A 72089-nucleotide genomic window follows, 5' to 3' on the forward strand; every position below is an offset into this window, starting at 1 on the left:
GACTGCGAAGGGTTTTGCTGCTCATCGGCAAGGGCAAAAGTTGTTTCTTTCCTCAGCACGGCTGCCCAGATCTGCGGCTCCGAGAAGATGTTTACTTTAAAGAAAATGTTAAAATGGCTTTGTTGGGTGTTTGGTCTTAAATTTCCTTCTCCCCACCCCACCCTCACCCCCAAAATGAGCCAAATGGTTCATTCCGATGCTCGTGTCACCTTGTAGGGCTTTCGAGTTGAGCTCATGGAGTGTCTGCGCCCCCAGTATGGCTGTGCGTGGGGGAGGAGGGCCTGCTCTCTTACTCAGCAAATCTTTGTCACTACTTCCCTCCAAGGTCGCTTAAATAGAGGTGGTTATGAGGAGGGGGAGGAGGACCGGTCATTTCTCTCTCTTGCACATGTCAAACCCTTAGGATCGCCTGGGAAAAAAGGTCAGATCTTGTCTAAAACAACTTTTAAATGTGTCCCTGTAAGGACAAAGCTGGGACTGAGATTTGGTGAACTTTCTTCTGAAACAGCATTACAAAGACCACCCCAGAAATGCAGTTGGCCAGAGACCTTGGGATCAATCGTGAAAACCCCTTCAGATTACAGGGGTGATGCGTAAAAATGACGTAGTGTGTTCTGTTTGGACACCTGACACCCGAGTCGACCATTTCAATACACTGATAGTGTGCAACGTGTCATAGCCTTTTTTTGGAATCATCCCTTCGGGGTTACCTTTAAAGAAAGTTTGTACCCGCGAGAAAAGAATCAGGGTTACCTTTCGGCAGTTTGCCCCCTAACACCGAAAACCATCTTTGGGCCCACCCCGGCCTCGGGAAGATACGGAAGCGGCGACAGTCGTCTTTGTCTTGTGAGTGACCGCACGTCAACCTTCAGAGGGACTCTGGAAATTCTAAGATCTGGTAATGTCCCCCGGAAATTCGATGGGAATGTGGGTGTGGGCGCGGGGGCAAACCAGAGTACCCGGTGAGTCCAGACTGAGTAAATATGCTTTATTGGTGACACAGAGATTGTGTCTCCTTCCGGGGCACCCCCCACCTCCCACCCCACCCCCTTCCCTCAGGTGGTGAATTTGCAGCCCCAGCCGGGAACCCTGGAGCGAGCCGGGCTGTCAGTCGGCCGCGAGGGTGCTTGTGGGGCCCTCGGAGCTGGCGCTCTGCTTTTCACTGGGTGGACCAGGGGTCTCTGCAGGCGGCGCTTGGATCTCGTCCTCCGTCCCCTTGGGGTCGCAGACCGGGGCTTCGGGCGGCGACTGTGGGCGGCAGCGCAGGCCCCTGCAGGCACTGGGTCCGTAGCGCAGCAGAGGAATGCACTGCAGGGTGCTGGTGTCCCAGCAGCTCCCGACGACCCGCGCTTCGGGCTTCTGACTGGTACTCGCTGAGCCCCGGGGGCCTGGGATGGTGTGGCGCCCCCGTGCCTGACTCGGCCAGGCGCAGCTGGGGCCCGGCCCCACGCGCGGTGGCCCTGCGGCCTGGGGGGACCAGGGATGGTGAGCTGCGCGCGGGCTACCGGCGGGACGAGGCCGGCGGGGCTCCGCGGGCGCCCTGCGCGGTGGTGGGAAGCGGCGCGCGTGTTCTTCTGGGGCCTTGTCCGGCGCCCGGCGACGAGGGCCCTGGGCCGTGGCGAAGGTGTCTTCGCCGGCATGCATGGCGGGCTCGGCCTTCGTGGGGACCGCGGGCCTCTGGGTGCGGCCGCGCGGGCGCATGGCGAAGGCCCGAGGGTAGTGGCGGCTCTCGGCGGCGGCGGCCTGGTCCGCTCCGTGGTCGCTGGGCCAGCGGGGGCCACGCGGGGCCGCGCGGCGGCGGACGTCGGAGCTGCAGCCGAAGGTCGCGGAGTCCTGCAGGGCCTGGTCCTTGTCAAGGTCGCGATGTTGTGCGCTCCTGGTACCGCACGAGGACACGAGGCAGCGGCCGGTGGTGATGGCCCATTCGGGGCGTAGGGGGCGCTCGGTGTCAGGGGCGCCCTCGTCGCGCGCCGCCTCCGGGCTCTTGGCGGTGTGGACGCAGCGGTAGGTCACGCGGCGCTGGCTGCTGTAGGCGTGGGGCGCTCGCGGGTGGTCTGCGGCGGCTTTGTCCTCGTCGGTGTCCTCGGCGCCCCGAGGACTGCGCGCGGGCGCGGGCGCGGGCGAGAGGCGCTGATCGTGGGCGCCCCGGTGGCAGGGGGCACGGTCGGCGGGCGCGCGGGAGTGGTCGTCCGCCTCGGGATGGTCTCGTCCCCGGGGGCCTCGCGCGCGGGCGCGCGGGCAGCTGGGAGAGCCCGGGGAGAGGCGGGCGCGGCCGCCGTCGGCCTGCTGGTCTGGCCGTGCCGGTGCCGGTGCCGGGTCCGAGCCCGGGGGGCTCGGTGCGGCCGCCGGGTAGCAGCTGTGGGAGCCGCGGCGGGCCCGGGGGCGTTCGCGGGCGTAGCGGCTGCCCTCCACCGCGGTGCCCGCCGGCCCCGTCACCTCGGCGGCCTCGGTGCCGCGCTCGCTCCGCACCAGGTCGAACTCGACGGTCTCGCCTTCGCCCACGCTGCGTCGGTACTTGCCAGGGTTGTTCCGGGAGATGGCAGACTGATGAACGAACACATCTCCGTGGGTATCGCTCCTGCTGATGAAGCCATACCCTTCCTTGACGTTGAACCATTTCACCGTGCCCGTCATGCGCCTGGAGATGACCTTCGGCTCCGCTCCGTCGCTGCCTGTGGCCTCCGCGGCCTTGGGGACCGCGTCCCCGTCCACACGGTCTGCGGCTGCGGCCCGCGGGGACTCGCCGCCGGTCGAGGGCCCCGGGCTCTTCGGCGTGCCCGGGGGACCGGTGGAGGCAGAAGGCGCCCCCGTGGGGGTCGCCTCGTCCGCCTCACTCATGAGGCCGCCTTCTCTCTCCCCTGGGGGAGAGTCTCAAGTGTAGTCAGCCCTCCACAGCTGGAGCGGGGGCGGGGGCCAAGAGGTCTCAAGCCGGGGCCCTCGGCCCGGAGGGCGGCAGCTGAGGGACCCGCAGACTGTGAGGCCAGTGTGGTCACCGGGGGCAACAGCGCGAGCCGTACTGGACGCCGCGGTGACGTCTCAATGAGGTCCTAGCCCTGACTGGCTGGGGGTGGGGGCGGGGGCGGTGCCACGGGCTCCGGGCCCCACGCGACCACGCCTACCGGCCCCTCCGGGGGCGTGGCCGCCCTGGATGCGCGAGGGCGTGGCCGTTTTAAAGACCCTCGGGGGCTAGTCCACGTGAATGGCGGTCCCGCGCTGCATCCCTCTCCCTGGGCTCAGGTGCGCTCCTGGTCTGCACAGGTCCCTGTCACGACACCCTCTCGCAAAGCCCTCCGGGTCTTCTGACCCCGCAGGCTCGTGGCCTCCTGGCGGATGGGGCGTCTTGCATCACGTGGAGTTGAGACCAGACGTCGGCCACCTGGAAAGGAGACTCAAACAGGGAGGCCCCCTTCCTCAGAGGGACAGGGCCGCCCTGCCGGAGCACGAACACCGACGAGACGGCACTGAAGCCACACGGGCTTATCCGGGTTGGGGCCGGTCTCCCGCTGTAGGAAGGCTGCGTGGCAGCATTGCTGTGGCTACAGTATTCTGAAGCCCCTTCCGGCTCCTGTCTTCTTGCGTGCAGAATGCAATGTGTGAGCACAGTGAACGCGACCTGGGAAGTGGGCCTTCTGCTGAATGCCGAATCGAAACCCTTCTTTTTTTTCCAAATAGCTTATGACTCTCTGATCTTCGTCCCAAATTGGGGTTTCGCTTTCCTTATATAAGCTCCCCAAGAATTCACTCTTAACTGCAGCGTTGATATGGTGCTCGGGCACAGCCGGGGCTCTGAAATATCGACTTCCCGAAGTGACAGATGGCGTTAATCGATATTTTACGTATATAAGTGAATAGGTATTTGCTGGTCGGAAACTTCAGTTCCACGTATCCGTAAGGGACAGAAAGACAAGCTGAGTGGGCCTAGCATTTTAGACTTTTCAAGACCTTTCCCATTTTGTGTGTTTGATCCTTGCAATAAACCTCTTCTGTAGGATATGGGGCAGAAGCTGATTTAACTTGAGTTTAGCACATGAGGGACAAGAGTCCAGAGCGAGGAATTTTCTAGTCTGACTTCACATGGTAATTTTGGGTGAATCCCTAAATCTGATCCCAGATAGATTCCAACCAAGATGCAGGTCTCTTCCCATCCCACTTCGCTAGCCCTCATGTACAGTCCTGTCTTCCGTTTCATCTGAATCAGAAGCCATAAACTACTCACAGAGACATTGTTGTTTGGCACATTACAGGACAGCACCATGAGCAACCTCTGTGTGGCTTGTGTCCCCTGCTCAAACTCTCCATGGGGAGAAAAATTACCTTCTCACCCCTTAATCAGCTCCCACCCCCTCACACTGCAGTAGACTTCTGCCTTCAGCAGACAAGAAAGCAAACCCTGCTGTGGCCCCTGGTGGGGTCCTCATCATGCTGGTGCAGTATACAATGGAAAAAGCGGGGTCTAGTATTTGATTTTATTGTTTAAGACACATTTTTTTTCAGGCATCATCTTTTCTAGTTTTTGTAACATGAAATAAGTTGGCTCTTATCAGTATCCTCATGTGAATGTTACTAAGCCAGGACTGTGATTAAATGATGTAATCATGGCCACCACCTAGACCACCTAGTAAGGGCAGAAACAGAAAAGTTCCTGAAGCCTCCTGTCTTCTGGGTTCCAACCCACTGTGCTCCCCTATGGCAGCCCCTATCATGTCTTCAAAGTTTCTCCTTCCTGTCCACGTAGCTCTCTTTACTGCTTCCCATCCAGGCCATGCTCATCCTCATCTCTACACCATTGTTCACTTTTCCATCGTTTTGCCTTTATCCTCTCCTATGTCTGTGTAAAACCCACCTGCCTTTGTAGGCTTAGTTTTACAATCCCCTCCTACTAGCTTTCTAAACGCTCTCATCCATGTTGATCCCTTTTCTCTCAAAACAAGTTTTATGATTCCTGTTCAAGGTGGCTAATTAGGTGAACACTGTGCTCACCTCCTCCTATGTCCATATCAAAATTGCGACTAGAACAACCATGATTGAGAATCACCTGAAGACTATGTGAAGAGAAGTCCTATAACTAAGGATATACTGAAGCCAAGCTGAGACCGGTTGTGGGGGATGGAGTTGTGGAACAGGCTGGTCCTACACCCATGGTGTGGTGATTAAGAATCAGGAGGGAGGAGGGCTATCTCAGCCGTGGAAGTCTTGGCCCCTGAGGAGCAAGGGATCCCAGCTCTGCACCAGGGTCCCAACCTGAGTCACCAGTGCTAAAAAGAGAAGTCTCTATAACATTTGGCTGTGAAAACCAGTGGGGATTGCATACTTAAAACAATAAGAAAATACATATATGAAAAATTATTCATTGCAACCTTGTTTCCAATGGCAAGATATTAGAGATAACCTCAGTTATACATAGGAGAGTGATGGTATAAACTGTGGTACATCAGCTAAGTGGAGTACTCTGTAGCTGTCAAAGAAGAAGAGAGCTCTTTATGAACTAAGATGGAGTGATTTCCAGGATATATTGTTAAGTGAAAAGTGTTCAGTTAAAAAAGAATATATTATCTATACTTTATATAAGAAAAAAGAGAAAATAGGCAAATATATGAGTATCTACTCACTTGTACAAAAATGTAGAAATGGTAAATTAGAATCTTGTGTGATTGATTGCCTGCATGGTTTTTGTAGGAATGAAAAGTATAGAAAGAAGGGAGGGCCTCAGTATTTTTTACAGGATTTTCACTTATTGTACCACATTAATTTTTTACATCCTTCACATATTTAAATATATAAGTAAAAGCACAGAGGATGGGAGATACTCTAAAATAGAATACAACCAGATAGGATAAACTGGATCATATTTAAAATAATAGTAAACAATTGCATAACCATTACAGAAGGTTGGGTGGTGGTAGTGATGAATAACCTAAATCATTGGAGCATAGTATATGGACTATATGCCCCCAGAGTAAAGAATTAAGAACTTCAAATAAATTATTGGATATTATCGTGTGGGTTTTTCATGGAGTCATGCTTGGCAAATCTGAAACTACATGATATATATTTTAGGACTGAGCAAATAAATAAATATATAGTGAATAATGGGAGCCAGGTTTCTCACTGTCAGAGAAAGGAATCACAAATATGGAGGAGAAAAGAAAAAAAAACCCTGTGATGGTATCTGATAATTGGAGATAACAGTTGGCACTCATAACCAATACAACTGTTCCAGGCCAGCTTTCTTAGAATACAGACCCTGAGATGGAGGTTTGTATGCAAGAAAATCTGGGTGTACTTTTGGGATGGACACTTCTGGGGAGATGAAGGACATGTGGTTGGTAATAAATATGTCACTGCTCTGATGCAGTTATAGCCAAAGTCTCAGCCAAATCCACAGGGACCTCTGGACTCTGATTCTGTCATGAAGAGTGTCCAGCCTTTGCACCATCCCTTCACCATCCACCAATATTCACATGTAGGCTGTCCCAGGTATGAGTTTTAGCTTTGGAGGTAAGCAGATTCTGTGACCCAGGACAATTATGTTTACCTAAATACCAGTAATTTCCATCAAATTTAATACTTCAGTTATTAAAAATGAGATGTTTGACATCATTGGTCTGATGTCATGCCAATTTAAATGTGAACTAAATAATTCATAAAAACTGCAAAATGACCAAGGTGATATAAAGCAGAAATAATACAGGACGCACCTCAGCATATGGAATCCTATTCGTGGCTTTCATGAAAAGAATATTAGATTTGTCAGTCACAGCAGTCTGTACACCATTGAACACAACTTTGAGAGAATACATTCTTTTCAAATCTAGTTAAATTAGGGTCTGAGTCATATAGTCACTAGCTGTGGTAAAATAGTCCAGTATTTATACAAGTATGAATAGTTTCTATTGTTTGAAATGCTTGTGAATGTAAGCATAGAAAAGACTATTAAACATAACTGCTATGAAAATTGAAGTCAGCCCATGTTGAGAAGCAGATGTTTAAAGGTGGCCCACCCAAGATTCCTGTCTCCTAGTTATTCAACCAAACACTAATGATGGTATTGCTGTGAAAAGATTTTAGATGTAATTAAAGTCCCAAATCATTTGAATTTAAAATACAGAGATGATCCCTTGTAGAACTGATCTATTCACATGAGCCCTTTAAAAGATAAGGGAAGTCAGGTAGAATTGGAGTGTGAGAAGGACTCAATACATCTTTGCTGGTTTGAAGATGGAAAGACTCATAAGAGAAGACAGCTGAGAGAAGCCCCTGGCTAGGTACGGGGTACCTCAGTCTTATAACCAAAAGAAACTAAATTCTGCTAACTAAATTCTGAATAAGTTTGGAAGAGGACTTGGAAGCCCAGATAAGAATCAGAGTCAGCTGACATGTTTAGTGTGAGATTCTGAGTAGAAAACAGCTAAGCCATGATATACTCTTGTCCCACAGAACTATAAGATAATAAACTTGTGCTAAGTCACTAAATCACAACGCTGTCACTCATTCCCCCAAATCTGCTTCAATAACTCTTAAACTTGTTTGGTAATATAACAGTGTTTTTATTTTTCTCTTGTTTCGACTAGTAGTCATCAAACCAAGGGGTGGCTTTCTCGCCAGGTTTCACTTTGATGTGGAACTGCGCCAGTATCTCTTCAAGCTGAGTTTGATTGCCAGTAGAATAAGCAGAAATGGCACTATGAAAAAGGACTAGCTGAGTGCGCAATACTTTAATCTATGTATAAGGATAGAGAGAGAAAAGCAAAACATTAACATTACAATGGACACTGAAATTTAAGATTATGTACTTGTAGTTTACCTCTCCAAAAGCTAAGTTCTGTTATAGAGTATTTCACATACATCAGTTGTAAACTGCTTGCAGGATTACTGAGTCTATGATAACATTTTAATTCCCCACCTTATTTACACTGAAAAAATAAATTTGAGTCAGTTTATAAAGCTAAATGTAGTACAATTTCCAAACATTAATCAATGCATTAGTTTAAAAAGATCACCAAATTCTCCTATCAAACCAACTGTATACAAGATAATGCAGAAGACATAAAATTATATGAATAAATAATTTCTATACCATCTGTGCTATAAAAATTAGGACATTATTAAGATCAGGCTACATGTAAAATCCATGGACTAAATTATTTTAGATACAGAATTATTCTGTATATAGATTTTAGAGAATCGAACAAGTAGCAATGTGAATTTCTCGGAAATTTAATTTACTTAAAGCTAATATGACACACAGTTTCAATTGTTTAAAACTTCTTTCATGTTAAGAGATATAATTTAACAGGGTAATAGAAGAACAGCTTCATTTACTGTGATAGCCTTAAGCATGTTGTGTGGTAAAGCACAATCATTTACAATTATAAGATTTTAGGTTTTAAAAATATTAATTATACTATGATTAAGTAGAAGTATATATTGTTTTTTGTTACAATTCCCTTGTATATGTAGCTTAAAAATAAGTAATTAAATAATTCACATATGTGATTCTCTGACAACATTAACTCAGTTTAATTTTTATTCAGCTCAAATTTAAGAAAACAAGAAAAACTTGGTTTTAAGTTAATGCAATACAAACTGAAGAAAACAACCAGTATGACAGTCAGGCTTTAGGCTTAAAGACATGCTTCTTTTCTGTACCCTCATCTTTAAAGGTAGTAAATATGAAGGGTAAAATTTGCTGAACAATGTCAAAAAACAAAGATAAACTATGCAATAATAACAAGTAGTTAAAGCCCTGACCACTCACTCAAACTTTAAACCCATATTTTTAACTTATTACTAGTCATTTCCACTTGAATATCTTCTCATTTTTGAAACTCAATAAATGTCAAGTAGAACAATTTTTTGTCCCTTCTCCATGCACCCCAAGTGCCACTCTTACAAAAGCTAAACCAGAGTCCTATTTTGATTTCCCAGTCCCCGTCAGTGGTAATATTGTGTTCCCAGTAAGGCATATTGGAAATAAATCACCATCTACATCTGTCCTTTTAATTGCCATTGTAATTATCCCAGTTCTGTGTCTTAATCATTTGATCCTGCTGTCAAAGATTTTTCACTAGTTTTTGTGCTCATACTTTCTTTTTTCTTCTAAACTATGGTGCATACCAATAGCTTGGAGATTCTTTCCAGAATAAAATATTTTCTGTCACATAGAGGTACTATGAGGTCCCAAGGAAATGTAGTATTCTGATGGGGAAAGTTCAGGTATCATGACAGTGAGCAGGCTTTAATGAAATGGAAGAGAAAACTGAGGATATTGGCAGATAATTTCTTGGGAATTTCACGTGATGAAATGTGTTATAAACACTGCTACCTTTGAGTATAATAAGCAAAAATTTTGAGAATATTTACTGGCAGAAAATGTGGCTGAAGGCATGTGATGACTTTAAGAGGGTTTAAGAAGTACAAATTGGTAGTTACGAATAGTTATGGGGATGTAAAGTAAAACATAAGAAATATAGTCAACAATAATGTAATAACTATGTATGGTGCCAGGTGGGTACTAGATTAATCAGGCTGAGCACTTTGTAAGTTATATAAATGTGTAATTATCATGTTATACACCTGAAACTAAGATAGTACCCCCTTGGGACTATGCTCTCCTAACTTTTATAGCACTTGCTTTTAGCTCTTTCATTCTTATGACTGAAGGCTTCATATAAAACAGAAAATGCATGAATTGACAGAAATACCCTCTGTCTATATAGTAACCTAGGAGCTGGACATTAAGCCATCTCTAGGTAAAGCCTACAAAAGTTGTATCAGAGCCCATCACTTCATATTCTTAAGAAATGTTTATGGAACATCAAAACCATGTTGACAGTTGATTTCTAAATGTGTGCTTTAGAGGATAGGTGACTGCGTCCTTGCAAGTTAGACCACTTGGCCATTCCTCATTTAGCAGTAACTGGATAGAATGCTTTACTTTTTCTCAAATCTGCATTGATCCATTACATGAACTATAACAAGCTTTAAGATTTTAAAATATTACTTAGAGTACAGTTTGGCATTATTAAAAATTTTGAAGTAATTGCTACCAAGTCCACATTTAAATATAAGATTATTATTTTTTTTTTTTTGCTAATTGTCAAAAATAAAAGTGTGGAGAGTGGAGCTGGTGATTTCTTTTTGGACAGAAAGGAAAGTATAGTTTGTGTACTTTTAAAGACCCATCATTAATTGTGACTGAGATTCCTTACTGTGAATCTCATAAAGGAGAATAACAGAACCATCAGATCTTTCTATTTAGTCTCCTTTGTCATGGCAACCTCATTTTAAATTTTCCAGAAAGATCTTGGAAGTTAAAAAATAAATTTACCTTGTTTTCTTCTAGAAACTTGAGTTTGATAACAACATCATCGCGCAGTTGCTCGTATTTTTCCTTATATGTCTGGAAGAGAAGCTTTGATTCCTCAATCTTTGGCAAACTGTGTGGGCCCAGTGGTCCACGATTCAGTTCCTCTAAATCAGTGCGATATGCATCATATTCAATCCTTAAAGGAGAAAAAGTGGAGTATCACAGAAACAGAGTACAATATATTTAGTAGAGAGGAGAAAGACTCACACTGATTTTACTCATACATGTGGTATACCAGGGATCTTTTAAGTCATTTATTTCTGTGACTACAGCAGTTATTAGCATGGTAAAGATAAAAGACTATTCTTCTTATTTTATAACTAGCCCTTCTCTACATTAAATGACAAGTGAAAAATCACAACATTTAGTAAACTACATTAAAAGAAATTACTGAGTCTTCAACAGAATTTAAAATTTATTTCATGTCTTCTATTTTAGAAGGAAATAAAAAGTGTGAGTATATTTCTATTTGAAAAAACTAGTTTTAAGAACTGGACTTGAAAATCTAATAGTAATAGTCATGTAATCAATCCCAATTTGGTGGAATGGGTAATTTTAGTGAAGCCAAAGCAGGTGTGAACTGTGGGCTAGCAAATCGGTACCGATAAAATATCTGCTAGAAGGAAAGTCATATTTAAGATACATTGAGGGTCAAATAAATTATCTGTGTCACATAAGTGATATGTAAAGTATAATCTATGGATTCTCAGATAAATTATCTGTGTTACATAAGTGATATGTAAAGTATAGTCTATGGATTCTCATGAAATCGGCATTTACACTACGAAAGTAACACGTGCTGTCACTGAATTATCATCTCCTCCCTGAGAAAGCTCCACTTCTATTTTCCTACCAGCAACTGAAAGCAGGTATCTTCTGCTAATGCCACCACTGCATGCTCTCTCAGCACCCAGTCTATCACTCTGCTTTAGCACATGTGAAAGTGCCATATTAACTTATTTAAGAGAAAAAACTTCAAAGTAGTCATTATAAATATATTTTAAAAACTAAAGAAAATCATTCATCACGTGGTTAAAAGACAAGAAGCAGAAACACCTCCAGTTTAGTGAAACCAGTGTTACAAAGTTCATGCTGTAAAGGTGATGTTTATTCAAATAATTATACCATAGTTTTTATACTCTATTTTTTTGAATCAACCATTCAGTAAACGACAAAAAGAAATAACATTGTAAATGTAATTTGTGAATAAATTTATCAGTCCATCACATGGAACCAAAGATCTTCTATTTATGAGTTACGATGCTAGAAACTGAAACTATAAATGGATTTACTTCAGTGTGAAGAGAAACATGGACCTGCTCCTCAGTAAAAATGGTGAAAATTATTTAACAATACCAATAAAACAACCACTTAAAGGCTCTGAAAATTGTCCTAAGGGCATACAGCAAATAAAGAAATATTTATTCAAGAAAATCTATGAAAATGTGGTAAAAAAGTAAGAGTATGCTATTTTGACAAAGACCACTCCCGTTCTCCTCCCTCCTGATTGAATAAGTCATACACTCGATTCAAGACCGTTACGGCCAAGAACATAGACCTTTCCAGTGGAGATGTAGAGGACTTTCTTTCTGGGAGTAGTTATTATGTTGCTCCCAACTACCTGTTATTGAAACTAAGTTCTGGGTGAATGTGGTCAAGAGGTGAGGGTTCCCTTCTTATTCCCAATCCCCATAATGAAATGAAGGCTCTAACTTAGGCATAGGCACAGAAAATACTGGGACCTGATCCCCTCTTTCCTGGATCCTAAGGTTGTGCCTCTACTCCAGGAGATACAGGTCAGGAAGACCTTAGTTTATCGCCTTCACTCCACTGAGTGATGAGCTCCTAATTGGGTATGCCACTCAAAGAGAAGGATACCATTGTCTCTATCTCCATTTCCAGAGTCCTGGTTCTGTGATTTTTCTTGAATGGGGAAGTAGACTGTCAAAAGATAGCTCCCAGAGCTGCTATAATATATTATCTAAAATATCCAGTTTCCAACAACAAAAAAACCCTATAAAACATTTAATGAAACAGGAGAATATGTCTTTATGCTGGAATAAAAGTAGAAAATGGAAACTGCCCATGTGGACAATTTAATGTTGGATTTAAGACAAAAAGACTTCTAAGTATCTATTATAAATGTATTTAAAAAAATAAAGAAAGCTGTGAGTAAAGTATAGGAAGGAATGATGACAATGTCATATTGAATATAGAATATCATTAAAAATTATAAGAAAAAAAGCCAACCGGAAAGTCTGGATTGAAAAGTACAAAAAATAAAATGAAATATTCACTTAGATTTGACCTAAGAGAAGAATGAGTAAACTTGAAGACAGAGATAATACAATCCAAAGAACCGAGAGAAAAAAAGAGTGAATAAAAATGAATGGAACATCAGAGGAATATGGGACAGCACTAAGTGCATCAAAATTTATGTAATCAGAGTAACAGAAGGAGAGTAGAGGCATAAAGGAGGAGAAAAAAATTATATTTGAGCAAATGCTGAACACTTCCGAAATGTATTGACAAACACTAAACTACACATCCAATAAGCACAGCAAACTCCAAATAGATCCACAAAGTCCAAAGAGATCCACAAACAGACACGACATAGTAAAAATGTTAAAAGTTTTAAAAGCAGCAGGAGAAAATGACTCAGCACTTTAAAAAAAACTCATTTTAGGGAACGCTAATACATTAACAGCTAACTTCTAAGCAAAAACACTTGTGGACAGAAGGTAATGGGGCAACATATTCAAAGTGCTCAAAGACAAAAAATCTAAACCAAGAATCCTATATCCAGTAAAGCTATCTTTCAAAAATGAAGGTAAAGTAAACATTTTCAGATAACACACTGAGAAAATTTGTTTGTGGCAGAACTACCTCACAAGAAATATTAAAGTACTTCAGGCTGAAAGAATGATCCCATATGAAAATCTGAATCCACATGACAAAGAGCACCAATAAATGTACATTTGTAATTATAAAAAAAGTAGTATAAATGTATTTTTTCTTCTTTCTTTTGTTAAATGATTTTTAAAGTATTGTATAAAATATCTATATATAGTGTTGTTGGACTCATAAGATACTGAAATGTAATATATTTGCCAACAATAATGCAAAGGAGCTAGGTGAGAGCAAAGGTGTATTTGGCTAAGGAAATCACTACAGATGCTAAAGTAATAATTATAACAATTCATTCTTGAGTTTTTTAACATTAATAGATATAATATGTATTATAATAATACCACAAAAGAGAAAAATGAATAGAGCTACATAGAATTAGCATAGAATTTTATGTTGTACTAAAATTAAGCTAGTAGAAATCTGAAGCTGATTCTGATAAGTTAAGATATATATGGACAGTCCCAGAGCAACCACTAAAAATAACTTAAAGTGTAGTAAAAATACTCAATAGTAAGATTAAATGCCATATTAGAAAATATTGAATGATGGAAAATAATGTGGTAAGGTGAGATAGAACAAAAAGATATGAGACACAAAACAAACGAAAATAAAATGGCATGTGTAAATCAAACTATGTAATAAAACATTAAATATGGATCAATAAATACAATCAAATGTAGAGATTGTCAGACTGGATTAAAAAATCCAACTATATTTCGTTTATTGGAAATGAATTTAAATTCAAAGATACGTATATTTTGAAAGTAAAAGATTTTAAAAGATAGACCATGGAAACAACAAATATAAAAAAAGATTAGCTATACTAATATTAGACAAAGTAGACTTTAAAATAAAATATATTACTAAAGATAGTGACATTTTATGATAAAATGTTATTTCTTAAAAAGAGAGAAATAATACTGTATCAAAAATACAAAAATTATAAACATATTTTTATCTAAAACCAGAACATAAATACATGAAGCTAAAACTGACAGCAATGAAGGGAGAAATAGACAACTCAAAAATAATAGTTGTTGACTTTAATACCCCAATTTCAATAATGAATAGAGCAACTAGGCAGAAGATAACAAGGAAATAGAAAGCTTGATTAATACTATAAATCAACTAGACCAAAAGATGACCATAGAACATTTCAAACAGCAATAACAGAATATACATTCTTCTGAAAGGTACAGGAAATATTCTACAGGGTAGACAATATGCTATGTTATAAAGCACACTTCAATTAATAAAAAAAAAATAACACTATTTTCTCTGATCATGGAAAAATTGGTTTAGAAAGAAGTCAATTGATTTTGACTAAAATCTATTGATTTGGAATAAAATTGTAAATCAATAACAGAAAAAATATTGGGAAACTCACAAATGTGGAAATTAAACAACACATTCCTAAATAATCTATGGGTCAAAGAAGAAATCAAAAGAAAAATCAGAAATTTGATATGAAAGAAAAATAAAACAAACTAACAAACATATGAAATACAACTAAAGCAATATGTGGAAGAAATTTATCTCTGGGCATGCCTACATTGAGAAGAAATATCACAAACGAATAAACTAATCTTCCATCCTGGAACACTAAAAAATGGGAAAATTAAATTTAAAGAAATTAGAATAAAGGAATTAAATTTAAGATTACATCAGAGATAAACTAAATGAAAACAATAACCAACGGTAGAACAAGTTTGTTTTTTGAAAAGATGAACAAAATTGATAAGCCTTTAGTAAAACTGAACAAGAGAAAAAGAGCAGACTGAAAAATTGATCTAGGTGAGAGAGGAGACCTTACGGAAATAAAAAGTACTATGAAGAAATGCTAAGTGGCGACCAGGGCCCATGTCACATTTCTGCCTATTGTTCCATTTCTGTTATTGTATCCTAAGCAGGTAAAGCTCTTGGGATTATGTACTTCCCAGAGCCTGTACTGATTGCAGGCATTGCAGACATGCACGTTGGTTAGCTGCATTTATACGGCTGTAAATCAACCCAACCCTGAGGACCTGAATCCATGTGGAAACTGTTCCTCTCTGCTGTCCAGCCCAAGAATCATATAGACTTTTTACTGGCATTGAATATATTGTTGGAAAGAAAAATTGTGGCATTCTAATTGCAGATAAATTGGTCTAAATCATGCTGTGTTAACTGCTAACTTTTTTGTAACCAACCTGAGTCAAACAGATGAAATCCCTATGTTGACAATAAAAGATACAGTCATGCACTGCTTAATGACAGCAATATGTTTTGAGAAATGTGTTGACAGGTGATTTTGTCATTGTGTAAACATCATGGAGTGCACTTACACAAACCTAGATGGTATAACCTACTGCAATATCTATATGGTATAGCTTATTGCTCCTAGGCTACAAATCTGTACAGCATGAGACTGTATTGACTACTGTTGGTAGTTGCAACGCAGTGGTATTTGTGCATCTAAACATATCTAAATGTGGAAAAGGTAAGTAAAAATATAGTATAAAAGATAAAACACTCCTGCATAGGGCACTGACCCTGAATGGAGCTTGCAAGACTAGAAGCTGCTCTGGGTGAGTCAGTGAGTGAGTGGTGGGTGAGTGAATGTCAAGGCCTAAGACGTGACTGTGCACTACTGTAGACTTTATAAACACTGGATTCTTAGGCTACACTAAATTTAGAAAAAATACTTTTTTCTATCTTTAATCATATTTAACCTTAGTTTACTGTAAATTTTTTATTATATAGACTTTTTAATTTTTTAACTCTCAACTTTTTTATAATATAGCTTAATACACAAACACATTGTACAGCTGTACAAAAATATTTTCTTTCTCTATGTCCTTATTCTATAAGCTTTTTTCTATTTTTAATTTTATTTTTATTTTCTTTTAAATTTGTTTTTGGTGAGAACTAAGTCACACACACATTAGCCTTAGGACAACACAGGGTCAGGGTCATCAATATCACTGTCCTCCACTTCCACATCTTGTCCCACTGGAAGCTCTTCAGGGGCGATAATACACATAGAACAGTCATCTCTTATGATAGGCCATTGGAGACAAGCACACAATGTTTATAAGCATCACATGGACTGTTTTATCTATGAGATGTTTTATGTAAGCCTTATGGTAAGCACAGAACAACAAACTACAGATTTACACAACATAAAAATGGGAGACGGAGTATGTCATCATGAAAAACTACCAATTTACAAAGGTAGGTAGAAACAGAGGGTAAAAATAAAGATACAAAACAAGGAGAAGGCAAACAATAAGACGGGAGAACTAAGTCCCTATATCTCAATAAATAAAACAGAAACAGATTCATATATACAAAGAACAAACCGATGGTTGCCAGATGGGAGGTGGGTTGGGGGGCTGGGTGAAAAAGGTGAAGGGATTAAGAAGTACAAATTGGTAGTTATAAAATAGTCATGGGGGTGTAAAGTACAGCATAGGGAATATAGTCAATATTGTAATAACTATGTTTAGTGCCAGGTGGGTACTAGACTTATCGGGGTGATCATTTTGTAAGTTATATAAATGTCTAACCACTATGCTGCACATATGAAACTGATATTGAATGCCAACTGTAATTGAAAAAAAATTAAAATTAAAATTGAAGGAAAATTGAAGACCAATGTTCCTAATGAGCAAAGATAAAAAAATTTGCAACAAAATATTATAAAACCAAGTTTAGTAATACAGTAAAAGAATTATACACTATGACTGAGTAGGATTTATTCCAGGGTGCAAAGAGAATACTATTTTCAAAACACAGTCAATGTGATACACTATATTAACAACAACAAAAAAGATAAAAATCATATGATTATACAAATATATGCAGAAAACCATTTGACAAAACACAAAATTCATTTATGATAAAAACTCTCAATGAAGCTGAATAAAGGGAACATATCTCAACATAATAAAGGTTATATACGACAAGCCTACGCTAACATCACACTCTGCTTAAAAGCTGACAGCTTTTCCCCTAATATCAGGAACATGACAACAATGCCTGATCTCACAGCTTTTATTAAACATAGTATTTGAAGTCTTATCCACAGCAATCAGAGGAAAAAATAAGTAAAGTGCTTCCTAATTGGAAAGGAAGAAATAAAACTGTCTCTATTTACAAATATCATAATCCTATACGTAGAAAATCCTAAAGACCCCACCAGAAAGCTATTAGAACTAATAAATAAATTTAGTAAAGTTTCAGGATACAAAATTAATATACAAAAAACCAATGGCATTTCTAAACACTAATAACAAGCTATCAAAAAAAAAAAGAATTAAGAAAACAATCCCATTTACCATTGTATTTAAAAAAAATAAAATTCTTAAGAATACATTTAACCAAGGAGGCAAAAACCTCTACTCTGAAAACTGTAAGACATTGATGAAAGAAATAGAAGACTCAAAAATGGAAGGATATATCATGCTTATGGATTGGAATAATTAATATCTTTAAAATGTCCATACTACCTAAAGCAATCTACAGATTCAATGCAATCCTTAACTAAATACCAATGGAAGTTTTCACAGAACTAGAACAAATTATCCTAGACTTCATATGGAACCAAAAAAGGACACCAAATAGCCAAAACAATCTTGAGAAAGAAAAACAGAGCTGGAGGTATCATACTCCCTGACTTTAAACTGTACTACAAAACTATTGTAATCAAAACAGTATATCACGGGCACAAAAACACACAGAGATGAATGGAACAGAATAGTAAGCCCAGAAATAAACCCATGCTTATATGGTCAATTAATCTATGACATAGGAGGCAGGGGTTTGCAATGGGGAAAACAAAGTCTCTTCAATAAATGATGTTGGAAAAACTGGACAGGCACATGCTAAAAATTGAAGATGGACCATTTTCTTACACCATATACCAAAATAAAAAGGAATTATAAATTTACATGTAAAACAAGAAACCATAAAATTCTTAAACAAAAAACAGGTAGTATGCATTTTGACGTTGGTCTTCGCAATATATATATATTTTGGATATGGCTTTTCAGGCATGGGCAACAAAAGAAAAAATAAACACATGGAACTACATCAAACTAAAATGCATGTGCACAGCAGAGGAAACCATCAAAAAATGAAAAGACAACCTACTGAACTGTAAAAGATATATGCCAATTGTATATTCAATAGGGGTTAATATCTAAAATATATATACCTCAACATCAAAAAAAACAATCTATTTAAAAGATGGAAAGAGGTTCTGAATAGACATTTTTCCAAAAAAGACATACAAATTGCCAACAGACATATGAAAAATGTTCAACATAACTAATCATCAGGGAAATTTAAATCAAAACCACAATGTGATTACCTCATACCCATCAGAATATCCATCATCAATAAATCAAAAAACAACAAGTGTTGACAAGGATGTGGAGAAAAGGGAACCCTTGTGCACAGTTGGTGGGATTGAAAATTGGTACAGCCACTATGGAAAACAGTTTGAGGGTTCCTCAAAAAATTAAAAATAGGACTGCATTATGACCCAGCATTTCCACTTCTGGATATTTATCCAAAGAAATCTAAAACAATAATTCAAAAAGATATATATACCCCTGTGTTCACTTGATTATTTTGTTTTTAAAAATCTTTTCTATGCACAAAACACCAGAATTTTGTGCATTATAAATTTGCGTTATACACAGTGCATAACAGGAAAGACTAAAAAGGCTTCCAGGTATTTGCTTTTATTAGCACTTTTTAAAATCCTAATCAAACAGATGGCTTCGCCCTAAAAATCAGTGTATTTTGCCTTTCACAAAGAAGAAAATACAACTACTGAGAAATTTTCAATCTGGAATTTTTATATCTTTGTCATTCAGTAAGCAGTGTTTCAGTCTGGGTGTTATCTTCAGTTTTGCATCAAGTCAATTCTATAGCTAGTTCATAAGCAGAAAGGGTCATCAAATTCAAAATTAAGTTATTGGATGAAACCATAAAGAGCATTTTAAATGAAAAATGATTATTTATGAGATGAGATGGCAATCTGCATTTTAAGTGAGTTTTCCTTATGTAACAGCTATGAAGAACATAACATATAACTTGATCTATAATTTACTTCACAAGTTTTACATAAATCTATATCATATGAATTGAGAGGATTTATTTCACATTGTACTTTAACAGATTTTTCATAATAAGATGTGAAATTATTTCTTATAAATGGGTACAAATAAACTATCTAGTTCATCTACTTCAGATTTAAGTTCAGTTGAATAATAATAGAAAGTAGGATGTGCCCACATTGTATCTTGGTTCTGAAGAGTGACTGAAATTATGCAAATCATGAAACTTCTCTTGGGCTCATTATTTTATTCTGTAAATTGGAAGGTTGATCTCTTGGGGCACTAGCAGATATAAAATTTGATAAATGTAAGTGTGATATACCTTGAATAATGTACATAAACAATAATTTTCTGTTAAATCTAGCAATTTTTATATATTTTAATTTTAAAAAGCATTCAGGGCACTGGAGGGCTGAAGACAAAGATATTCACTACCTGCTGTATAACTAAAACATTTCACAATAGATGGCCAATTTCAGAAGGATAAATTGGGGATAGGTTAACACGGCCCTTATCTGGGATGCTCTGGCCTTCTCACCCATGAGGGAGGGACATTTCAAAGTGTATATTTAAAATAATCAGAAAGTTTTTTTAATATTCAGAAGCCATAAATATTAAATCGATTTGAACATCTAGAAAAGAATAATGTTTAAAATAACTAATTAGAGTAGTTAAAGGAAAGGTATCTATAATGAATGCCTAGAATTTTAGCAAAATAGAAGCAGATTTGAGAAAGACTAAAGTAGAACTTTTAACAATAGAAAATTGAATATAGATAAGGAAACCTTTGAGAAATATAATGTCCATGGAGATGTATAAGCAGAGATCAGAAAACTAATTTCTGGGAGTGATATAAAATAGGTTCATTTGTGGGTGGCCATTCTTGTTTCTTCTTTTATTTCTACCTCTGATTTTTAAATGTACTGACTGTAAAGATTTCAAACCATAAAGGAGAATAAAACAATTATCCCAAATTGTCCATAATTTCTCTATGCAGTTTCACTCCCTTCTCCCACTAGACAACACTGTTGTTAGGATCAAAATTCTTTTCCAAAAATGATGAATCAGTAAGTATATCATAAATTAATGCTTAAATAGCTGATAATGATGGTATGGAACATAAACATCTAATTAATGTGAAAAGTAAAAACTTAACTTTTCCAAGTAACTTTGGATTTTACTTATTTAGGAAATAAAACAATATGCACTACAAAAAGATTAGATAAAATTAAAATTTCCACAATCACTTCTTATATCATATCTAGAGCAGGAGGCCAGAAAGTCAAGTTACATTTCCTAAATATAAAACTTTCTCTTTATACAATAGCCCTTTAAAAATAAGGATTTTAGGAATTTAGAGCAAAAAGAATTTATCGGAAATCAGGGTAATTAAATAAATGAGACATCATGAATGGAGAACAGTAGGATCAGGTGTTAAAATTTGAGAATGTTATTTATATTGAGTGTGCTACTTTCTAGAGGCACGTAACGATTTCTCTAAGCCTCGCTTTCTCCATCTATAAAACACACATACAGTCAGTAGTCAGTATGTGTGTGTGTATAAATATGTAATATATAATATATATCTCATAAAACAATACATATATACATATAATGAATTACATTAAAATATCTCGAAAATATTGTTATACTCCTATGTTGAAATGTTACCATGTTAAAGGTAAAACTGTAAAGGGGTTGAAAGCTGAGTATAATTTGGAAAAAAAAAGATGAGGGAATTAATGCCCACAACATGAGGAAAAACCTGGAGGCGAAATGATCTTTATATATGCAAGATAGATTAAAATAATGAATTTGTATATTGTGGAAGGATGACATTTGCAAGCAGTGAGAAATCAGGTTGAAAGGTAGCTTAGACCAGATTGTAGAAGGTCACCTAGCATCCAACTAGTAAGACAAGGAACACGGTACTCTCTGGGAATGTAGTTGGGAGATTTTCCATCTCCCCATGCCCTTTCAGGAAGGGCATGAGCACATGACCTGGGCTCAACTTATTAGACACTATCCCTCAGGACTATACATTTCCAAACAATTATAAAGAGATTCAGGAGTTACTTTAGAAATCATTTTAGAAATAAGTTACAATCACCATGATAAAGTTAAGTACTAGTGGTAGCCAGCATCATCTGAATATGGCATGTCCTTGGCTCTAATTGCTGCCTGTTTTCTAAGGTTTGGTTTTTAACCTTCTTTAACTCCATGAGCTATCAAAGGCAATGACAATCTGCCTTTATTAGTCTGAGATAGTTTCTGTTGTCTGAAAACAAAAACATTTAATTATTTCATGTCAAAAAAGAGACCATAAAGTGAAAATTTATACCTACCTGGAAGTTTCATACTGCTTCACAGTCAGTAAGGTGTCTTTAATTGTTTTGTTTACTAAAGTGTTGACATTTTCAATGAAAGAATTAATGGCCACACAAAGAATTTCGCCATTTTTTGCCACCATCTTCTGAGTATCTGCATTTTCGCTAAATTCTCTCTACAATAAAGAAAAAAATATTTACTTATTTACAATTGTATTAGCAAATGCAACTAAAAAGCCTTAAGTGTGTCACTAATTGGAAATTATTTAATATGGAGACCTAACTTTAAGATTTTGTGATAATTTTTTTCAATTACACTCTTTAAATAATTGAAAATTAAAATCAATTGAGACTACCTAAATCATTGTTGGAAAAAACCAGGTAAAGCAAAATTATGTTTGGCTCAAAAAAAAAAAATAGCTGATTTCGAAGCCCATGTTTTTCATTGCTATAAAAATTCTACTTTAAAAACTCGTTGAATTGTACAATTTAAATATAAGCAACTGATTGCCTATTATACTTCAATAAAGCTGAGGGAAAATCTGCTTTAAAAAATGTCACCTATGAGATTTTCTGAACTGGAAATTTATTTACCGGAGAAGAGAGGTAAGAGGAGGGGTACTGTAAACTTACATAGTCAAATGGTAAGCAGCTTTGTATATCATGATGGTAAAATGCAGGAACACTAATGCAAGATTGTTTGGATTCAAGTTCCAGTTATATCACTTGTTAACTATGTAACCTCTCTGTCCCTCCTTTCCACTTCTATAAAAGGAGGATCATAATAGGACCTAACCTCTAATATTGTTGTGAGCATTGAATGTGTAATAAATATAAATCTCTTTCACAATCACAATCACAATCAAAATACTCAGAACAGCATGCAATTGAAAACTTATGAATTATTTCTAGAATTTCTCACGTAATATTTTCAGACTGTATTTGATTGTAGGTAATTAAAACTGCAAAAAAGCGAAATCGCAGATATAGGGGAACTACTTTACTGGTAATCCTAGCTGGAGCAATCAGGTAAGAAAGACAAATAAGAGGCATCCAAATTGAAATTGCTACAGCAATCAAATTGCTACAGCAATCAAAACAGTATAATAGTGGTATTAGAACAGACACACGGATCAATAAAACAGAAAATTTAAACATCCAGATGCATTACCAGAAGGGAGGAAGGGGGAGGGAGGTAGCCTTTGATATATAGTCCACCAATATTTAACAAGGGAGCAAAGTGTGTGCAATAGAGAAAGGATAGTCTCTTCAATGAATAGGCTTTGAAAAACTGGATAACCACATGCAGAAGAATGAAACTGGACCATCTCATACCAGACCTAAAAATTAACTCAAAATTGATCAAAGATCGAAATATGAGACCAGAAACGATAAAATACATAGAAGAAAACATAGGTTCTAAACTCATGGATCTTGGTCTTAGAGAAGATTTTATTAATTTGACCTGTAAGGCAAGAGAAATAAAAGCAAAAATAAATGAGTGGGACTATATCAAACTAAAAAGCTTCTGCACAGCAAAAGAAACCATCAACAAAACAAAGAGGCAACAAACTGAATGGAAGAAGATATTTCCAAACAACACCTCTGATAAGAAACTAACATCCAAAATATATGAAGAACACATAGAACGCAACAGCAAAACAATTCAATTAAAAAAATTAGCAGAAGACCTGAACAGATGCTTCTTTCATGAAGGCATACAAACAGCCAACAGACATACGAAAAGGTGCTCAACTTCACTAGCTATTAGGGAAATGCAAATCAAAACCACAGTGAGACATCATTTCACACCTATTAGAATGGCTATCATCAACAGAACAAATCGTAACAAGTGTTGGAAAGTTGTGGGGAAAAAGAACCCTCATACACTGCTGGTGGGAATGTAAATTGGTATAGCCACTACGGAAAACAGTATGGAGTTCCTCAAAAAATTAAGAATAGAATTACCATATTCCTCTTCAGGCTATCTATTCAAAACCTTTGAAAAGATTTATTCATAAAAATATATGTACCCCTATGTTCATTGTAGCACTATTCATGGTGGCCAAGACATGGAAGTAACTGAAGCATCTTTTGATTGATGATTGGATAAAGAAGTGGTACATAGAGAAAATGGAATATTAGTTAGCCATAGAAAAAATGAAATACTGTCCTTTGAAAGAGCATTGATCGATCTTGAGAATAATATGCTAAGCAAATAAGTCAGATGATAAAATTTAAGAGCCATATGATTTTACTCATATGTGGAAAATAACCAAAAGCAACAAATGAACAAGATAAACAAACGAGCAAAACTTATAGACACAGACAACAGTTTAGTGGTTACCAGAGGGTAAGTGGGGAGGGGGGAGGTAGATAAGGGTAAAGGGGATCAACTATATGGTGACAGAAGGGATTTGACTTTGGGTGGTGAACACATAATGTAATCTATAGATGTTGTATTATAGAATTGTACACTTGAAACCTATATAATTTTAAAATAATAAAATTAAAAAATAACCCTTAGAAACAATGTATCAAAAAAGAAATCAAAAATAAAAACAAAACCACAACATATCAAAACTCCTATGATTTTTTAAGAGAATTACCCAGAGGAAAATTTATAGCTGAAAATGTCCACATTAGAAAGAGAAATATTTCAAATTAATTACCTAACTTTCTAATTTAGAGAAGTAGAAGAAGAATAAATTAAAATTAAAATTACCATAGAAAAGAAAATAATAAAAATTAAAGCAGAAATCTTAAAAATGGAGAATTAAAAAAACAATAAAATAATTTAAAAAACTGAAAAGTTGGCTCTTTGAAAAGACTCACAAAATTGATAAAACTTTAGCTACGCTAGGAAAATATAGAGAAGACTGAAATTTCTAAATCAGAAATAATAGTGGAGTATTACTCCAACCTTAAAGAAATAAAGATAATTACAAGAGAATACTATGAGCAATTTTATGCCAAAATTAAATAAACAGAATGGAATTAACAAATTTCTAGAAGTACAAATACTACAAAAACTGACTCAAGAAGAAATAGAAAATCTGAATAGACCAATGACGAGATTAAATAATTAATTTAAAACTCCCTCCCCCAAAAGTCCAGAGCCAGATAGATATCTTAACTAGTAAATTGTAATTTAAATAATTGACACCAATTCTTCTTAAATTCTTCCAAAAATAGAAGGATGGGGGAGCACTTCTTTACTAAGTCTATGAGACCAGAATTACCTTGATACCAAAGCCAGTCAAAGGTATCACAAAAAATAAAACTAGAGACCAAAATCCTTTATGAGTGTAAATGAAAACATCCTAACCAAAATGCTAGCCAAATTCAGCAGCATATGAAAGGATTATACACCACGACAAAGAAGGATTTATACTAGGAATGAAAAGGTGACTCAACATGGAAAAATAACACAATGCAATATACAGCATTCATACAATTAAGTAAAAATAAAAAAGACATAATCATTTCAAATGTACAGGTAGTGTTTGACAAAATTCAACAGTGTTTCATGATAAAAAATGTCAAAATCTAGGAATAAAAGAGGAGCTTCTCAAGATGAGGGCTATATATAAAAAACCTACAACTAAGATCATACTCGATGGTGAAAAACTGAAAGTTCTCAACCTAAAATCAGAAATAAGACGCTGACTTTCAACATTTTTATTTAACATTATACTAGAAGTTCTATATAGAGATTAGGAAATAAAAAGAAATAAGGCATCCAAGTGAGAAGGAATGAATTAAAACTATGTCTATTTATAGAAGACAATCTTATATGTAGAAAAGCTTAAATAATTCATGAAAAAACTTATAGGGATAATAAATTCAGCAAAGTTTCAGGGCACAAAAGCAACACACAAAATCAGTTGTATTTGTATACACTATCAATTAAAATCTGAGAAGGAAATTAAGAAAATAATTTATTTACAGTAGTATCAAATTTTATAAAATATTTTGAAATATAGTTAGCAAGGAGGTAGGTACAAAACTTACATGGAAAACTATACAACAAATATCCGAATAAAACGATGATCTAAAAAAATGAAAAGACATTCCATGTTCATAGATTAGAAGATTTAAAACTTTCAAGATGGTAATACTTCCAAAAGTGATCTAACAGGTTTAATATATTTCTTATCAAAATCCCAATAGCATGTTTTTCATAAAAGAAAAATCCAATACTAAAATTTGTATAAAGTTGCAAAAAAAAAAATGAGAAAGAAGACTGAAGTTGGAATACTCTTAGCTCCCAATTTTATAGTATACTATAAATCTACAGTAATTAGAACAGTCTGTTACTGGCATAAGACGAGACATATAAATCAATAAAATGCAATTGAGAATCCAGACATAAACTCACATACATCTATGGCCAATTGATTTTACACAAGGATGTCAAGATTATTTAATAGGTAAGAACAGTTAAATGGTAGAAACAACTAAACATCCATCAGCAAAAAGAAAAATAAATAAAGCCGACTATTAACTCAAAAATTTAAAATTATAAAACACATAAGAAAAAACACTGGGGTAAATCTTTATGACATCATTTTTAGCAATTCTTTCTTATATATGACATGCAAAGCACAAACAGCAAAAGAAAAAATACATAAATTAAACCATCAAAATTAAAAAGTTTAGTGTTTCAAAGGACACAATGAATAAGGTAAAAAAACAATGTACAGAATGGGAAAGTATTTTCAAATCATATACAGTAAGTCTTCACATCATTGATAGGTTCTTGGAAACTGCAACTAAGCAAAACAAGGTATCATGAAACCAATTTTACTATAGGCTAATTAATATAAACATGAGTGAAGTTTCTATGGCATATTTCTGGCCACAAAAACATCACCAAACTTCAAAATAAAGACCCACAACACTTCTTATATTAAACGTTGAAATAAATGTGAGCTATACAAACATTTAAGAAAGATTAATAAAAACAAGTAAGATAATAATTTTTCAACTCTTATTCTAGCTCAGGGTTGAAGGTGGCTGGAGCCTATCCCAGAAGCTTAGGGAGGAAGGTGGGAACCAACCCTGGTCGGGATACCATTTCATCTCAGAGTACACTCACATACACACCCCCACTCACTCCTACTGAGACAATTGAGACACATCAATTACCCTAATGTGCACATATTTGGGATGTGGGAGGAAACCAGAGTACCCAGAGAAAACCCACACAGACATGGGTAGAATGTGTAAACTCCACACAGATAGTGGCTCCGGCTAGAAATTGTTATATTTTTTACTCATCAATGTTATAACAAAATGATGTTCAAGAACATGTTGTTATCTGATAAAGTTATATTATCCACAAACTATAAACACTTACAACTCAAAAACAAAACGTAGAATCTAAATAAAAATTATCAAACGTCTTAAATAGACATTCTTCTAAGGAAGATATACAAATGGCCCGGAAGCACATAAAAAGATGTTCAATGTCATTATTCATGATATAAATAATATTTAAAAGCACAATGAGATACCATTGGACATCCATTAATACAGCTATAATAAAAAAATAATAAATGACGAGTGTTAGTGAGGATGTGAAGAAACTGGAACCCTGTACATTGCTGGGGAAAATATAAAATGATGTAGCCAATGGAAAACAGTCTTATTTTTCTTTATTTAGTTAAACATTGAATTAATATAAAGACCCAGCAATTCCACTTCTACCTATATACTCAAAAGAATGGAAAACAAATGTTTAAAAAATGTAAATAGATATTCATAACAGCAATATTTACAATAGTTAAGTGGAAACAATCCAAATGTCCGTCATCTGATGAATGAAAAAAAAGTGTGACATATCTATACAATGGGATATTTTTGGCCAAAAAAAGGAATGAATTATTGATAGATGCTACAAGATGAATGAAACTTGAAAACATTATACTAAGTGTTAGAAGCAAGGTATTAAAGCCCACATACATTAAGATTTCATATTTATTAAATATGCAGAATGAACGAATCCACTGAGACAGAAAGTAGTTTTGATTTCTGGGGGCTTGAAGAACAGGAAAATGGGAAGTGACTGCTTAATCATTATGGGGTGTCATTTTAGAGTGATGAAAATATTAAGAAATCAGATCGTGGTACTAGTTGCATATATTTTTGAATGTACTAAATACCCTGAATTGTACATTTTAAAATGATTAAAAAAGTGTTTTATACATTTTACCACAATAAAAAAATTTCAGCCAGTGCACTAATCATCTAACAGTTAAAATTAAAGCCTGAATGATTAGGGTTACCTAAACTTCTAGTCTTAAGTAGAAGAGGCAACAGAGGATATATAAAAGATATCACTATAAAACACTCAAAGAATCCTCATGCATTAATGATTTTAGTTACTGTGCATCATGAAAGAAGTTATACAACTTATGCTAAATTTGAGGCTATAATTGGATTCCTACATTCCTAGGATTCAGTTGGCACTTCTTAAGGACAATCTCACAAATTCTAATTTTAGTAAGAATTTAATAAATTACCAATTAAACATATTACCTCAATTTATACTAAATATATTACTTTAATTTATCACTCCCCTCCCCTCTATTCCTATAGCTATTATACAATAATCTTACATTTAGTTCTAGTGACTTCAGGCTTAAGTCACTAAAGGCATTTCCAAGTTGTTTCTGGATGTGCACCATGTGGAAAAGATGACTGGAAAACATTTGAGCCAATCTTAGGATATTGTCATATTTTTTCTTGTTGTCCTTTAATATATCAATCTGATAATCCAATTCAAGATCGACCGTTCTTGAGCCATGTCCCAGCTTCTCTGAGATAAGTTGACGAGTATACTAAAAGTTAAAAAGTGCAATTTTTTTTAGTTCAAAATATAAAATATATAATATAGCAACCTACAAGTACAAAAGCTGGAGCATATAACACATCATTTTTTTTGTTTCAATTAAGCTAGCTTAAACATCTTAGCACAACACAGTGTAAATTGCTAAGCACCACAGAGGTTAATCAGAACTCAATAAGTTTATACACGTGTCAACCCATGTTAATATAAGCATTATATTTAAAATTTCTGAAGAATTATCCAGCTAATTATCTGAAAAATGAGGTCTTTCACTTATCTTATTTAAAGTTTAATGCACTCAATTAACCTAATTTTTTTTTTACACCTACAGCTCCTGGTCTTCCTAGGTGGTCTTCCATCCAGATACTAACCAGGCCCAACTCTGCTTAGCTTCTGAGATCAGACAGGACAGGCACGTTCAGGGTGGCATGGCTATAGACTCAATTAACCTATCTTTGACAATATGGATACTAGACGTTGATTTTTATTAAAATATGATAATAAAAATATTAAAATTCCACTTTTCTATTTTAAAATGCCTCAAAATTCTCATAACTTTACCTTAAATAGCTATTATAGCTATTTTGTGTGTTTGATGTGTGTTTCTCTGTGTGTATTCATGTGTTTGTGTGTGTAAGAGAGGCAAGAATTTTCTTTTTTTGCCAAAGAGTGTGTTATAAAGAGGCATGCTATTCTATTCTGTCCTGTAAGAAATATTTAGCTTTCCATATGGAAAGTGGTCAAAACATATAACTTATCAGACCTGTTGTGACCAAAATAACTTTTGACACCCAATTAGTGCTATAACAAATTATGTCTAAGTAGAACACCTTAAGAATGTATTTGCAAGGAATAGAAACAGGAACTTCAAAGTAGGAATGAGAAAATATTCCTGAAGTCCACAAAAGAAAAAATTAGTCACAGCCAGAATGAAAGTATCTAAGGGAGAATTAGATAAAATATACACTCCTATATCAACCAAATCAGAATCAGTAGCTGAGGATTTGTCCAGATGACAAAGAATGCCTAAAGTTAAGGGTCATAAATTGTACCAAAGAGTTCAGAAAGCCTGAAAAACACAGAGTTGTGTAGAACCAATAATTATAACAGGCTCTGGACTTTACTAGAGGAAGAGGTTTTTGTCAGCTCATATGTATTGTACAACAAGCTCATAAAAATTATTTAATCAGTATTTTTTGGCTTGCTTAGACCTACATTGAAATACTCAAATGAGGTTATAATAAAATATATATTTCCTTTAAAAATGGAAAAAATAACTTGAATGAAAATGATGCTTAAAGTAATGCCACAATATATTACATTATGATGAATATAAATAATAAGGGGTTCTTAATTCTTATATGAGGTAGTATTATTAATGTAAAACACATAAAAGATAAGAATAAAATAAATAGTATACATATACATGTAAGAAGAAATAGATAAACAGATGAGCACTAAAGGAAAAGACCAATTCTGTGAAACACCAGAGAGATCAATTTAACAAATACTGAAAGCAGCTACATCTATAAAAATGTAGAAAAAGCTTATACACCATGATCAAGTGTAAAAAAGAATGGCTTATCATTGGAAATCAATTAATATAATATATCATATTGCTAGAAGGACAAAAATATATAATCCTCAACATAAAAAATGGCATTGGACACAATTTAACACTTAATCATGATTAAAAACTCTTAATAAATTTGAAATAGAATGAACTTCCTCAAATTGATATAAGGTATCTATAAAAATGTACATTTGGCATCATACATAATAGTGAAAAACTGAAGCACGAGGCAAAGATAGTTGACAATACTACTTATTTTCAAAATTGTGCTGGAGGCTTTATCCTGACACTCTTGCAAGAAAAAAAATGCTAGATATCTACATTTAAGTGAATAAGTAAAACCATTTGTATTTGAAGACCATGTCAAATATAAGACCCTATGGTATACACACACACACACACACACACAGAGAGAACTGTTAGGATTAATAAACAATTAAAGCAATAGTATAAGATATAAGATCAAGATACAGAAAGAAATTGTATTTATACAAAAATGAACAATACAAAAATGAAATGAAGAATATAACACCTTACACAATAATAACAAAAATAAAATACTCAGGAATAAACTTAAATAGATTCATGCAAGACTTATAGAATAAAAATTATAAAACACCACTAAGGAAAATTTTAAAATCTAATTAAATTGGGAGACTTTTCAGGTTTGTAGATTGGAAAACTGAATATTGTTAAGATGGCAATATTTCTTTGATTGCTCTACATAATTAAAATTCCAGCAAGCTTGTTTTTGTAGAAATTTACAAGTTTATCCTAAAATATATATGGAAATTCATAAGATCTATAATAGGCAAAAATGATTTTGAAAAATAAAAACAAAGCTGGTAGATTTTACTTCCAAATCTCAAAGTATAGTATAAAGCTGTAGTTATCAACACCATGTCTTGGCATAGGGTTAAAAACATAGATTCATGGCATAAAATTAAAAGCCCAGAAGTAAATCCTTATATGTATAGTCAATTAATGTTTTGCAATTAATGTTTTGAAAAACAATTCACTGTAGAAAGGATAACCTTTTAAACAAATAGTACTGGGACAACTGGATATGCACATGACAAAAAAGTTAATGTGAATGCTTATCTCTCACTGTGCACCAAAATAAATCAAAATGGATTATAGACTTAAATGTAAGAGCTAAAATGATACATTTTAAATTGGCATATAACATTATACTAATTTCAGGTGTATAACATAATGATTCGATATGTGTATATGTTGTGAAATGATTATATGTTTAGTTAACATCCATCACCATACGTGTCATACATTTTTTTCCTGTAATAAGAACTTTTAAGATCTATTCTCTTAGCACCTTCAGATATACAACACAGTATTTTAACTACAATCACCAAGAAGTACATTACATTCCCATTACTTACTTATTTTATACCTGAAAGTTTGTACATTTTGACCCCCTTCATCCATTCACCAACTCCCTAACCCCTGCCTCTGGAAACCAATAATTTGTTCTCTGTTATCTATGAGCCTTTCTTTTTTCATAGATTCCAACTATAAGTGAGATCACATGGCATTAGTCTGTCTCTGTCTGAATTATTTCACTTAGCATAATACCCTCATTATTTATTTTAAACAAAACATAGGAGAAAATAATTCAGATTTTAGTTTAGGCAAATATTTCTTAGATACAATACCAAATGCATTACCTATAAAAGAAAAAAATGATATATTAAACCTTACCAAAATTCAAATACTTTGCATTTCAAGACACCATTTAATGATAAAAAAAGGAGAGTCTGGTTAAGATGCAGAGTGGGTAAGTGCTGTGCTCACCTTCTTCCATGACCACATCAAAATTACAACTAAATTATAGAGCAATTAACTTAGAAAACCACCTGGACTAGATAACGGAACTCCTATAACTGAAGATACAAAGAAGAGGCCATGTAGAGACCAGTAGGAGGGGTGGAGACACTAAACCGGCTAGTCCCACACCCACATGTGGCAACTGAGAATCAGGAAAGGCTATCAGCTGCAAAAGTCCCCATTGAGGAGTGTGGGAGCCGACATTCACACCAGGCTCCCTAGCTTAGGGATACGGTGCCAGGAAGAGTAGTTACCACAACAGCTGGCTGTGAAGATCAGCAGGGATTCCTAGATGTCCTCTTAAATGGATTGTGCACAGACTCACTTGGTCACAGTCACTTACCTTCAGCTCCAGCGAAGGGACTCTAGCTCAAAAGACACCAGCAACATATGGGAGAACCTGAATTGTGTGGCTTCAGGGTGAGGGCCACCATTGCCCCTGTGTGGAGCCCTCCAACTTTGCAGCCTACAGGGGCAGGTGGGCGCCAATTTGAATCTGCAATTGAATCTGGCCCCACCCTAGTGATTCCCTGAGACCCTGCCCCACTCGATTTGGTGGAGATTCACTCCAGGTGAGACAGAGGGCAGCTGGAAACCCAGATATTCTCTTAAAGGGCCTGTGCACAGACTCAATTTTGCTGTGAACCTAAAATTGCCATAAGAATAAACTGTATTAAAAAAAAAATAAAGCAGCAAACTGGAAAAAAAAACCTTCCAAAACAGATATCTGATAAAAGACATGTACCCAGACTATATAAAAAACTCTTACAACTGATAATGAGACAAACAACTAAGCAATTGAAAATTGAGCAAACATTCTGAAGAGATATTTCTCCAAAAAAAAAAATATGTATATATATATGAATAGCTAATGAGCACATGAAAAAATGCTCAACATAGTCATTAAGGAAATTCAAATTAAATAAGATATTATTTCAAACCTATAATAGTGAAAAATGATACACATCAACAAATAATGGCAAGGATGTAGAGAAACAGAATCTCTCATACGTTGCTGATAGGAACACAAAATGTTACAGTCACCTTGGAAATAATTTTGGCAGTTTCTCAAATGCTGAAAAATAAATTTATTATTTGGCCTATCAATTCCCACTTAGGAATCTATCCAAGAGATTATTTATTTTTATATATAGAATAAATATATATAATAAGGATATATTTATTATATTTAGATAATATATATTTTTCATATATTCATATAATAAATACATTTATATAATAAATATATTTATATAATAAATATAATATAAGTATATATAATAAACATACAAAATAAATTTATTATATATAATATATTTATCATATATCATATAATATATGTATATATCCATACTAAACCTTGTGCCTTAATGTTTTCAGAAGAATTATTTATAATAATCATTAACTGAAAAGAATCAAAATGTCTATCAGCTGGTGATTTCTCTAAGTATTTTTAGCTAAGAAATCCTGAGCAGTTGAAGCAGCTAGCAATGAGGATGAAAGCTAACAATTCTTCATCCAGCATGCTTAATGTCCATCATATATGAGTTTAAGAGGAAGTAGAAATTCTTTATAGAAAGAGATCAAGCAACTGAAGAAAAATTTTGATCTTATGGGATAATAAAAGATTTACAATTAGAGATTTACAGAATGGAAAACAATGACTTAAAAACTAAAGTGGATTCTTTACAGCAGCATGTTTTAGAGCCTTTAATTTCTACTGAATATTTATTGAGATGCAGTGTCAGGACTTCCCAGATTTATTATATTTTTATCAGCAAAATTCATTTCTTACTATTAGTAAGAAAAATGCTCTGGGAAAATCTTGGGTGAAGCAAGACAATACAAAAAGAAGTTAATTCATGTTAATTGGGTGAGGATAATTGTGGAACACTAGAAAAAATATCCTCCTAATCTGACAATTTTGAGTTCTCTTAGAAATGGAGCCACCGTTTCAGCAAGACGTAACAAGGGCTTGGTCATTATGGTTTTGTTTTTGCATTTCTCTGAGATTTTGTGTCTTTTATCAACAGATGTGTATCCTTACAATAAAACATTCTATTATGGATACGATTCTTTATTGGTAACTCAGCATCTCTAATAAGTACAGAAGGCACCTTACTCCAGGGAGCTACTCTACCCTCTGTTCCAAGTATATGATTCTTGAAGGGTTGCCAGTCACGGTACCCCATCTAGTTCATAAAAGTAGCTATGGGGTACAGGTCTGGCAAAACAGTTTCTTATCTCCTGACAACAGGGACTGATCTCTGAGACAGACACCACCCAAGCCAGAACAGAGGGTAGAAGTTATGTACAGAAAAAGATTATATTATTGAGTCTCTGTGGGATTTTAACATACAGAAGCTTGGAGAAAGTGGTGTCTCTTTCTCTTGTGATCTATGGTGATAAAACAGAATAAGGCCAAGTGGAGGTGGTAGACAGCTAAGTGAGGTCTTTTGGTAAGAGCCCCTAGTTCTTGGCTTTGAGGTCATCAGAACTGCTCTGATTCCTGGAGCTCTTACTGCGATTTATTAACTACCTAACTATGTTTCCAACAAAACTATTTATTACTCAAATTAGTTTGAGTTAAGCATCTAAAACCTAACATGTGTAGGTTTTAGATGCTTAACTAATTTGAGTATGTGGAGAGGAGTAATGTTACTAAAGCTTGCTAAATGAATCTTTTTTCTGCAGATTAATTAAAATAACAATAAAAATAAAGTAGGAGGTTAAAAATTTCAATGAAAAAAATCTAGATTCCAAAAAAGTATTTTTCTTCAAAGGATCACATTTTTAAAATAATTATTTTTCTCAAGACTTATTTAAACTTCTAAAGCAAAAAAAAAAAGGTTAGTATTAAAAAATTTTAAATCCCCCACAACAACTGTTTATTCATACTTTCCTAAAATAATAAAGTAATATTTAGTTGCATGGAGAAGTTAAAATAATAAGAGAACAGAATAAATATAAATATATGAAGCCTTGAGATGGCTTCTTGATATACATTTAAAATTTTTCCCTAGGCAGTAAGCAATCAAGCTCAGCATTTACTGCACTAAACTACAGCAGGGTGTTCAAATGATTTGGGCTAGCCAAACTGAAACATAATAGAGGTTTTCTGAACAGTGTACACTAAAAAGATTGACAAACTTAATAGCTTAAAAGAGTGAAGTAATCCTGGAGAAACAGAGCTATTGGGGAAATAAAAACAATAGCACATTAATTTTCTCATTTAAAGCCATTAAATCAGTATTATGAGTACAACAACTCATGCATAATCCTATCCATTAATGGTTTATAAAACAAGGAAGAAGTAGTCCTATGCTGAAGATTTTTTATAGAACAAGATGAAAATATGATATGTTCTTCAGAAACTAAGCCATGTGAAAAAATAATAAAATAAAATAAATACATTCATGTATAGGGCACATGAAAAATAGTTCTCTGTAGTTGAATGTCAGATTGTTAGTCATAGCTTAATTAGAAAACCAAAGTTTCTAATTAATGCTTAAATCTCTTAATGCTTAAAACACCTTTTAAAAAAGAAAGGCACTTTAAAGTTCTGAATTGTAAGATTAAAAAACCCCTAAGATTATAAGGGAAGTCCGATAACCAATAAGAAAAAAATTAGTCCACATAGGAAGTCCAACCCTCTCTGCCAGTTAGCAGAAAGGGGAAGGATTTATCCTCTCCAGATTCCTCACATTAATTTTTCCTTTTAGGTTCAACGATTACTACTTTAATAAACATTAAAAAATAAAATTAAAAGTAATTATTATTCATCTTAGAAATACTTTATAAACAAAGGAAAAGCTCAGAAAGCTTCTGTGTAGCTTCTCTGTAGATAGAACATAATCTCCATGAAGACAGGAATCTTTTTCCATGTCATACACTGCCATATTTCAAACTCTACATCCAGACAGCATATTATATAGCAACTATTTAATATCTGTTGGGTGAGTGAAGAGTAAAGATATATCGACTCAATATGAGGTAGACATAGAAAAAAGTTCTCATTAAAAGCTAAACATACTTTTTAAAACGGTAGTAAATGTACAAAGTTTATTTTCTATCATGAAGACATTAATTTGTATCCACGTTTTAAAAGTATTAACCAGAATATTTGCCTTTTTTGTATTTTTTTTTTACAATAAAGCATATAAAATGGACCTGGTCTTTATAAAGATACAATTTCCTGACTTATGAACCACTTGACCCACAACCAACATATGAATATAAAGAGTTGGTTGCTCCGACCTATGCCTCTGCTTATTCTACCATAATTCCCACTCAGGATGGCAAAAGTACTTAGATGGATTTAGGGATTGACTTATTATAACTATTTCAGCCATATTTTGGATTAAATAAACTTTTTGTGAAAGGCATAAGAAAAAATTAATTATTGTGAGGCATTATAACTAACAACCACAAAAACACATCCTTTTTATATACTGGTAATGCCTATACTATTAATTCTCAGTTATTTTGGTGTTTGGTGTCAGATAACTTTAAATTTGGGGGAGCTAGTACTCCTCACTTTCCATTTCTATAAAATACCCAAAGGAGAGTTATAAATATTTTTATTTTATAAAAATAAAACTAAATTTATTCAAGGTAAAACATTTCTTCAATTACCTATATCATCTCTATTTCAATAGTTTGAAAAATCTGAAATTAACTGTTTTGTTAATGATTCTCTCTACTAGGATTTTTTTTGGATATCAACAATATGAACTAATTTATACCTTACTTGTATTTTCCTGTTTATATGACATCAATCTTAACATAATAACTTAAATAAGAAATGAAAGTTTCTAGATCCACTTAGAGTGAAGAAAACATAATAATTATTTCAAAATATACAAACCTTGTATTTGTTTAGGCTCCATTTTCGTGCTAGTTCTAGCTTCTCAGTCATTGGGTTGGTGATTTCATTCTCAATAGTAATAGTCCCGCACGTGGTTGGAGTAATCCGGCAATCTGCATTATTGTAACAAAACATAGAAGTAAAAATCAAATGAATATAAGTATAGAAAGAAAATTCTGTTTAAATTAAACTAAAGATTTAAAAACTAGTCTCTACAAATAAAAAGACTAAAACTTGCTGGCATCTTTGAAGATAATTTTGCAATTATCCAGAAATAATTTCTGTCAATTAATTGCAAATTATATGTGGTTTGGCTTTCTTTCTTTCAAATTTCTGTTGTAATCGGTCTTCTTTATATATTAGCTGCTGTTAACCTCAGGTAAACTTTCACATATCATCTCATAACCTAAAGATCCTAAAACAAACAACTTTTGTTAATAAGAGTCTAGTATTCCTCATAGTAATCTTTGTTTCATAGTATACTATAGACCACAGCAAAAATGGGGCATTGATATACTTGAGGATTTGGAAATAGAACTGATGGCTTTTACAGAGCCATTAAAAATAATTCACAATTAATCTGAATTGTGAATTATTTTTAATGGCTTTTACAGAGCCATTAAAAATAATTCACAATTAATCTGAATTTGGATTGAAAAATACCTACAATAGACTTCCTTCTTTTTGAAATACAAAAAAATGACAGTAAATGAGGATACTAAAATACTAACAATGAATAATCATTCATTGATTCAAAAAATAATAAAGTATGACATAATTTTAGAACTGCAATTAAATGATTCATTTAAAGTATTTCTTATAGCATAAAAACATTTGCTAAACATTTGTGATACTGGTTTCTTTACACAGAAATGTTCTAATATATTTAAGAAGTACAATGAAATGATGAGAAGAATAAAAGTTATAAAAAGGTTAAAATAGGGTCAGCAGAAAAATTTCCTTTCCTCAAACACTACTATTGCTGGACCAGTCTTTAGTACTGCTGATTTGTATTTGCTACAGTTAATGATCAAAAAGTGTGTAAAGTCAATCGCTTTTTTGAAATTTACAACATTCTCATATATATGAAATATAAAATATTAACATTTTATATATAAATAAATGTGGTATTTATTTTTTCAGTTCTTAAAACATATACCTACATTTCTTTGACACTCCAAGAGGTGGGGTCTATTTTGCCTTTCCTTGAATCTTGGCAAGTTTGCAACTGCTTTGACCAATAACATTTAGCAGAAGATATATGTGACTTCAAAGGCAAGGTCATAAAAGGCCATTCAACCTCCACATGATTCTCTCAAAATGATCACTCTGGGGAATCTCAGCTGTTAAGTGACAAGTTCAGTGACCCTGAGACCACTGGAGAAGGCACTATGGAAGTATTTTGACCAATAGTCCAGCTGAATGAATATTCAAATTGTAGTACATCCATACAATGAGTTAATACTTAGGACTACAAAGGAACGGACCACTAATTAATGAAAGAACATGTATAAATTTAAAACATATTTCATAAAGTGAAATAAATCATACAGAAAGGAGAGTACACTATATGACTTCATTTAGATGACATTCACAAAGAGACAAAACTATAGTCACAGAAAAGAGATTAATGGCTATTGGGGGCTTTGGTGGGATGGTGAGGTTAACTACAAAGTTATACAAGGAAAGTATTTGAGATTATGAGTGTGTTTCATATGTAGATTGTGATGGAGGTTACATGATAGTATGCATTCTCAGCCCTCATACAACTGTACACATGATGGTATACTGTGTGTAAATTATACCATAATAAACCTGATTTAAAATAATAAGGAAACTATGTTGCAAATGTTGATACAAGATACTATTAAGATAATCCCTTGATTACTTTACTGAAGAGCAAAGTAATGACTTTCAAAATTGATTACTAATTATAAAACAATGAAGCTTTAACTCTTGTGATTTATTAATAAATGTAGTATTTTTGGTAGAATTAAGCCCTTTTTACAGTAAACATACTCTTTTTTATTTAAAAAAAGATTAGTTTCAGGTGTACATCATAGTTATTCAACATTTATAAACCTAAAGAAATGATCACCATGATAAATCCAGTAACCATCTGACACTACAACATTATTACAATATTATTGACTATATTCTCTATACAGTACATTACATCCCCATGACATTGATTTCATAACTGGAAATTTGAACTTTTTATTCCCCTTTACCTTCCTCCCCTCCCTTTCAAAAATTCTTCAGTTACAGTTGACTCAGGTCAGTAAATAAACTCTTACCCTGAAATTGTTCTTCTTCATAATCTACATCTTTGCTGGTTTCAAAGACAGAAAGAAAGGAGTCCTTCAACTCCTTAACAACACTTGAATAAACTGGAAAATCCATGTGGAGATCCCAAGCCACATCAAGCTTAGGAGCAACTGACTCCTACAACTACAAGTCAGTCTGGAGTGTTAGCTCTGTTGCCTAGCAGTTCTTTATGCTGTCACAGGATTCTGTTGCTATGTATCAGAGGCAGATTTGGCACTATGTACTGCCATATATTTCAAATACAAAATACTTTCCTTTAGGAAGTAAACATAATGAAAATATCAAAAATTCAATTTTAAAATTCCTAATCTACTAATTAATCAGGAATATGACTTAAGCATAAAAATTGAGATGGCTACCAGACCATGTTGTCCATCTAATGTAAAAAAAGGTTAATTATACAAGATATTGTTAATAAGCCTGATTATGGATTAATAAAACAAAAATTATTCACTCTCAAAGTTAATTCCCTTTTATTTTGTGGCAAACCATTCACAAATCCAAAAAACAAAGGATAGGAACATTCTTTTATACAGGAAAGGAGGAGTTCAGAGGGACTATTGCAAACAGAATCCATTGGAGGAAACTGGGAGTTTGTAGTGTAGTGGCTTTTCATTAGCTGAGTTGTAACAGCCTTTCATTGACCAAGTGATTGCTTGTCAAGAAAAAGAGCTTCTTCCTACTTGATAGAATAGAAAACCATCTTTCTGTTGGAGAAAGAAACTTATGTCTCTTCCTGTTTAGGGTAACTGACAATGAGTAGAAGGGTGTGAGAGCTCCCCCTATAGGCCTTTCCAACTCCAATTTAAATAAAGTTTCTCTTTATTAATCTTCATAATTTCAAAGTTGAAAGATAAACAGTGTTGCTTTGGTTTCAAAAAGAGTGAGGTTAGCATTTTTATTTGGCCTATACCAGGGAGTGAAATGCCATCACAGAATATGCATATGATCCATTTAATGGATACTGTCAAACATTTTACACAATCGTTAAACCAACTCACACAAAAATAAGTTTATGAAAGTTACTTTATATTGTCATCAAAAACCTGTATTTTCTTTTTAATTTTATTAATGCTTATGCATAAGCACTGGTACCTAATTATTTTTGCATTTCCTGGATGAATAATGAAATCGAATGACTTCACGGTTTTTTTGCATTTGAATACTGGCTTTAATGAGGTGCCCGTTCAAGTTTTTGGACATTGTTCTTTTGAAGTTTCTATTTTTTTTATTAAATCTTAAATTATTGATATATTTTGCATGCACAATTTGTGCTACATGTATATTTTGCAGTGATCTTCCCCCATGTGTACACATTTTTATCAACTTTAATAAAAACTCAATGAAACAGGTATGAGAAGTGAATTTGAGCATGTTCTCATATATCTGTTGGTCATTTTCACGTCTTCTTAGGATAACTGTCCGTTCAGGTCCTCTGCCTATATTTTAATTGTTTTTTGCTGTTGTTGTTGTTGAGTTGTATGAGTTCTTTATATATTTTGGATATCTTCTCCTTATTAAAGGCATTATGTGCAAATACCTTCTCCCATTCGGTTGGTTGCTTCTTTGTCTTGTTGATGGTTTCTTTGCTATGCAGAGGCTTTTTAGTTTGATTTTTTGCTTTGACGATCTATCCATAGCCGTCAGTGGGGTATTTAGGTCCCCTATTGTGATTGTGTTTTTGTCAGGTTCTCCTTTCAGTTCTATTAGTAGTTGCTTTATATATTTTGGTGCTCCTTGATTGGGAGCAGACATATGCATAAGTATTATGTCTTCTTGACATATTTTCCCCTTTATTATTATGAAATATCCATCTTTGTATCTTATTACCCTTTTTATCTTGAAGTCTATTTAATCAGATATAAGTGTGGCTACACCTGCTTTTTTTTCTGGATGCCAGTTGCTTGGGGTATCATTTTTCACCCTTTCATTTTGAGTCTATATTTGTCCTAGCAGCTGAGACATGTCTCTTAAAGGCAGCATATGGTTGGATTTTGTTTTTGATTCAATCTGCTACTCTGTGCCTTTTAGTTGGTGAGTTCAGTCCATTTACATTTAAGGTGATTATTGATATATGGGGTTTTCCTATAGCCATTTTACCTTTTGTTTTCTGGTAGCTTGGTGTCTCCACTGTTTCTTTTCCTTTCTGTTTCTGTCTGTTATTTTAGTTTGATGGTATTCTGATTTCCCTGTTCCTCTTTTTTTTTTATGTCATATGTCTCAGATCTGAAATCTTTTTTGGCATGTACCATTAAGTTTATGTAAAAGAAAGTTTCTATATACAGTATTAATTTTTTTGGTGCATATGTCTTATCTCCCTTCCCCTTTGCAAATTCAGATCTTTACCCATCCCCCTCATTTTCTGTTTTTGTTGTCTCAAATTATCCCTATTTATGCTGTGAGTTCATTTCCAAGTTGTAGTAGCTATTGTCTTCTTCTCTTTTTAAACTGTTTTACCTTCTTTAACCATTATATAATATTTAAGTGGATAATACTCTATTCTGAATAAGGTTTATAATTTCTTGCTTCTGTCTGTTAGTCATCTTACTCATAGATTTGTATATTTTTGTCTTGTTGTTTCAGGTAAAATAACCCCCCTCGGTATTTCCTGTAATGCAGGCCTTGTGGTGGAAAATTCCCTCAGCTTCTGTATGTCTAAAAAGGTCTTTATTTCTTCTTCATATCTAAAAGAGAAGTTTACTGAATATATTATTCTTGGCTGATAGTTTCTCTCTTTCAATAGTTTCAATATTTGATTCCACTCTCTCCTAGCTTATAGAATTTCTGCTAAAAAATCCAATGATAATCAAATGGGTTTTTCTTTATAAGTTACCATCTTCTTTTCCCTGGTTGTCTTGAGAATTCTTTCTTCGTCATTAATTTTATTAGTTATATTATATTATATTAGTTTTAATTATATTAAATTAACATAATTATAATATATAATTATAATATATAATATATAATTATATAATAATAATATATAATATATAATTATAATATATAATATATAATATAATATATAATTATAATTATAATATATAATTATATTAGTTTTAATATAATGTGTCTTGGAGAAGGCCTTTTTGGGTTGAGATAATTAGGTGTCTGTTTGCTTCTTGGATTCAAGGGTCTAGTTCGTTCCATAGGATTGGGAAGTTCTCATTCACTATTGGTTTGAATAGGCTCTCTGTTTCCTTCTCCCTCTCTTCTCCTTCTGGTATACCCATTATTTTTTAAAATAATTTTTTTTCAATTACAGTTGGCATATAATATTACATTACTTTCAGATATAAAAAAACAGTGATTTATACAAAATTTATATAACTTATGAAGAAATCACCCCAGTAAATCTAGTATCTATCTAACATGATACATAGCTATTACGATATTATTGACAATATTTCTTATGCTATACTTTATATCACCATGACTATTTTTAACTGCCAATTTCTACTTATTAATCCATCCCCCTTTTTCACTCACTCCCTAACCCCCCCAATCTGACAACCATCAAAATGTTCTCTGTATCTATGAGTTTGTTTCTGTTTTGTTTGTTCATTTATTTTGTTCTTTAGATTCCACATATAAGTGAAATCATATGGTATTTTTTTTTTTCTGTCTGATTTACTTCACTCAGGACAATATTCTCCCGGTCTATCTGTGTTGTTGCAGATAGCAAGATTTCATTCTTTTTTCATGGCTGAGTAATATTTCATTGTGTATATGTACCACCTCTTCTTTATCTATACGTCTACTATTGGACACCTGGCCTGCCTCCATATCTTGACTATTGCAAATATTGGTGCAATGGACATATGGATGCACAAGTCCCTTTGAAGTAGTGTTTTGGGTTTGTTCAGATAAATACTGAGAAGTGGGATTACTGGGTTCTTCTTTGTCTCTTGTTATAGTCTCATACCATTTTGTCTAGTATAAATGTTGCTATCCCAGCTTTTTTGTTTGCTTGCTTTTCTCCTTTTTCATGAAATATCTTTTTCCATCCCCTTACTTTCATTCTCTGTGTGTCTTTTGATCCGAAGTGAGTCTCTCGTATTAGTATATGTAAGAGTTATTTTCTTACCCATTCAGCCACCCCATCTTCTGATTTGAGCATTTTATCCATTTACATTTAAAGTAATTGTTGATAGATATATAGTTATTGTCATTTTATTATTCATATTTTAATAGTTCTTCCTTCTTTTTTATATTAAAGAAGTCTCTCTAACATTTTTTCTAATACTGATTTGGTGTTGATGAACTTCTTTAGCTTTTTCTTGTCTTGGGAAGTTCTTTATCTGTCCCTTGATTCTAAATTAAAGCTTTGCTGGGTAGGGTAGTCCTGGTTGTAGGTCTTTACTTTTCATCATTTTGAATATTTCATGCCAATTCCTTCTGGCCTGCAAAGTTTCTGTTATGAAATCAGCTGACAATCTTATGGGAACTTCCTTGTACATAACTAACTGCTTTTCTTTTGCTGCTTTAAAGATTCTCTTTATCTTTAGCCTTTGGAATTTTAATTATGATGTATCTTGGTATAGGCCTCTTTGGATTCATCTTGTTTGGGATTCTCTGAGCTCCCTGGGCTTGTATACTTGTATGTCTATTTCCATCACCAGGTTAGGAAAGATTTTCATCATTATTTCTTCAATAAGATTTTCAATTTCCTGTTCTGTCTCTTCTCCTTCTGGTACCCCCTTATGATGCAAATGTTGGTGTGCTTGATGTTGTCCCAGAGGCCCCTTAAACTATCCTCATTTTTTGGATTCTTTTTACTTGTTACTGTTTTGATTTGGTGTTTTCTGCTACTTTATCTTTCAACCCTACTTATTATTCTCATATTGCTCTTTCCAATGGAGTCAGAGAGTCCTTTCATTTTTGCACTCTCAAGTCTCTCCTTCCATCTGCGTCATTTCCAGATTTCTGTTTTGATATCACTAATTCTTCTCTCATCTGGTCAGCTCAGTTTCCTAAGTTTGCTATTTCATTCTTTATCTCTTTTATTGAGTTCTTCGGCTCCATAAATTCTCTTTGGTTCTTTTGTAAAGTTTCAATCTCTTTGGTAAAATATTCTTTTTGTTCATTGATTTTATTTCTGAATTCATTAAACTGCCTATTTGAGTTTTCTTACATTTCATTGAGTGTTTTCCAGAACTGGAATCTTGAAATTCTCTATCATTTGTTTCTATGTCTTTAAGTTTATTTTCTGGAGATTTTTTTCATTTTCTTTTTGAGCTGCCTTGCTACCTTGGTTGTTCATGACATTTGATGGATTATTTCTCTGCCTAAGCATTTATAAGAATGAACTCTATTTTTAAAATAATTTTATTATTACTAAGAATAATGCCTCTTTTGCAGGTTGATAAGGATTTTTTCTTTTGTTTTCCAGTAGGTGACACACAAGCCTCCTATACTGCCCAGGCCTCCCAGATCTCTGCTGGGTGGCAAAAAAATGCCCTCTATTCTGTATTTCCTGGGGAGGTGGGTGTCTCCTCTATAACCAGGTTTTTTTAGTCTCAGGGCTCCACTCCCATGGGAGAATGTGGTGAGTGATAGAGTTCTGAACCCCTGAAGTCCCAACACTGCCCCAGCATCCAGATGCAGTGTTGCGTTGTCTGAGGTGTCTCAAGTGCTCCTGCTAGGATCAGCTTCCATGAGTGGATGCAGGGTGGGTTGGGAAAGGTTGCTGGAATGTTTGTGTCTTTGTTCTCCTTCCAGTAATTGTGACTGCCAGACCTTAGAGACCTCGCCTCTGTATCTCCACCCCAGATTTAAAGGAAAAAATAAACAATACGATAATTGTAACTGACTTCAATATCCCACTGTCAACAATGAATACATCATCCAGACAGATAGAGACCAGAAAAACAATAAAAAGGATAAAAGAAACTTAAAGCAGGTTTTTTTAAATAAAGATAAAAAAAAACTGGCAAACCTTTAGTCAGACTAAGAAAAAAGAGAGAAGTTAAATAAATAAAATTAGAAATAAAAAAGTAGACATTGCAACTGATAATACCAAAATGTATAAGAACATGAGAGCCTATTACGAACAATCATATGCCAACAAGTTAGAAAATATTGAAGTAAGGAATTCATTTCTAGAAACACACAACATATCAAGACTGAATCAAGAAGAAACAGAAAATCTGAACAGTCCAATAATGAGTAAACATACTGAATGAGTAATCATAACCTCCCAACATAGAAAACAACAGTACCAGATAGCATCACTGATGAATTTTACCAAACATTTAAAAAGAATTAACACCAATCCTTTTCATACTCTTCCAAAAAGTTGAGGAGAAGAAAATACTTTCTGACTCATTCTATGAGGTAAGCATCACCCCAATACCAAAGCAAGATAAGAACACAACAAGCAAAGGAAACAAAAGACCAATATACCTGAAGAATATAATGTAAAATTTCTCAAAAAATATTAGCAAAACAAATTCATGAACACAAAAAAAGGAGTATACACCATGAACAAGTGAGATTTATTGCTGGAATGCAAGGATGTTTCAACATACAAGAATCAACAAGTGTAATACATCACAATTATTTAAAAAAGTAAAAATCACATGATTACCTTGATAGATACAGATAAAGCACTTGACAAAATATAAGCTCATTTTATGATTAAAACACTCAACAGATTAAGTATAGAAGAAACATATCTCAACATAATAAAGGCCATATACAAAAAACCCCTCAGGTACCATTATACTCAATGTAGAAATATTGAAAAAAGTTCTCTAATATCTAGAACAAGACCAGTATGCCCACTTTCACCATTCTTATTTAGTATAATAATGAAGTCCTAGCTAGAGTGATTAGGCAAAACAAAGAAATAAAAGACATTTAATTGAGAAGAAGGAAGTAAAACTGTTATTATCAGCAAGTGATATAAAAAAATTCGTATATGGAAAATCTCTAAGGTCAATTAAAAAACTTGGTATAAGTTGTCAACAATTTTAGTAAAGTTGCAGCATACATAATCAACACAGAAATCAATTGCATTTCTATGCAGTAAGGATGAAATATCTGAAAAATAAATAAAGAAGACTATCTCAAGCATTATAGCATAAAAAACAATAAAATACTTGGGAATAAATTTAACCATGAAAGTGAAAAATCTACCCAATGAAAACTAAAAGATTTTGCTGAAATTGAAAAAGAGAAAAACAGATGGAAAGACATCTCATGTTCATGAATTGGAAGAATTATTACTGTTAAAATGTTTCTCCTACCCAAAGCCACCTAAAGAGTCAATGCAATTCTCATTGAAACATCAATGACATTATTCACAGAAATAGAATAAACGGTCCTGAAATTTGCATTGTACCACAAAAGACACTGAATAACCAAAGCAATGCTGAAGAGAAAAAAAAAGCTGGAGGTATCAAACTTTCTGATTTTAAACTATATTAAAAAGCTACAGCAAAATGTATTATACTTATACAAAAATAGATATAGAGGTCAATGGAACAGAATAGAGAGCCCAGAATGAAACCTCTGTGTATACGTTCACTTACTACTCCACAAGCAAGTCAAGAGCCCCCAGTGGGAAAAGAAAAGTCTCTTCAATAAATGGTGCTGGGAAAACTGGATAAACACATGCAGAGCAGTAAAATTGAACACCTATCTTACACCACTCACAAAAAATAGCTCACAGTGCATCAAATACTTTAAAACTCCTAAAACAGGAAAGAAGCTTTTCAACATTGTTCTTGGCAATGATTTTTTAAGGTATAACACAAGCAGAAACAACAAAAAAATTAAAAAATGACACTACATCAAACTTAAAAGTTTTTCACATCAAAAAAAGCTGTTAACAAAATAAAAAAGCAACATACAAATTTAGACAAAATTTTTGCAGACTGTATGTCAAATAAGGGGTTAATATCCAAAATATATAAATAACTCACACAATTCAATACCCTCCCAAAATTCAACTGAAAAAAAGTGTAACAGGAAGTAAGTAAACATTTTTCCAAAGATGGTATATGGAAAGATGCTCCACACCACTAATCACTGGAGAAATACAAATGAAAACAACAATGAATTACCACTTCACGCCTGTTACAATTGCTGTCATCAAGAAGACAAGAAATAACAAGTGCTGGCAAGGTAGTTGAGAAAAGTATACACTGGAGCACTGTTGGTAAGAATGTAAATTGGTGCAGTCACTATGAAAAATACCATGGTAGGTTTCTCCAAAAATTAAGAATAAAACTACCATGTGATCCAGTCATCCCTCTTCCGGCCATTTATCTGAAGAATACAATTACACTAACTCAAGAAGATATATACACTCCTATGTTCATTGCAGCAAGCCACAACAGAAGAGTGCAACACAGCCTACACAGGGAACACTCCTGGAGCACCTGACTCTGGTGGCCAGAAGAAATTGTACTGCTGGCTCCCACAGAATATTTCCTACATAAGGACACTTCTTTAACACAAGTAGATGTAGCTGATCTCCCTCATACATAAAAACAAACAAGATCATTAAGTAAAATGAAGAATAAAGGAATATTATACAAATGAAAAAAGAAGAAAAAAACCTGAAAATATCTGAACAAAATGGAGTTAAGCAATCTATCCAATAAAGAATAAAACAGTTAGGTCATAACCTGAACTCTGAAAAAATGTAAGAATACAGTGAGAACTTCAACAAAGAGATAGAAAATATAAGAAAGTACCAACCAGAGATGAAGAATACAATAACTGAAATAAAGAGTACATTTTGTTGAGAGTTTTTTCATAAATATATTGAATTTTGTCGAATACTTTTTCTGCATCTATTGAGTTGATCATATGATTTCAATCTTTCACTTTATTAATGTGTCGTATTTTGTTGATTGATTCGTGATGTTAAAGCATCTTTGCATCCAAGGAATAAATTCTCACTTGATCACGGTGTATCTTTTAAAAATACATTGTTAAATTTGCACTGCTCGTATTTTTTAATTTTGTTGAGGATTTTTGCATCTATGTTCATCAGGGATGATGGTGGTGGTGGTGGTGGTGGTGGTGGTGGTGGTGGTGGTGGTGGGTGGGGTGTGTGTGTGTCTTGTGGCGTGCCTGTACAGTGTCTTCACTTGGTTTTGGTATTAGGGCAGTGCTGGCCTCATAAAATTAATTTAGAAGTGTTCCTTTCTCCTTGAATTTTTGGAATAATTTCAAAAGGATAGTCATTATTTCTTCTTTAAATGCTTTGTTGAATTCACCTGTGAAGCCATCTGGACCAGGATTTTTGTTTGTTGGTAGTTTTATGATTATTGACTCAATTTTATTACTAGTAATCAGTCTATTCAGACTATTTTTCATGATTCAGTCTTGAAAAATTGTGTGTTTCTAGGAATTTATCTATTTCTTCTAGATTGTCTAGTATGTTGTCATGTAATTGTTCATAGTACTCCCTTATGATCCTTTGCATTTCCATGGTATTAGTTGTAGTTTCTCTTCTATTTTTTATTTTATTTGGGGGCCTTCTATCATTTTTTCTTAACAAGTTGGGATTAAGGTTTATCAAACTTATTTATGTTTTCAAAGAACCAGTTCTGGTTTCACTGATCTTTTTTATTTATTTTAGTTTCTATTTTATTTATTTCAACTATGATCTTTATAATTGTCTTTTTTTCCTACTAACTGGGATTTTTTTTTCTTTTTCTAGTTCATTTAAATATAAAGTTAGATTGTTTGAGTTTTTTTTTTAATCTCTTGTGGTAGTCCTGTATTGCTATGAACTTTCTTCTTAGAACTTCTTTTGCTGTGTTCCATATATTTTGGAACATTGTTTGCATTTTCATTTATGTCAAGCTTTTGACCTCTTTGATTTCTTCATTGACCCCTTGGTTATTTAATGGCATGTTGTTTAGTCTCCACGTGTTTGTGGGTTTTTTTTTCTAGTTTTCTTCTTGTTGGTTTGACCCCTTTATCATTATGTTATGTCATTTTTTTTCTATAGTATTTGTTTTAAAGTCCATTTTGTCTGATATACATATTGCTACCATAGCTTTCCCCCCCGTTTTCATTAGAATGGGATACCTTTTTCCATACATTCACTTTCAGCCTATATGTGTATTTAGATTTGAGGTGAGTCTCTCGTAGGCAGCATATACATGGAATCTGGTTCTTTTTTTCCATTCAGTCACCCTACATCTTTTGATGAGAGCATTTAGTCCATTTACATTTTACATTTAAAGTAATTATTGATAGGTATGTGCTTATTGCCATTTCGCTAATTTTTATGGCTGTTTTTGTAGTCTCCCTTTCTCCTTCTCTCTTCCCCTGTAGTCTTATGTCTTTTATTTTTTTTGGTGGTATGTTTAGATTTTTTTCTCATTTTCTTTTGTGCATTTACTGTTTTTTATTTGTGGTTACTGTGATGTTCACATATAACATCCTAGGTGTATAACAGTCTCTTTTATGTTGATAGCAACTTAAATTTGAACACGTTCCAAATCTTTATATTTTTACTGCTGCCCATATTTAATATTTTGATGACACATTTTAATCTTATTTTTATGTATCCCTAATTATTGTATTTTCAATTAATTTTACTACTTTTGTCTTTTACCTGTTATACTTGTTGTAAATGTGATTGATCTGCTGCTGTAATTACTTCTTCCGGTGTGTTTTTTATTTTATGTTTTTTTTCTCATTAATACCTTTCCTTTTTATCTTATAGAAGTCCTTTAAACATATCTTATAAGACCTATGTAGTGGTGATGAACTCCTTTAGATTTTGCTTATCAGGGAAACTCTTAGTCTATTCTTAAATTCTGAATGATAACTTCACTGGGTAGAGAATTCTTGGTTAAAATTTTTTCCCTTTCCTTTCCAGCAGACTTTACAGGCCATTCCATTTATTTCTGACCTGTAAAGTCTGCTGAAAATCTGCTGGTAGCCTTATGGGCTTTCCTTTGTATGTAATGAATTGTTGTTTTCTTTCTGATTTTAAAATTCTTTAACTTTTACTATTTTAATTATAATGTGTCTCAATGTGTTTCTCTCTGGGTTCATCTTACTTGGAACTCTGGGTTTTTTTGAACCTGAGTATCTGTTTTCTTCCCCAGATTAGAGAAGTTTTCAGCCATTATTTCTTCAAATAATTTTTCTGGCCTCTTCTCTCTTCTCCTTCTGGGTTCCTTATAATGAAAATATTATTCCACTTGATATTGTCCCAATATTTCCTTAAGGTATTCTCACTTCTTTTAATTTTTCTTTTTGTTGTTAAATTTGGGTATTTTTCATTGCTTTTTCTTTTGGCTCTTATTTGTGTTTCTATCCTCTAGTGTGTTTTTCAGTTTAGTTATAAGTTTTGTTCAGTACTTCTAATATTTTTATCTCTTTAAGTTCTCACTGTATTAAACAATTCTTCTCTCAAGATTGGTGAGTATCGTTTTTACCATTATTTTTAAACTTTATCAGGTTGGCTGTTTTATCTGTTTTTTTTTTAAGACCATCTTATAGGGATTTGTTTTGTTCTTTGCTTTGCTATTTATTCCTTTGTCTATTTGTTTTGCTTGTCTCTCTTTGTTTGACTATATGTGTTAGGCAAAAAGGCTACTTTCCTCAGTCTTGAAGGAATGATCATGTGTAGGAGTGATTTTGTATAGCCCAGGAACACAATCTCCCCTGAAGCAAATCTCTCTTGTCCACCAGAGCCAAGTTCTCTATGGGTATCCCTTGTGTGTGCTGCATGATCCTGTCATTGTGGTATGATTGCAGCTGCTGCATGGGGAGGGTAGGGTTCTGGGAGCTCACTCTGCACTATTGTGGATTAACAATTGTATAGTGAGGACAGGTTTGAAAGTGCTTGCTATCCTGGTTGTGGCTCAGACTCTGTGTGTTGGGTGGTGTAGGGGTGCTCACCCAACCCAGTTGCAGTTTGGCTATTGCACAGGGATGATGAGTCTCAGAGCATTCCTCCCTATCAGCTGTAATTTGGTCTTTCTTTGGGGTGAGTGGGTCTTACGGTGCTCACCAGCCCACTTTTGGTTCTGCTGCTGTGTGTGGTGGGTGGGGCTCAGGGCACTCATCTGCCATGTCACTCACAGCTTAGTGTCTGTGTATAGTGAGTAGTGGTGGGGTACCCAATCAGGCTGATTTTTGACAGGGTGCTGTGTGGGGAACATGGAGTTCAAAGAGCTTGCCTGGCCTGGTTGCAACTCAGCCAGTGTACAAGTAGGCCACTGATCAGGTTGCTAGCCAGGATTAGTTGTGGCTCAGGAGCTGCTTGGGGAAAATGAGGTGATGGGACCTTACCCAGCTTGCTTACATCACAGGGTGTGTGAAGCAAGCCCTTTGAAGCAAGTCCTCTGATGCTAGCAGGCTAGAGGGAGTGTTCCAAAATGGTGACTGTCATCTCCATCACTAGCAGGTTAAGAAGAGATTTCAAAAATGGCATCTTCTAGCACTCCCATCCCTGGATTAAGTAGCTGCAGTTTCCCCTGTCTCCAGCAGATACTTTAAAGTTAGTGAGACCCCCTCACTTATGGTCTAAGTGTCCTTCATTGTGTGTGTATGTATTTTTTTTTCTTTGATGGATTTCAGGGAGATTCGGTGCATACACAAGCCCTTTAAGAGGGGTTTCTTCTTTACCTGTAATTCTATGGTTCTCCTGATCCTAATCCCCACTGAGTTTTAAAACTAGACATATCAGAGAATCTTCTTTACGGTGCCAGCCCCAGGATCAGGGTGCCTGATATGGGGCCCAATTTGTTTGCTCCTTGAAGGAGAGTTTTTAATTTTTAGGGCTATCCCTCCTGCTTGTGGGTTACCATGTCGGGGTGGGGTCCAAGGTGATGCCGTGTCTCTGACTCTTGTACCTTTCTTAGTGTGTTTCTTTTGATATACAGGCATTATTCCTCTTGTTCTCAGGTCCTTTTCAGTGGAAAATTATTCCTTTTGTAGCTGTTAATTTGTTGTGTCTGATGAAAGAAATCAAAGATGACCTAGATAAATGGAGAGACATACCATTCCCATGGACACAACAAATTAATAGCTACAAAGGGTACATCCACTCTAGAAATGTTTTTTCATTAAAATAATCTGCCATAACATCAACCTTAAAATAACTAATATTAAACACTTAATCATCCATTTTCCTCAATTAGGCTTCAGTAATGTATTTATTATTTTTGTAAATGTCTATATTGTCATTTCAACAAATGACAACATTCTTCAAAACATTCATTGTAGTAATATCTTGCACCTGTATACATGTTTTATCTATTTATTCATTTATTTGTTAAATTCAATAAATATTATGTAGTTACTTTGTGCCAGACATAAAACAAGAAAGTCGGTTTATTTTACCCTATACATTCTCATAGATAACCTTCGAAACAAACCTATTTGGTTAGGATTTCTAGCACTATTTTCAATTAAAAGAATTTGTGACTATGGAATGGTAAATGACTTGTAGTACTGTCAGCAATAAGATAACCTTATATTTAAGAAGATGTCACCACATTAGTTTGAATTTATCCCATATCATTAAGAAATTTTGTATTGGACATCATTAAGGTCTGTAGAATTTCTTATATTAAACCAAGCTTTGACACTATTCTACCAGTCTATATTATAAGATGTTTTGATAATTAACATATGAAAAGACTTCTAGAATACTGTTGAAGATATCACTTATTGTATCATACACAGTCTTCTCAGCAATATTTGGTTTATTATTTTGGTATTTTTATTTTTACCATTATTATTAATTTATTTTGGTTTTAGTGTTTTTTTTTTATCATAGTGACTTAGTACTTTTCTGTTGTTCTACTTCAACTCTCAACACGTCTCCTTAAAATTCTGTGTTCTTGCTACACCAAACTATTACTTCCTTTTTATTTGCGCCCCCTCCAGCCACCATCTTCCCCTGAAGGGACGCACCACTGGACCGGTGGAACCCCGCCAGCCAAGTACGGGCAGCAGGTTGCTGGGCAACGCCAAGGGGAGGGAAGAGGAGAAGGGTGAATGGCGGCTGCAGCTGCCCCCGCCTCCCCCCAAATGCACCACGTGGTGCCCAGTGTCGGGGTGGGGTGAAGGGGATATTGACAAACCCTTGTGTCCAGGGCTGACTTCCTATAGATTACGGCTGCTTTGCTACGTAGGAAACCCCAACCCAGAAGCTGGTCCTCTACGATGGTTTGTCACCAGGTTCCCCACGAACGTTGGGTGCATGACGGGCAAAGCGAAAACGATTACTTTTTAATTCAACGAATAGTTATTAATCTTTTTCAATTTCCCCTGTTTCATGTATTTCATGTGAAGTTAGAGGCTTTATTAGGTTCACGTTAAACTTTTAGCATGAACGTTTCATTGATTGTGCAGTACACTTCATTTTCAAAACATCGAGGGGCATCTATTACGAAGTTATTAGTAGTAATTAGTTTGACCACTTGCTTAACGTGATTTCTAGATTTCAGCATGAGGGAACTTTATTTTGTACAGATTGCTTTATTTTAGTTACTGCTGTTGTGATTATTCTTTGCAGGGCTTATTAATTGCTTTGATTTTCTAATTGCATCACGTAAAACGCTGGTTTCTAATAACAATATATTTACTTATTTGTTTTAAGATATAATACACATTTAATTGTTTTAAAATCACAATACCAATATTACTACGAAAAAGAAAATACTGGGTATAAGATTTTTTTCAGTTCTTTTATCTTAGAATATACTCCACTGAAGAATATGCACCATTAAAGGTATACTGTCAAAGTACTGTGTTCTCACATTAAATCATTCACTCATCTGTGTGATTGTGTTGTCAATTTGATATATTGTTAAGTTTGTACTCAATGTCAGGGCATGCTTCTTTTATCTTTTTTGATTTAATTATATATTTTAAATATGTAAAACATCCTCAGAGTTCTAAAATCTAAATTATATTGAAAGGTATTTTCAGAGTCTTGCTTTCATCCCCATTTATTTAACTTCATTCTAACTTACCCTTTATAAGTATCCATTTTCATTACTCATCATTTTCTGGTTTATTTTTTCTGTGTGCATGTGTATGCTTGTGTTTGCAATATAAGCAAATATATAGATACGTAATCTTATTTATTTTACACCAAGGTATGGCATACTATCTATATTGTACTGTACTTTTTTTCCAAATAATTTTCCATGAGTAAAAACTAGAACAATGATTCAGGCATGAGAATAATTTTGTGGCACTTGAGTACTTTCCAGAATTTATCAATCTTTTAAATTTTGGTTGATAAAGATTGAAAACTTTAATTTTGTTAACTGTGTTATCTTGATGCATTCTATCATAAAGTAAGTGATTCTCTAGAGGCAGTACAGTCTTATTTCACAAATATTTGAAACTACCTAGGAGTGACATCACCAAGATGGCGGAGAAGGAGACTGCAGCCTCTACTCTCTCATAAAGTTCAATAATGAGTTAGCTATCCGTGAAGAAAATAAGTAAAATAAGCTCTGGTAGAACTTTAGAATCCACTCATAAAATTTAAGCAAAACAGTGGAACCAAATCCTTGAGAATAACCACACAACAAAAGAAGGAAGACAGTTTGATTTTGCCTGCATCATCTCATTCCCCAAACCACACTGCTCAGTGTCAAGATGGAAATACTCATCTGGAAATGTCCACATGCAGGGAAAGGAAGAATGGAGTGAGTGACCAGGTTTCCCAGTCTTTTGAGGCACTGCAAAAAGGAACTACTTCAGATTTACTTCACCAAAAGACTGGCAAAGATGAGACATATAGAGATATGTAACAACCAGGAAGAAAAGCAGGGGCTACCAATAGTAGCCATGCAACAGGAGTGATCATAGTTCCCATTGACCTGTTCTTCAGACAAACCCAGTAGCTTTTGACACTAAAGAAACCAATGGCCAGCACCACTGGCACTGAGGCCCTATAAATCTCACTTTTATTTGCTTTCGTGACACCAGCTGCCCGATTCCCACTAGAATGGAGAGTTGTATATTTGATCTTTTTTTAAACCATGTGTCTCAATGGCTTCTTGTGCCTTTGTTAGTGTGGTGATCTCTCATTATGATCTCGTAGGGGTGAATAAGAAGTGCATGGATCTATATGGTTGGTTATACATGTTCTTAAAAAAAATTAAGTGTAACATCAAAAATATAAAATGGAGGCAGTAAAAGAGGAGAGTGTTATATGAGATTGAAGGTAAGTTATTATTGGCTTAAAATATACTGTTGCATCTATGTTTCATGTAAGCCTCAAATTACCACAAAACAAAAACCTATAGTATGTACACACAAAATTAAGAGAAGGGAATGAAAGTATACCACTATAGAGAATTCACAAATGAAGATAGCAAGAGAGAAAGAAACCAAGAAACTACAAAACAGCCAGGAAACAATTAAAATGTCAAGAGTAAGTTCTTACTGATTAATAATTACTCTAAATGTAAGAAGATGAAATTCTCCAATCAAAAGCCATAAGAAGGCTGAATGGATTAAAAACAAGACCCAACTATATGCTGCCTACAAGAGACTCGCTTCAGCTTTAAGGACACACATAGGCTCAAAGTAAAGGGATGGAAAAATATATTCTATGCAAGCAGCAACCCACGGAAAATAAAGGTAGCTATCCTTACATCAGACAAAATAGACTTTAAGCCAAAAAGACAAAAAATGTCATTATATAATGATAAAAAGGTCAATTCTTCAAGAGGATAAAAATATATATTCACCAAACATTAGAACCCTTAAATATATTAAGCAAATACTAAAAGGTCTGAAGGGAGTAATATATAATAAGAGGTGACTTCAATGTCCCTCTTTCAACAATGGTTATATTGTCCAAAAAGAAAATCAATAATGAAACATTAGACTTGAAATATATTCTAGACCGAATAGATCTAATAGATTACACAGAACATTCATTTCAACACCAGCAGAATGAACATTCTTCTCATGTGCATATGAAACTTTTTCCAGTATAGATCATAGGTTAGGTCATAAAACGAGTCTCAGCAGATTTTAAAAGCCTGAAATAATATGAAGTGTTTTTTTTCTGACCACGATGGCATGAAACTAGAATTCAATAACAGGAGGAAAACTAGAAAAATTACAAATATGTAAAAATTAAAAAACACACTTCTCAGCAAACAATGGATCAAAAATGAAATGAAAAGAGAATTTAGAAAATATCTTGAAACAAAAGAAAATGGAAATAAAACATACCATAACTTGTGAGATGTAGCAAAAGCAGTGCTAAGTGGGAAGTTTATAATGATAATTGCCTATGTTAAAGAAATATTAAAGAAAAAGAAATATCTCAAGTGAAAAATCTAACTTTATACCTAAAAGAACAACAACAACAGCTAAACACACACACACACACACACACACACACACACACACAACCAATTGCCCAAAGTTAACAGAAGGGAGGAGATAACAAAGAACAGAGCAGAAATAAGTGAAATACAGAATATAGAACAATAACAAAGATCAATGAAACAAAGTTGTTTTTTAAAGATAAAATCGACAACCTTTAGCTAGACATACCACAAAAGAGAGGGGACTAAAATAGAATTATAAATGAAAAATGAGACATTATAATTGATACCATAGAAATACAAAGGATCACAAGAGACCAGTATGAACAGTTATGCACCAACAAGTTGGACAACATGGAAGAAACGGATAAATTCTTAGAAAGATACAATCTACCAAGATTGAATCATGAATAGAAAATCTGAACTGTCTTTGCAGGACTCATTTTCTAGAATATTTTTTGAAATCTTGATTTGATATTCCAAAAACAAAGTAAATGAATGTTATCAAGTGAGCCGTTGCTTTAATTTGTGGACAAAACAATATTAAAATATGGGACTAACTATCTAAAAATATATTTGTATATGGGAATTAGTGAATATTTTTCATTCTGGCTAAAATAATCTAAATTGCTTAATGTATTTATACTGAAGATCAGTTTTTTAAATGGATCTTTATATAAGTAAGCCACATTTTCCTTTTTCATTATATATTTTTAATTACAGAAAAATTAACTTTCAAAGATTTTGAAGAGGCCACATATGTATCCACTTGTCTATTACCATTGAAAATCAGCAGTTCCTTGAGAAATATTATTTGCTAATATAATAATTGAAATATTAAAATATTTATATAACTAGTGGATTTATCAATGTGTCTGGGAGCCTAAAAGAGAGGAAAAGATTGATTCTATCAGGATAACGAAATGTCTTAAGAGTGTAGAAGTTGCTGGAATTGGAATCTGGGGAATTTTTAGAGAATAGGACGGAAGGACATTTTAAGAAGAAGAAATATAGCTTGGACAAAGACAATGAAACATCTCTTCCAAAAAGCTACACCTGTTCACTCCACATAGAGTTTAATGGTGTCACTACTAACACAAAGTATTCATTTTTTTCCCACTCTCATAGTGGTACAGCTTAGGCTCCAGGCACATAGGCTACGTGATTCATAGTCTATCTGGGGTTATATGGCCTGAGAGCTTTAGACAATTTAAGGGGACAATGGAGGCCATGGTGTAGACCAGTACTCACCTCAGGAGAAACAGGGACAACCATTGATGTTAAGAGATAGTGAACCTCAGACTGTTCTAGGCAAAATGAATGTGAAAGAGTAGATAAATTGGTCCAATACAAGTATATATCAGTTTATGCAGTAAACTGTGACACTGAGAAGCTAACTACAAAAGCTTTCTACTTTATAGAAGCAGTTCCTCGTACCACAACTTTCCAATGTACGCCACTTAATCCCGCTATACATTGTATTCCCACAGATGGTGAGTCCATGACTGTCACTCTATCTCTTTTCCTTTATCTCAAAACCAGGCCTACAGCATTTCTCCATTCCTAATGGTGTTTTCCAAAGAGACCCAGAGAGTCATCTAATTGTAGGTTAGGCCAACACTATCACCGACACTCTTCTGTCAATTCTGCTAGGAGTAGTCCTCACCCATGTATAACACCTAGATTTCGGTGTTAATATATATGTTTTCTGGTATGCCTTTGGCTGTGCCTAAGGCTTTAGTATGCATCAGCAATAATGACTTTAATTCATTTCTACTTTAATTCCCTTCAGAAAAGTTCCCTAGGTCACATTATTTAAGGCTAATAGTTGCCTTCTAAGCTTGCTTTTGTTAAATGTGAGACTCACAGAGATATTGCAGGCCCTAAGAGAAATGCTTTGGCTGATCCTGTATTCTATCCTCTCTTCAGACAGAGTCTAAATGAGTTCCCAATTTAAAATTTTAAAAACTTGTTATTACTTGTCCTGTCGATGATGGCCATTCTAACAGGTGAGAGATGGTATCTCATTGTAGTTTTGATTTGCATTTCCCTAATACCTAGTGAAGTTGTGCATCTTTTCATATATCTGTTGGTCATTTGTATGTCTGTCTTCTTGGGAAAAGTATCTGTTCAGGGCCTCTGCCCATTTTTAATTGGATTGTTTTTTATTATTGAGTTGATGTTGAGATTATCATGCTAAGTGAAATAAGTCAGACAAAAAGTTGAGAACCATATGATTTCACTCATATGTGGGATATAAAATTGAAAACAATAAATGAATAAGACAAACAGAGAATCATTGACACAGATAACAGTTTAGTGGTTACCAGAGGTAAGGGGGAAAGGGGGTAGATAAGGGTAGAGGGGGTCAGATATATGGTGATGAAAAATTTGACTTTGGGTTGTGAACACACAATGCAGTATACATATGACATATTATTGAATTGTCCACCTGAAACCTATATAATTTAACTAACCAATGTCACCCCAAATTTTAATAAAAAAAGAAAAAATAGTAAAAACTTGGCACTTTTACAAAATGAAGATCCTAAATTTAAAAGAGAACAGTAGAGAAAGGTAGAATTACACATAGTATCTCAATAATCTGTAATATTCCCCGAAAGGCTGCCTATTTGTTTAACAGATATTACTGCCAGATCTTCCTTAAGTATATAATTATCGTTATATGTGAGCAAAGGAGTAATGATACTAACAGAAAAATGTGATTGGCATGCTTCATATTTTCCCAAAATAACTCAGGATCATTGTTTAATGTACTCTGCCAAACCCAAAACATGAGTAAACCTGTAAATAATTTAGGTCATGTCTTAACTGTCTTGGTCTCTACTTGAGCCTTCAACTACCACTTAATCAGTTTCCAATAGTTAACTCATAATTAATGTTACATTTCTCATTATTTGCTTTCTGGATAGATTGAACTCTTTCCATGCCAAAAGTTAAATATCAAAATAAGGAAATATCAAGTGATAGATGCACTCTAGAAAGTTCATTTCCCTAGAAAGTTTATAAAATATATTAAAATTTTGCAGATTCCATACTGTCTCCAGAGTATAAGAATAGTCAAAAAATTGAAAAAGAAGAAAGGTTAGATAAAATGTTTGTTAAAATAAATTTTAGGTGGCCTGAAGCACTTTAGTTTGTTCTCAGGGGCATGGGAACAATCCCAAAGAAAATGGAAACCTGAGATCATATAAAATTGTCATGCAAATACTGATAAATGAAATTACTCTTAATTTACCTTCTAAATACAGATAAACATTATGAATAATTATGCTGTAAGTTATTACAAATTCCTTACAATTAGTGAGAACATGAGGGTTTTGGAAATAGAAATTGAAAAACAGCTGTGATAAGCACATTAAAATATTACTCTTGACTGCATGCTTGCTGCTCAATTAGTGTGTGATGTAATCGATGTATATGTTTATAAAACAAAGCAATCATTGAAACCAACATAAACGGCATTCAAGGTGCTATAAAATCTTTGAAAGTTGCACCAGTCAGCTGGAAGACTGGCCTTTTCTTTCTACATCAGGGACTGTTTGGAAGACCTATCTCAGAGGAATAATGTTGTTTATCCTATTGGTTTCTATTTTGAGAAAAATGTTACCTTGAATGCTCTGCAGGCAAGTAGAACAAACTGGCAAAAAGGAAAAGTAAACCAAATGTAAGCATAAGTTGAAAAGAAGAAAATACTTTGAAATTATTCTTATCTAGATACCCATAGGAATAATTCGTTTTTATGGAAGTACATTTTAGTTTACAACACCTATTCAACCATTTCAAAAATTATTTTTCTCTCAGGCTTCTGGTCAAGATGGCAGAGTAGGTACATGCTGTGCTCGTCTCCTCTCATGACCACATCAAAGTTACAACTAAGCTACAGAACAGCCATCATTGGGAGTCACCTGAGGTCTGGCTGAACAGAAGTCCTACAACTGGGGACACACAGAAGAGGCTACCTTTAAACTGTAGGAGGGCTGGAAACATGGAAAGGGCTGGTCCTACACCTGCGCGAGGCAGTTGAGAATCAGGAGGGACATCTTGGCTACAGAGGCTCCCCCGAGTGGCGAGGGGTCTTGGCCCCACACCGGACTCCCTAGCCCGGGGTTCCAGTGCCAGCAAACGAAGTCCTCACAACTTCTGGGTGTGAAAACAAGTGGAGATTGTGTCTGAGTTGGAGGGTTGGGGAAGCCACAGACACTCTTTTTTAAGTCACGGCGCAGACTCACCGCTAATGGACTCCCTGGTGCTGAGCTCCAGTGCTGGGGCAGCAGCTTCGAAGGCACCAGGAACACACGTGGAGGGACTGAGTTGTCTGGCTTCAGGGTGAGGGCTGGAGGGGCTGCTTTTTCCCAAATAAAAGTGCTGGCAGGAGCCATTGTTCCTTTGTTGAGTTCTGCCCTCTCTCGGCATGCAGGCGGCCACCATATTTGAGTGTCTATCAACCAGGCTGACACGTGCACCCACCCAGTTCATTCCCTGATACCCTGCTCCTCTCAACTTGCAGGCCCACATGAGCAACTTCCAGTGGCTTCTCCATACAAATGGCCTGTATTAAGAGAGGAGAGGAGGCATATGGAAAATGCAAAGGAAAGTGCTTGCAGAAATGACCGACTCAGCCGGTTAAAGTCCTTTCCTGACTGCCTTCTCCCCACTCCAGGACTCTCCAGCTCACATGTTTTCCCGCAGCTATGTCCCCCACCTCAAGGACCCTCCAGCTCACATCTGTTGATTCACAGCTTGTTATCCAACTAACGTTCTTCCTAATCTCTGTAGCTGTGTAGAAACAAGTCTGCATAAAACTGCTTGTTATGTTACAATTGGGGCTCAGCCTTTGGATAGGAATCCGCTGAGCCAGTGCCGATATCAATAAGTGCTACTTTCTGCTTATAGCCTCAGTGTTCCCTCTCTCCTATAACAGTGTTGATAACACCGAAGTTGTGGGTTCTACAAGGCAAAATAACCTGTACATAGATAAGGCCAGTGGTCTGGAAATTCCTCCCCTCTTACAGCCCCCCACCTGAAGCTCTCCCTCCCGTCCTGAGTCACGAAGTGCACGTAGAACCTCAGACAAAGGAATCACATGCCCCTTGCATCGACACTGCAAGGTTATATAAACTGTAATAAATCTAACCAAGGGGAGATCGTGCATGGTGTTGTTAACCTTATGCACTCCGTGGGCCAATAAATCCTCCTTCCTCTAACAGAGTTCTCTGAATGTCCAATTTCCTCCATTGGGTGTTGCTTCCTGCAACAGTATTGGCTCATGCTATAGACTTTCCTATAACCTCTCAAAGGCTCACAAACCCCAAACAAGCAGCATCTGGCTGTGGCATGCCTCGTACCTTCTGCTGAGCAGCCCCAAGCTGGGCACTAGCGGCAGCTGGACTCAGTTTGCATTTTGGCCTCTTGAGGTACCTCCAAGCCCAGCATGGGTGGCAGCCATCTATGGATTGCTTAGTTGCTCATGCCAAGTGACCATGGGCAGGGCACAGGCTGCAGTTGAACTTGGGCTGCGTCAGGGCCCCTCTCAAGAGGCCCTGGCCTGCATGTCTGGTGGCTGGCTTCAGTTTGAGCTGGAGCATCACCGGGGATCACATCTGAGGATTACACACCCAAAGGGAAGACTGGGCAGGCACCAGAGCCCTGCCAAAGTGAATCGTGCTAAATAGGGTCAGCCCCAGCACAATAGCTCCTTCAGTGGTCACGACCAGTACACACAACCAATCAGTCTGGGGGTTAATCACTCCACAACAGGAGGGCACACACAACCCATACAAGGGACACACTTGGAAAACCCAGCTCAGGTGACCAAGGAGACTGTGCCACTGGGCCGTGCAGCACACCTACTACATAAGGCAACTTTACCAAGACTGAGAGACATAGCAGCCCTACCTAATATGTAAAAGCAAACACAGGGAGGCAGCCAAAATGATAAGACAAAGAAATATGTCCCAAATGAAAGAATGGAATGAAGCTCTAGAAAAAGAACTAAATAAAATGGAGACAACCAATCTACCAAATGCAGAGTTCAAAACCCTGGTTATAAAGATGCTCAATAAACTTAGGGGAAGAGTGGATGAACTCAGTGAGAACTTTAAGAAAGAGATAAAAACATAAATATGGAGATTAAAAAACATAAAAACGATCCAATCAGAAATGAAGAATACAGCAACTGAAATGAAGAATACCTAAGGAGGAATCAAGAGTAGATTAGATGAAGCAGAGGTATGAATCAGCGATTCAGAAGATAAGGTGGCAGAAAACAGCCAATCAGAACAACAACAGAAAAAGAATGAAGATATTTTAAGAGGCCTCTGGGACAACATCAAGCATACCAATGTTAGCATCATAGGGGTACCAGAAGAAGAGAGAAAGCAAGGGTTTGAAAATCTATTTCAAGAAATAATGACAAAAAATGTCCCTAACCTCATGAAAGATATAGACACATAAGCCCAGAAAGTGCAGAGGTTCACAAACAACATGAACCCAAAGAAGCCCACACCAAGACACAACATAACTAAAATGCCAAAGTTTAAATGACAATGAGAGAATCTTAAAAGTAGCAAGAAAAAGCAATTAGTTACCTACAGGGGAGCTGTCATAAGACTGTCAGCTGATTTCTCAACAAATGTTGCAGGCCAGAAGGGACTGGCATGAAATATTCAAAGTGATGAAAAGCAAGGACCTACAACCAAGATTACTCTATCCAGAAAAGCTATCATTCAGAGTCAAAGAACAAATAAAGAACTTCTCAGACGAGAAAAAGCTAAAAGAGTTCATCACCACCAAACCAGTATTACAGGAGATGGTGGAGAGACTTCTTTAAGAAGAAGAAAAAGGGAAAAAAGATAAAAAATATGAATAATAAAATGGCAATAACTATATATCTATCAACAATTAGTTTAAATGTAAATGAATTACATGCTCCACTCAGAATATAGGGTGGCCGAATGGATAAGAAAAAGAACCCTTACATATGCTGCCTATAAGAGACTCACTTCAGATTGAAAGGTGTTCAGGGACTGAAAGTAAAAGAATGAAAAAAGATGTTTCATGAAAATGGAAACAAACAAACAAAAAAACTGGGGTAGCAATACTTATACCAGACAAAATAGACTTTAAAACAAAGGCTATAGCAAGAGACAAAGAAGGACCCAATGATCCCACTTCTGGGCATTTATCCGAAGAAACGCAAAACACTACTTTGAAGGCACGTGTGAATTCATACGTTCATTGCAGCATTATTTACAATAGCCAAGATATGGAGGCAACCTGGGTGTCCATCAACAGATGAATGGATTAAGAAAAGGTGATATATATATGAATATTACTCAGTCATAAAAAAAGTATGAAATCTTGCCATCTGTGATGACATGGGTGGACCTAAAGAGTATCATGCTGCGTGGAGTAAGTCAGACAGAGACAGACAAGTGGAATCGAAAGAAGAAAATAAAAAAAGTAGAAACAAATTTATAGATACAGAAAACATTTTGATGGTTGCCATATGGGAAGGAGTTGAAAGTTGAAAAAGGTGAAGGGTTTAAGAAGAACGCATTGCCAGTTAGAAAATATTCACGAGGATGTGAAGTACAGCATAGAGAATATAGTTGATAATATTGTAATAACTATGTGTAGTGTCAGGTGGGTACAAGATATATCAGGGTGATCATTTTGTAAGTTATATAAATGTCTAATCGCTATGTTGTACACCTGAAAGTAGTATAATATTATATTCAAACTAATTATAAAATTTTAAAAATTATTTTTTAAAATTACACATTTTTAAAAATGAATTACAATGGAAAGAATATTTTTATTAAAAGAAAACTAATATCAATAGGACCAGTGGGATCTTCGCATAAGCTCCTGAAGGGTTGATGAGAAAACACTGTAATTCCACACTGAAAAGACCCCGCAGAAGGAATGAGTCTGTTTCCTCTGTTCTTTACTTTTAATAACTCCAGCTCAGACCAAAGTTGGCTGATTTTTAGAAGTTCATAAAAGCATAGCTGTCCATTATCAAGATAGAATATTCATGAAACCAAAGGGTTCTGAATGTCTCATTTGTAATACATTTACTTTGCTCTAAAATAAAATGAATTCTTCCCTCTCGCAAAAAATATTTTTCTCTGGTCTTTGCAAACAATAAAAACATTTATTGGCATGTATTTATTTATATATAGTATATGAAATTACATATGGCATTTTATGTATTCATGTTATAATATAATTATAATTATATCCTATATATTTTATAATATATATTATATAACATAATTACATATGTACATATTTTAATGCATATTTCCACTCTTTAAGTGTGAAAAACACACACAGTATCTTCCAGATAGCCAGCAATATGAGTTTTCCAAACCATAGAGAAAATGGGGCATGTTGCAGATTAATTGTAAAGTAACACTAAATTATATAGTATGTAATTCTGTATAACCTGAGATTGTTTGTCTGGTTATTTAAAACTGTACATTATATTGTGCTCACTTCGGCAGCACATATACTAAAACTATACATCATAGAATCCAAAAGATTTCTTAATCTCAGGTTCTACCTGATGATTGACTCTCTCCTGTAATATTGCCACAATTAAAACCACATTTACACAACAATTTCAGCAAGGAAGAGAATTCTTTATTTTGTCTCAATGTTAGGGTAAAATTATTTTTGGTTCCTTGAGTCTCTTATTTCCATTTGGAGCTTGAGTATTGATGGTAAATAGAAAGCAAGAGATGTAAGCATTATTGACTGTTTGGTTTCAGATATTTTCTTGGAATTAAACTTTTTCTTCATAAATCCATAGAAATAAAATGAAGATATAGAATAGTCATTTTTGGTAGTTTCCACATTTGAAAGATCTTCACTTCTGTTATTAGTCATCTTTATTGTGTTTAACAGTAAGGCCATTAAATGAAATGAAACAGAAGTTTTCAAAATGCTTACACATCCTAATTGACAAGATGATCAATTTCCTGGATTTTCTAATGGCATAAACAGGAAGTTACAGAATATGTATAAAGGGAATCTCAGAACTATGCTATCCAACTTCATTATCACTTGTTCTTCATCCTTTTCAAAAGTAAGAATTTTATAACCGGTTGTTTTGCTGAAACTTAGTTTTCCCTTAGAATTGAAATATACCAAAGTTAATCTGAACACGATATTTCTTAGAAATTTTAAACAAACTGAATTGTCACATGAATGATTGAAAGTATTTTGCTTGAAAATTATATAATGACTGTTGAAGGTAACATGTAATGGAAAGCCAAAGTTGTAACCTGACCAATTCCAGGAGTATTTTCCATCTTTGAGAATCTTTTTACCACATCTCATGCTATATCCTTCAAGCTCTGTTTCATTGATGTCTCGGGGCCCAATTTCTCTGTTTTGTTCTGCTTTAAGCAAGGTAAACCATTGTTGTTTATAAACATATGATAACCATTCAGAAGGTATCACAGTATCTTGCTCAATAACCCTCGTGGAGGCCAGGTCGCAGATCATATGGTGAAACCTCAACTTTTTAAACACTGGTTGAAATGCTATGCCTTCTGTGGTTTCAAGAAAGGCAATGGCATTCACAGCTTCCCTGTGCCTGGAAAACCATTGGTTTGCATGAACTAAAAGCTGTCTTATTGAGCCTTTCCAAGCTGGGTTAAGACGAATGAACATCCACTCTTTAAGTGTGGTGTACACATCCATTTCCTTTTGCATTACTAATAAATTAGAAGAAGAAATGAGCATTTTCATGAGATCTATGCTGAGTTCTTTGTACAGTTGAATACTTGGATGTGTCATCAAATTGTGGAGAAGCCATTCGAAGCACTCTGTCTTTACAGACTCTAATCCATAGGTTTCTGCTGCTGCATAATAGCTACACACAGTTTTTGCATTAATTGTTTCCTTCATGGTCTCACCACAATGCCGAACTAACTTCTCTACTTGAAGCAGGCGTGCTGTTGCCAAAATTCGTGGAACTCGAAGGGGCTCCCTTAAGACATATTCATCCCAGTACAACGAGCCTAGTACAAAGTGCAGGGATTCTGTGTCTATACTCTGGTCATTAACCTCCAGGTCAATAATATCTATGCGAGATTTTTCCAAAGAACCTCTCAACATAGTTGCAAAGTAGCCCGACTGACGTAAAAACATTTTGTGTAAACACCATACTTTCCCCAGGGCACGGACTTTAATGTCACTGTTTTCCCCAGTCAAAAAAAAAGTTTCGTAAGCATACTCAGATGTGATCTTAGCCTTTTTACCGTGCCTCTTGCTGACATATTCTTGTCGATTTTCTTCTGGATCTAGAAAACTGCGGTTGTTGTCAGACTCTGAGCCCAAGGACGTCTCACTGTTCTGCTCGCGTTTGCGTTTACGGCTGCCAGATGCACAACTGGGACCTGCCTGGTCTTCTGGCTGATGCAGATCAACTATTTCGGAATCATGGCGTCTCAGGATCCGACTGCCCAAGGACCCCATAGATGAAAGCTTTCAGAGCCCCTAAAGGAGACTGCTCTAGAGACTTCCTTGCTATGATATTGCTGAGGCCTGCCACCTCGGCGTAGTCTCACCTGGACCCACTGGCGCAGTCACAAACGTAACAGAGGCCTTACATTCTTCGTTGTGTCCCCCACCCCCACCCCTGCGGCCCCACCCTCTGCCTTCAGGTAGTCCATTGAGCCTGGTCCCTTGCCAGGGCCTCAGCCTCCAGATTTTCCTTGAGAATGTTTTTCTGTAAGGGAAACGAGTGGTCTAAAGGCTTTTCGATCAGGGTGTTAAAGATCGTACACATTCATGCTCCCAAATCCAGAGTACGAGAGAATGCAACTGTCAGCAGTATTGAATGTAACCATTTACTTACAACTTTTAGCAATTAAAAAAAATGAACAATAATATCTCACTATTTTATTTGTCTTTGGTTACTAGAGGGGGGAGATTTCAAAAATTTTTTGGTAAGCTACATCTTCATATTTGCTGATTTCTGAAAGGTTTACATATATTTTCTCCTTATTGATTGCTAAAAGCTTATAAGGCAAAACTATTTAGTCAATGCCTATCATGTATGTATGTATGTGTATATATATATATTTAATGTATTACACATGTATTAATGTATTATACATATATTTATAATGTATATATATATTTAATGTATTACACATGTATTAATGTATTATACATATATATTTAATGTATTACACATGTTATTTATATAAAACATCTTTCTTTTAACTATTTTCATTTACCATTTAATTTTTATGGGATTCTTTGCAAAGACATTTTCATTCTTGGGCCAAATCAAATTTTCCAAATATGGGTTTTGGCATCTCTGCTTAGAAAACCTTCCCTTATCTGAAATTAGATAAATACTGTTCTATATTTCCTTGCTTAACTTCATGGTATTATTTAATCTTTTTAAACATCCAAATATTAAAGTTTAATGAATTTGCAAATTATCATGATTTGAAATAACAGCAGCATTACACAAAAGAGTGTGTACATTATAAGATAAATATTTAAAATGGAAAAATACACATATATGTAAATGCATGCATAGAGAAAATACTGAAAATAATAGATAATACTCTACCATATCTTATCTTTGGATATTGGCTTTTATGGGTACTGTCAAAACTAAGCCCAGGCATCAGGTACAGTGGAGCCTATAAACAGTGAGTGAGTGGCATTCTCCATCCTTCTTAGCTGCAGTTTGCGTGGCTCTTGTGCTCTCTTCATCCAGTGAAAGCTCCTTTCCTTCTTCAGTAAGCAAAACAATTCCTCTCACTTCCAAAGAACAGGAATAATGTGCATGGACAAAGATAATGAAATGTGCAAGATCATTTTTATAGAATTATTTTTGTCTGTTTCATTCACTGTCAGAACCCCAGCAACTAAAACAGTGTCTGCTAGATGCCTATTAAATATTTGTGGAATTAGTGAACATATATTTTGCCCCAACTATTGAATGAATATGATGAGTTTACATATATTTTCCATTTATAAACTTGAGACATTTTATGTCCTGCTTATAGGAAGCATGGTTCTTGATTTATAAAACTATTAAAGCCCTTTTAGTCTTTGAACATCCTCAAAACTGTTTTTAAGAGGTTCCCTTTCATCTGGGATACAGTTGCATGTCAATTGCCCCTGTAAACGCATTAACTCTGTATCTATATAGGAGTACTCAGACTCAAGGTACTTCTTGTTTACACATCTGCATGTTAAACAGCCTGTCTTTGTGCTCTTGGTGTCAGTTGCTGTCCACAGAGCGTGTGACCCAGACTTCGACAGAATTCATGGGGACCACTTTAGGTGGCTGGGACACACTTCACTCTCTGGCAAGAAGTATCGTATCCAATTTGGTAGAAGTTGCCAATCCAACTCCCATTCAGGTGTCCCCTCCCCTGGTTCAATATCTCCAGGAGCTCTGAACAGTAGCTGACATTGGCCCTTTATCAGCTCTGGTGCTAAGGCATCAGGCCGTATCAGCTCTGGTGCTAAGGCATCAGGCCATTTTAACAGACATGGTCGGAGGAACTTTCTTTATAGCATTTCCTAAGCCCCAATAAGGAGCCAGCCCTGTACAATTTTCAGCCAAATTTATTTTTCTAACTCCCTTGGCAATAACTTTCATCTGCTCACACAAAGTAGAGGATTGTGAAAGAGCCCATAGATGCTGGTTAGGTGATGTAAACTTAGGGGCTTAAGGAATGGAACTGTTTTGCACCTAATTGCTAATATTTACATTTGCCTGGTTGGGCACTATTGTCCTGCATTACTAGCATTTTTATGCCCTGGTCTACAGCTTTTGAGCAACAGTTGACCACTGCACAGGTACCACCCTGTTCAACTAGGATGTAATGCAAAGCAATTCTATTATCCAATACAACTCTGGCCAGAATCTAAGGCTTCCTTTTGAGATGCTATGGTTTGAGTGGCCTCGTTGGTCATTATTCCTAAAGTCGTTGAATGATTTCTAATCATGTGTTCATGGTCTCCTTTCTCCTCCAAAAATGATAAGGTCCTACCAGACGTTGGCTAGAAACCCTCTTCTTGATAGCCAGGTAGATAATAGTCAGAATATTGGGGAGCTTCTCTTTTGAGTCAGTCAAATTTAAAGGAAGCTAATTAATTTTTTTCTGTGCAAAGGACATGGTTTAAAATAAGTGGAATGTTAGAAATACAGGCAAGTAAAGTGAAGACAAGGATGCACGGTAATGAGTGGTGCATTACTTATCTTTTGTTAGTTGTCTTCTAAACAGTAACTTGAGATCTGTTAGGGGTTTACATGAGTATCCCTACTGTAGGGGCACAGCTATGGCCAGAACAGGAGAATGTCTCCCTCTGATTTCTGGAAGCCTTCTGAATAAATTTTTGTCAGTGGTGGAGCTGTCCTGGGTGATCTTAAGAAGAGCTGGATCGATTTAACAGAAGCATGATTTATTAAAAAGAACCTGTAGGGTCCCACCTACTTGAGCTCAAGCTAATCATCAGGATGTTTGTTTTTCCATAATTTTACTAATACCCAGTCTCTGGGACTAATATGACAGAGAGGTACATCTGTTGGGTACATTATCCTGCTAGAAGCAAACTTACGAATAACTATTAAAGTTAGACCTAAGGACTATCTGTAAATGACAAAAACCTTAAAATGACATGGTTATAGGTCTGATTATAATGCAATTGACAAAGAAATTATATTTTCTCTGTAACATATAACATTTTCAGATAGCAACCAAAATTACAAATAATCCAAGAAAACTATCTCCTTTTTAGCAGAAAGAGAAAACCAAACTCTAATTTTGCTCAGCTCACTTTTGATATTTAATCTCACGTACTTGATTAAATTTATTTCAATCGTATTCGTCTTGAGCACACATAAAAGTTTCCTTTCTCAAGATTCCTTTTCTACAAATCTTCTACAACTTTCCTTTTTTTACATTTGGATTTCATCCTGTTTTTTCCTCCCTCTTTCCTTCTCCTGTGGTTTTTGTGTTTTTCTTTCTGGCATTTTTGTTCTGGTTTCCACATTGAGAAAGTCTGTGCATGAGATCTTTAAGAGCTGGTTTTTGTTTCCCTGCAGTTCTATAATTTTTTTGATATATTCCCCATTGGTTTTCAAAAGCAGGTGTTCTGGGGGCTTGTCTCTCCTGTGCAAAATCTAAGGGTCGAAGTGACTGATGTAGAGCTCAAATTCTTCACTCCTTAGGGAAACGTTCTGTACCTTTGAGATCCCTCCTGACCATGGCACTTTTCAGTTAGGCTGTGTTTTATTTTTTTTAATAGGAAGACTGTATCTCTGCTTCTTCTATCTTTCTCGGTGCTGTCTATTGTTGCAGAGGCTGTGTTCATCCTTTGTCTAGGCTCCCTTCAAAGGTAATTCTTTCATATGTAATTGTGGATTTATTGTGTCCATGAGAGGAGGTGAACTCAGAACGTTTCTACACCATCTTGAACCTCCTGACACCATAACATTTCTATACTTAGAGATAAATGTACATTTCAAATGAACATGTAGATTTTAAGATATTAAATGTAACAAAATAGTCATGAAATCTTGTACCTTGAAGACCCATTTTTAAGTAGAAATCCTGAAATTGGTAATTATCTAAACTTTCTGAATCATAGTTTCTAAATATATGTTTTTAAAAAGCTTCAAAAAACTACATTGTAAAGAAACCACTTAGAGAGTCACACATATATCTAGGGCAAAATATGACACATGGGAAGTCAATAGACAGTGGCTACTGATTCATATAGTCACATTCTGCTTCTCTGAAATATCCAAGAATGGTTCTTATTAAGGTATTTTGAACAAGATATATTTTCTTCTTGAAAGATATCAAATTAGTTTGAAGGATTAGATGGTTTACTTCCCAATGGAAGCACCACTTAACCAGTTTCCAGAGAAGATGGACAAAGTTCCCATGGCCATCAAGGAGATATAAACAATTTTTAAGTTTCTGAAATGGACAAGTTGTTTATTTTTAGTTTCAAAATGTGTAGGTAGGCAAATGGCAACAATCCCTATTCCACAGTAAATTATTTAAGTGCTATCCTAATATTCAACCTTCTATGAAGAGTGTACTATGGTGGAATAGTTCTAAACATAGGCTGAGTCAAGACATCATTTTCTTAGCATTCAAGACAAAATGGAAAATTAATATTTTTTCTTTTATTATATTTCCGGTTATTTCAGAACCAATTTTAACAATCAGTGTCAGTGATGAGAGTTTTCTTAGATTACTGGACAGTATCTCCCAGGAGTCCACTCTGAATAAACATTTACTTTTTCATTTAAAATCTTACTATCCCACATCTCAGAATCAAAAGACCTTGGCATAATACTTTGTATGGACTTTTTTTTTCCTGCAAAATCCTCAAGCTGCTAATATAGGAATAGGACTAATTTTTCTTCTCTTAGAAACAAGGAGAATAAACTGATCATGAATTTTCCATAAAGTTTCAAGACATCATAAGATTGAGGACTTTATTGAGGACTTTATTATGTTCCTTGTTCTTTCCAAACATTACTGCTAAACTACATGGAAACGTTTTGTTGGAAAAGCCAAGTGCCAAA

General features: G+C 35.4%; 2 protein-coding genes and 1 pseudogene across 2 annotated transcripts; all 3 read right to left on the minus strand.

Annotated features, from left to right (window-relative positions):
• Positions 1-7567: 7567 nt before the first annotated feature.
• LOC120599639 (arfaptin-1-like) lies at positions 7568-39266 on the minus strand. Its single transcript, XM_039858721.1, has 6 exons — positions 39149-39266; positions 36852-36964; positions 28337-28558; positions 21732-21889; positions 10331-10505; positions 7568-7720 (listed from the first exon to the last, which is right to left on the minus strand). Exons 1-6 carry the CDS (start codon positions 39252-39254, stop codon positions 7568-7570), a joined length of 927 nt encoding a protein of 308 aa, XP_039714655.1. The 5' UTR covers positions 39255-39266.
• LOC120599646 (uncharacterized) lies at positions 28889-29006 on the minus strand (annotated as a pseudogene).
• A 26210-nt stretch (positions 39267-65476) lies between the features above and the next one.
• LOC120599642 (germ cell-less protein-like 1) lies at positions 65477-66988 on the minus strand. The gene has a single exon (XM_039858722.1). The coding sequence runs from the start codon at positions 66986-66988 to the stop codon at positions 65477-65479; it is 1512 nt and encodes a 503-aa protein (XP_039714656.1).
• Between the last annotated feature and the right edge of the window lie 5101 nt (positions 66989-72089).

This window comes from Pteropus medius, unplaced genomic scaffold (assembly GCF_902729225.1).
Source record: "Pteropus medius unplaced genomic scaffold, Ma_sr-lr_union100, whole genome shotgun sequence".
NCBI classification, from domain to species: Eukaryota; Metazoa; Chordata; class Mammalia; order Chiroptera; family Pteropodidae; genus Pteropus; species Pteropus medius.

What these genes read in the sequence shown, in the direction of transcription:
- LOC120599642 (XM_039858722.1), bottom strand. Translation starts at nt 66,988, where the DNA reads ATGGGGTCCTTGGGCAGTCGGATCCTGAGACGCCATGATTCCGAAATA.
- LOC120599639 (XM_039858721.1), bottom strand. Translation starts at nt 39,254, where the DNA reads ATGGATTTTCCAGTTTATTCAAGTGTTGTTAAGGAGTTGAAGGACTCC. An exon ending in TGAAGTCACTAGAACTAAAT is followed by an intron (nt 21,890 to 28,336) that starts GTAAGATTATTG and finishes TCTTTATTGTAG; the next exon opens with AGAGAATTTAGCGAAAATGC. An exon ending in AAGCAGTATGAAACTTCCAG is followed by an intron (nt 10,506 to 21,731) that starts GTAGGTATAAAT and finishes TTCTCCTTTAAG; the next exon opens with GATTGAATATGATGCATATC.